Raw genomic sequence first — 72,089 nt, forward strand, 5'->3', positions numbered from 1 at the left:
GCAAGGGTGAATAAGATAAGCTTCAGTTCCTAGCATTGTAAGTCCTCACTTTCTGAGACTATGTGACCTACGTGATCCAGACTTTGCAAGGAGCAAGCTGAGTTACAGAGGCAGAACGAGCAGGAGGTTATGTAAAATTTTAACTTTTCCTCTTCAGAAAAGCACTAAATCATTTCATGGTGACTCCAGCTCCTCTTGACTAACAGAAAAGTTTTTGTAAAAGAAACACTTGATTGCATGGAACTCCCTCATCTCTTTGTGTTATAGAGTCCAAGCTGACTCTGTTCACCACATAGTAGGCCAATAAATCTGAGAGATGATGGGTTGAGTCAAGGAAGAGACTTTACTCAGGGAGTCACTGACCAAGAAAATAGCAGGCTAGTGCCTCAAAATAGCCATCTTGCTGGGATCTGGATGCCAAGTCCTTTGGTAGAGTCAGAGAGAAGGAAGCAGTATGGAACTAAAGTCCAAAGGCAGACGAGAGAGGGAGAGGCAGTGGGGAAGTAAAGTGAAATGGTCTTGCAAAACATCTCCAAGGAATGGCCAGTCTTCAGAAGGGGTGTGTTAATCTCCTCTATTCAAAGTTTGGCAGGGTCAGTTTATCTCCCTATAAGATTAACATAGGCACTTTAGTTTACAAATAGGCAGAGTGGCAGGGTCCTTTTAAGCAAGCCTCTATTTAAAATAACAAAAGCAACAAAAAGCAAGCCAAAGAAACAGGTTCCAACATGAAGTCAGAATTGGCTTCTTCTCTGCAACATTTGGAACAGTTTCTTAGAACCTCACACAGCTCTGAGAAACTGCTCCAAAGAGGTAGGCAGGGAAAGGTCATTATATATGTGATTTTGGTGAAGGAGAAGTTTATGTAATCAAGCACATATTTTTGCAGAAGATTCAGTTAGTCACGAAGAGCAGATGTCACCATCAAAGTGTTACCAAGTCCCAGCTCCCTCTGCTCGCCACATGAATCTGAGACACAAGGTATTGGGGCAAGGAATATGACTTTGGAAAGCCAGCTGAATGAGTAGATTGAAGAGTAGTATCTCAAAATAGCCATCTTACTAGAGGCTGGATACCAGATTCTTTTATAGAACCGAGATGTGGGGAGGTGAGAAAATAAAGCAAAAAGGCAGAATAGACAATGAGAAAGTAAAAGGTCCATAAGTCTTGCAAAACGTCTCTGGGAACAGCCAGCCTCAGGGAAGGGATGTATTACTCTCTTCTTTCTTGCAGCTATTCACAGGTGGGGGGGTCAGATTATTTCTCTGTGAGCTGAAAAAAGGCACTTTAGTTCCAGTCAGGCAGAGGGGCAGGATTCTCTGAGGCAGGATATTTTGTATGATTATAATAACAAAAGCAAAAGAAAGCAAGTCAATGAAACAGTTCAAACAGGGAGCCAGAATGGGGTTTTTCCTGCAACAAAGGAATTTAGTGCTTTTCCAGATAAGAGTAGATGCAAGAATTGGTCTCATTAAAATCTTCTCCTAAACATATCAAACTATCTGAAGACCCATTCTGTCAGTTTTCCAAAGCACAGAATGTCTCAGTCTTAATCTCCACTCTAAACTCCCTCTGGGACTTGTTGAAGATCATCAGCCTCAGCAGCACATGATTTAACCCTTGTAGAAGTAGACAGCAAATGCCATTTATAGTTGACAATCTGCATTAGAAAAAAAGCTAACAGAGCTACAGACTCCTCTTTTAAAGCATAATATATTGCTTAGGGTTTAGATGTGTGCGTTGAAAGGTGAGTTCATTTCCAGCACAGATGGTGTGTGGCTAAAGCTACAATCCTGATGGTAGAATCAGTTCAGTTCAGTCGCTCAGGCGTGTCCGACTCTCCGCGACCCCATGAATCACAGCACGCCAGGCCTCCCTGTCCATCACCAACTCCCGGAGTTCACTCAAACTCATGTCCACAGAGTCAGTGATGCCATCCAGCCATCTCATTCTCTGTCGTCCCCTTCTCCTCCCACCCCCAACCTTTCCAAGCATCAGAGTCTTTTCCAGTGAGTCAACTCGTCGCATGAGGTGGCCAAAGTATTGCAGTTTCAGCTTTAGCATCAGTCCCTCCAATGAACATCCAGGATTGATCTCCTTTAGAATGGATTGGTTGGATCTCCTTGCAGTATAAGGGACTCTCAAGAGTCTTCTCCAACACCACAGTTCAAAAGCATCGATTCTTTGGCGATCAGCTTTCTTCACAGTCCAACTCTCACATCCATACATGACCACGGGAAAAACCATTGCCTTGAGATGGACCTTTGTTGGCAAAGTAATGTCTCTGCTTTTTAATATACTATCAAGGTTGGTCATAACTTTCCTTCCAAGGAGCAAGCGTCTTTTAATTTCATGGCTGCAATCAGCATCTGCAGTGACTTTGGAGCCCCCAAAAATAAAGTCTGACACTGTTTCCACTGTTTTTCCATCTATTTCCCATGAAGTGATGGGACCAGATGCCATGATCTTTGTTTTCTGAATGTTGAGCTTCAAGCCAACCTTTTCACTCTCCTCTTTTACTTTCATCAAGAGGCTTTTGAGTTCCTCTTCACTTTCTGCCATAAGGGTAGTGTCATCTGCATATCTGAAGTTATTGATATTTCTCCCAGCAATCTTGATTCCAGCTTGTGCTTCTTCCAGCCCAGCGTTCCTCATGATGTACTCTGCATATAAGTTAAATAAGCAAGGTGACAATATACAGCCTTGACGTACACCTTTTCCTATTTGGAACCAGTCTGTTGTTCCATGTACAGTTCTGACTGTTGCTTCCTGACCTGCATACAGGTTTCTCAAGAGGCAGGTCAGGTGGTCTGGGATTCCCATCTCTTTCAGAATGTTCCACAGTTTATTGTGATCCACACAGTCAAAGGCTTTGGCATAGTCAATGAAGCAGAAATAGATGTTTTTCTGGAACTCTCTTGCTTTCTCCATGATCCAGCGGATGTTGGCAATTTGATCTCTGGTGCCTCTGCCTTTTCTAAAACCTACTTGAACATCTGGGAGTTCACGGTTTACATACTGCTGAAGCCTGGCTTGGAGAATTTTGAGCATGACTTTACTAGCGTGTGAGATGAGTGCAATTGTGCGGTAGTTTGAGCATTCTTTGGCATTGCCTTTCTTTGGGATTGGAATGAAGACTGACCTCTTCCAGTCCTGTGGCCACTGCTGAGTTTTCCAAATCTGCTGGCATATTGAGTGCAGCACTTTCACAGCATCATCTTTCAAGACTTGAAATAGCTCAACTGGAATTCCATCACCTCCACTAGCTTTGTTCGTAGTGATGCTTTCTAAGGCCCACTTGACTTCACATTCCAGGATGTCTGGCTCTAGGTCAGTGATCACGTTATCGTGACTATCTTGGTTGTGAAGATCTTTTTTGTACAGTTCTTCTGTGTATTCTTGCCACCTCTTCTTAATATCTTCTGCTTCTGTTAGGTCCATACCATTTCTGTCCTTTATCGAGCCCATCTTTGCATGAAATGTTCCCTTGGAATCTCTAATTTTCTTGAAGAGGTCTCTTGTTTTTCCTATTCTGTTGTTTTCCTCTATTTCTTTGCACTGATCACTGAGGAAGTCTTTCTTATCTCTCCTTGCTATTCTTTGGAACTCTGCATTCAGATGCTTATATCTTTCCTTTTCTCCTTTGCTTTTCGATTCTCTTCTTTTCACAGCTATTTGTAAGGCCTCCTCAGACAGCCATTTCGCTCTTTTGCATTTCTTTTCCATGGGGATGGTCTTGGTCCCTGTCTCCTGTACAATGCCACGAACCTCTGTCCAGAGTTCATCAGACACTCTATCAATCAGATCTAGTCCCTTAAATCTATTTCTCATTTCCACTGTATAATCATAAGGGATTTGATGGTAGAATAGGAATGAGTAAAGATTGAGGTGAGGATTTCGGCAGAGCCTCTAGCACAATGCTCTGCATGGACTAAATTGCTGATAAAGTGATCACATTTGCTATTGTGTCACTACCAATGATTTCTGAGTCAGTGTGCTGGTAAGGCAGTTGAGAGCTGTGCTTCTTATTTTTTGAAGCCGAACTGGGCTGCGGTTACTGTGAGAGAATTGACTGAGGGGTTCGTTGTGTTGGAGGAGGGGAGGACGAGTGGTCCTAAGGGAAAGGGAAGGGAACTGGGTTTCCTCCACCCTTTATTATCTTTGCCTAGTTCAGACTGAAGTCTGGAAAGGGGTCCTGGGTGGAGAGTTTTGAATACAAGTGGAGAACAGACAGCTTCAGCCCAGGGTGTAGGGAAGTGGAGCTCAGAGAATATCAACCCGGCATGCAAGGCAGCTGAGGCTTAGAGAAGAAAGCAGTATAACCACAATGCCAGAAATGATAGGTGCTGCCTCCCCAGGTGTGATTTCCAGGCTTTCAGGGAACTGACATTTTGGAGCTTATTAGGAATTCCAGGAGCACCCATCCAAGACAACAAGCCTCAGTACTAGAGCACTGGTGATGTGAGTTGGACATGCATGTTTTCTTTGCCTCTGGTGACCCCTCCTGTTAGCTGTTGTGCAAATTGCCAAAGTCCTCTGAACTTCCACCTTCATGCAATAATAAAGCAAATTTGCCCAGTCCAGGAAAGTCAAGTTTTTTCTTTTTTAAGGACTACTGAAATTTTAGGAGGTATGTTTCTCTGCCGTAAACCTTCAGTGTCTCCCTAGCACTCACAGAAGAACAAAATTCCTAAACTAGGTTATCCTGAATCAACCGTGAATCAGTAGCAGATATGTTTTCCTCATGACTAGCAGCAATCTTAAGCTGAGACGTGCACTTGTGTGCACATACCCTTTCACCAAAATCTTATATATGTACTGACCTCCCCACTACTTCTGAGCAGTTCCTCAAAACAATCTGAGAGACTTCCCCTGGGCTATAGTCCTCAGTAAGTCTCCAAATAAAACTGAAATTTACAGCTTTTACATACATTTTTATTTCAATTGACATATCTATAAAATGAGAGTATTATCAATACCTGCTTGACAGGATGGTTGAGAATTTAAAAATTTAGAATTGAGCTGAGTGTGAGCTGTTACTATGTTGTAGACATGCGCTTTGGGAAACAAACTCACTCAGAAGGACAATGCAGATAGTGGAGTGCAGTTTATTACACCGGTGGGCCCAAGGCAGAATCTCCTCTTAGCCAAGGACCCTGACCAGTTTTTGTGAAAACCTTATATACCCTAAGTGTACTTGCTCAAACCCACCTTCCCAAATTCGTTGAAAATAGTCTGGACAAGGTGTAAGAGAGATACGATAAAAGTTAACCCATGATTCATATGTCACAAGACTGGATAAACAGTGGACACTTATCAATAGGCCTGTGGTCATATCCCGATAAACATAATGGAATTTACCACTTTGTTCTGTTACAGAGATAATTAGCATATTCTTTTAGGCACCAGAGAGTCCAAGTACAAGTCCTGAGGCTCTTTTATCCGGGGGTCTGGTTTCCCATTGGTATGCCGCTTCTATAGACACCAGGCACAAAGTTCAGAGTCCATTGGGAGGGTGACCATGCATGTAGCCTAATGTTCGCAGCTTGGCCTAAGATGGAGCCAGCTCTGTTTCCTCCTTCAATTAGAAACATGAAACCTGTCTTTCCAAACCAAGCTCTTGGCACATGCTGAATCCTGTGTTCAGAAAGCTCATTCCTAATTTTCTTAGTATCCTTCCACTTTTCCTTTGATACCAGCTCACTGGGAACTTCCTTACAGAAATTGATCTCAAAACCCTGAGTCCTCTTTATTCTTGGTCAGTCTCCCAATCTGTGTTTTAACAGTACTCTCTGCTTCATGACATTTTTCACATCCACGCCTTATTTGCATTATTCTTTGATGGATAATATCAACCTCACCATTAGACTGTAAACTCCACAAAGGTAGTGTTGAAGGGGGAAACAGAACAGGCTCCATCTTGAAAGCAGGACTCCATCTTGGGCCAGACAGTGGACTTTGAGCTATATGTCCAGTATCTACAGAAAAGATATACCAACTGGAAAACCAGACCCCCTGGATGGAAGAGTCCCAGGGCTCATACCTAGACTCTCCATCACCTAAAAGAATACCCTAATTGTCTGTGTAACCGAACAGAATCATAAATTCTATTATGCTTGTTGGTGTATGACCACAGGCCTATTGATAATTGTCCACTATTAACTACCTAGGCCTAAGGCATATGAATCAGGGGGTATCCTTCGTTGTATCTTTCTTTTCTTTGTTCAGACTAGCTTCAGGAAATTTGGGGAGATGGGTTTGGGCACATACACTTAGGGTATATAAGGTTTTCACAAAAACTGGTCAGGGTCCTTGGCTAAGAGGAGACTCTGCCTTGGGCCCACCGGTGTAATAAACTGCACTCCATTATCTGCATTGTCCTTCTGAGTAAGTGTTTCCCGGAACATGTGGCTACAACATTTGGTGCATTGGTTGGGAAACTCCTCACTTTGAGGATATAGCTCCCATTTGGGAATACTCCGAGGCCTTGCGGCTTGAATCTTCTACAAGGCGGATGGTGCCTCGCCCTTCTGGAAGGATTCTGCTTCTCATCGCCCAGACCTTTATGTTAGCAGGTAGTGGATGGCAGCAGGGGAGGTGAGCGCTCAGGTGAGGAGGAACCCCCCAGGCAGGGTGGAAGAGGGGCCTGATCACCCCCCTGGAGGGACTAGAAGGGGCACGGACCCACAGGAGACTGGAAGAGGCAGGTGGCGGAAATTGCTTGGTACACAGGTTGACGAGCGTGTTAGGGCTTAGGAAGGAAATTTGTGAATGTCATTTAGGAGGTGGTGTCCATGCTGTCTTAGGGAAAATTATTACCAAGTGATGGCCAGGGGATTGTTAAGAGAAGAAACTTGGTCTTTGTATGCTTGTCTTCTGCAACCCCCAAGGAGGTCTCCCATCTGCTGTGAAACTCTTGACCCCCTAGGAATTGTCAGGCTAGAAGGTGGGGGATACATAAGTGAATACGAATTGGCTTTTCTGGAGATGGCCTGGGATGTAGGATATTTAACCCATCTGTGTTTTCATCTGCACCTGATCAAACCCACCAAGGCAGAACAGACTTTAAAAGTTAAGGGAGAAACAGTCTTAGACCACGCGGTGTTCTGGTTTGTCCATGCCAACTGGCAGGTGAAGACACGCCGATCCCCCTTCTCCCTCTGGGATCTGGCAGGTAAGGCTCTTCTCACCCCTATTAGGAAGGAGGCGAAATGGCAATATAAGTGTTTCTTTGAGTGGAAATATCAGAAGTACATAGGGTACCGAGAACTTTGTAGACAGAACGAAAAGGAAAAGTAGAAGAAGGTCTGAGAAGGTAAGCAAGATAGGGGGGAAGTGAATATAAGGCAACTGTATTGGAGTGCATGATTAAAAATTTAAAGGGATTTGGAGGAGGCTATGGGGTGAAGATGACACCTAACCACCTCCACAGACTCTGTGAGGTCGAATGGCCCCCTATGGGAGTAGGAGACCATGGCCACCAGAGAACACCATGAACTTAAAAATAGTGGAAGCAGTCTATACAATAGTCACAGGAGAGCCAGGACACCCGGATCAATATCCATATACCGACTCATGGCTAGGGTTAGCTCAAGACCCTCCTACTTGGACAAGATTCTGTATCCAGAAGGGAAAGGAAAAATATTAATGGCACAAAAATTGACTGATGATAAAAAAGAAAATTCTACAGGATTTGGATGGGGATGACCTGCCCCCTGCCCCATACTGGATAATGACGCCCCTGCCGTCCAGTGTTCCACCAGAACCGGAGGCCGCCTTCATGCCCAATCCAGGGCCAGATGAAGTTCCTGCAGCAGCTGCTGCTCCTCCACCAGCTCTCCCAGAGATGGTAGAGCTGCCATTTCAGTAGGCTCTGATCCCAGTGATGGAGACCTCTGGTCAACACCCCCAGGATTCCACCTCAGCCGGACCTCCTAGATTGTATCCACCTCTCCTGGTGAGCACTGATGGGAAGGGGGAAGAAAATAGCGATTAGACAGAGGCTGCACTCTGCCAAGGAACAGGGGGAAAGAATCCCACTACAGATGCCCCTCAGAGAGCTGCAACAGCTCCAGTTCAGGACGCATGGGGCACTACCATCAGCCCCCTGTAGCCTATTAGTACCAGCCATTTTCCTCCACGGATGTATTAAACTGGAAGAGACACGTTCCACCATACTTGGGGGAGCCACAAACCATGATTAGGCTAAAGGAGACTGTTTTTCGAACCCACCGCCCTACGTGGGATGACATAATCCAACTACTAGTCTCCCTTTTCAGCACTGAGGAAAGATACAAGATCCTAACTGAGGCCAGAAAATGGGTAAGAGAAATGTCATCTGGGGTACTGCAAACCCACAGTGGTGGGCAGAACTAGCTACCCCCGATGAGAGGCCCAATTGGGACTGTAACACAGAGCAAGGGCGGGGCCATCTGGAGAGATAACGGGCAGTTATTTTACAAGGCCTCAAGAGGGGGGCCCGAAAACCTATAAGAATGGCAAAACCCTCTGAAATGATTCAAAGGGAAACTGAATCACCCTCTGAGTTCTATGAAAGACTGTGCAAGGCCTATAGACTTTGTATGCCAATAGATCTGAGACCAGATGTCTCAGATGGTGATAAATGCAGCCTTTGTGTCTCAAGCCTACCCCAAAAATGTCAGATGGGGGGACACCAAATGACTCATGAATTTTTATACATTCCTGAATGTCCAGTACCTTTGTTAGGAAGAGACTTGCTGTCTAAACTGGGGGGCACAAGTGACCCCCCCCATCATGAAACATCCACTCTTCGAGTGGGCTCAACCACCTATTTACTCTCCCTCTCAGTAACTAACCCCTCGAGATGAATGGAGGTTGCACAATCTCCCAGAAGGGAAACTGGACTGGCTAAACAGAGAGAGAGAGAGAGAGTTAACTCAACAATTCCCTGAGGTCTGGGCAGAAGACAACCCCCCGGGCTTGCAGAACAACAAGTCCCAGTGGTACTAGAACTCAAACCCAGTACAATTACATCAGTACTCGCCTTGGGCCTGCCAGACCTTGCTAAGTCATTTACTGTTTATGTGACTGCAAAGGACAAGATGGCTAAGGGAGTGTTGTCCCAGACTATGGGGAATGGGACAGACCCATGGCTTGTCTTTTGAATCGGCTGGACAATGTTGCCACTGGGTGGCCAGGATGGTGGGCAGTTGTTGTGGTTGTCTTACTGGTCCGGGAGGCAACCAAGCTGACTTTGGGCCAAGATTTGATAGTAAAAGTCCTGCATGAAGTCAACACTCTCTTGTGAGGGGACCCCACCCTTAAATGGCTGTTGACATCCCGGATTAATCAATATCAGGGACTGTTATGTGAGAACTCCCATGTTACTATTGAGCCTTGTCAGGCCCTGAAGCTGGCCACTCTCCTTCCTGTGGGAGAAGGTGGGCCCTCACATGATTGCAAGGAAATCCTAGAAGACGTTTATGCCAGCAGACCTGACTTGAGAGACCAGTCAATCCAAGACCCAGATTTGGTCCTGTACACCAATGGCACCAGCCTGGTGAAACAAGGACAGAGACTGTCAGGACATGCAGTAGTCATGGAAGAAGCCATCACTGAGGCTAGCTCTCTGCCATCACATTGGTCTGCTCAATGGGCCAAACTATATGCTTTAATCTGGGCCCTCCAGCTGTCAAAAGGTAAGAAGACAAACATTTACACAGACTCCAGATATGCTTTTGCCACACTACATGTATGTGGGGCTCTGTATAAGGGGAGAAGCCTTTTGACATCTAGTGAAAAAGATATTAAAAGCAAAGAAGAAACCTTGACTCTATTACATGCTGTATGGGAACCTGAAAATGTAGCAGTGATGCATTGTTGGGGTCACCAAAAGGAAGACACTCCACAAACATGGGGAAACTGACTAGCAGATAAATCTGCAAAACATACAGCTGAGAAATTTGAGGCTGCTGGTGGGAGATCTATTAGAACCTTTGTACTCTCAAAAATGCCAGAGTTAACTTTGACTCTCCCACAGTATACCCTGGCCCAAGACCAGCTGGCTGAAGCAGAAAGGGCCACCAAAAATGAAAAAGGTTGGTGGGAACTGCCGGATGGCAGGTTACTGGTACCCGAGGCATTAGCCCCCCACACTGGTATCTCAGGTACACGAGGCAACTCACTTGGGACATGACAGGAATAATTAATTTAAAAATATCTCTTAATTTTATGACTTTCCTCCTTATGTAGAATGGAATCCTGGAACTGTTCTGCTTGCTCACAGGTCAATGCTGCCCCTGGACATAAACAAAAACCTCCAGAAATACAGGTAAAAGGCACTCTACCCTTTGAACATTTAGAAGTGGACTTTACTGAGATGAAACCCTGCAGACACTATCGTTATTTACTGGTCATGGTATGTACCTTCTCAGGATGGGTAGAGACCTTCCCCACATGAATGGAAAAAGCAAATGAAGTGGCTCCCTGTCTGCTTCAGGAAATAATCCCCAGATTCGGGTTCCCAACCAGTATAGGATCAGACAGTATAAGGCCCTGTATTAGTAGCCGACTTAATTTAACAGGTATGTAAACTCTAAATATCAAGTGGAAACTACACACTGAATATAGGCCCCAGAGTTCTGGGATGGTGGAATGAACCAACCGGACACTTAAAGAGATGCTCTCCAAATGGATGATAGAGACTGACTGCTCTTGGGTGGACTTGCTTCCGATGGCTTTGCTCAGACTCAGGATGACCCCATGGTCCCATGGCTATTCTCCATGTGAAACTGTGTATGGGAGATCCCCTCCCATAATAAAAGAAGTGTCAACAAATTTGCCTCAGGTAAGGGGGGATGAGATTTCGCAACAGATGGAACAACTGGGTAAGATAATAAATCAGCAAAGAGTCGGACATGACTGAGCGACTGAACTGAACTGAAGTTTGTACAAGAAAGTGTGACGTTCCCCCTTGGGGAACAGATTCACAAATTTGTGCCTGGTGATCAGGTGTGGGTCAAGGACTAGAAACACAACTCCTTGGCACCACATTGGAAGGGCCCATATACTATTGTTTTAACCACCCCTACAGCAGTTAAAGTTGCAGGTGTCACTCCCTGGTTCCACCATGTGAGGGTGTAGAGAGCATGCCATGCAGACCCGGAGGATGCCAAGTGGACTACACAAAAGGACCCTGGGAAACCCCACTGATCCCCGTGAAACCAAGATCATCTTAAAGAAGAAAAGGAGATGAAGCTCTACAATCAGCTGCTGCTACAAGGACTTGCTGGTATCATCTTGAGACTAACTATAGTTTCAGCACAAGGAGGGACCTGTGCTGTAATTAAAGTTGAATGTTGTGTGTATATTCCTGATTTATCTGTCAATATAAGAGTCACCCTAGATGACATGAAAGGTCAGGTAAAATCTATCTCTGATGATAATATTCTTTTTTGAACTTTGGTCCCATCTTGGGTGAAGGGTGATTGGTGGAAAACTATATTTACCATTGTTATAGTTGCCTATTGCAGATGACACCACACTTATGGCAGAAAGTGAAGAGGAACTCAAAGGTCTCTTGATGAAAGTGAAAGAGGAGAGTGAAAAGGTTGGCTTGAAGCTCAACATTCAGAAAACGAAGATCACGACACCTGGTCCCATCACTTCATGGGAAATAGATGGGGAAATAGTGGAAACAGTGTCAGACTTTATTTTTTTGGGCTTCAAAATCACTGCAGATGCTGATTTCAGCCATGAAATTAAAAGACGCTTACTCCTTGGAAGGAAAGTTATGACCAAGCTAGACAGCATATTAAAAAGCAGAGACATTACTTTGCCAACCAAGGTCCGTCTAGTCAAGGCTATGGTTTTTCCTGTGGTCATGTATGGATGTGAGAGTTGGACTGTGAAGAAAGCTGATTGCCGAAGAATTGATGCTTTTGAACTGTGGTGCTGGAGAAGACTCTTAAGTGTCCCTTGGACTGCAAGGAGATCCAACCAGTCCATTCTAAAGGAGATCAATCCTGGGTGTTCATTGGAAGGACTGATGCTAAAGCTGAAACTCCAATACTTTGGCTACCTCATGAGACGAGTTGACTCACTGGAAAAGACTCTGATGGTAGGAGGGATTGGGGGTGGGAGGAGACGGGGACGACAGAGGATGAGATGGCTGGATGGCATCACCGACTCGATGGACATGAGTTTGAGTGAACTCCGGGAGTTGGTGATGGACAGGGAGGCCTGGCGTGCTGTGGTTCATGGGGTCACAAAGAGTCGGACAGGACTAAGCGACTGAACTGAACTGAACTGAACTGATAGTTGCCTTGATAGTTCTGCTTTGTGGACCCTCCATTTTACAATGTATTATGAACTTTGTAACCCAAAGGTTGGTGTAATTCTCCCAAATTGGCAGTCGGAGAGCTAGGGTGCAATATACACCTATGAGTGATGCTCATACTATGAGTTAAGAGCATCAAGAGGCGGGAATGAAGGAGGAAACAGACAGAACAGGCTCCATCTTGAAAGCAGGGCTCCATCTTGGGCTGGACTATGGACTTTGATCTATATTCCCAGTATCTATGGAAATGACATACCAACTGGAAAACCAGATCCCTGGGATGGAAGAGCCCCAGGGCTAATACCTAGACTCTCCGTCACCTAAAAGAATACCCTAATTATCTGTGTAACTGAATAGAATCATAAATTCTAGTATGCTTATTGGGGTTTGACCACAGGCCTATTGATAATTGTCCAACTGTTAACTACCTAGGCCTAAGGCATAAGAATCACAGGTTATCTTTGTATCTTTCTTTTCCTTTGTTCAGACTAGTTTCAGGGAATTTGGGGAGGTGGGTTTGGGCATATACACTTAGGGTATATAAAGTTTTCACAAAAACTGGTCAGGGTCCTTGGCTAAGAGGAGACTCTGCCTTGGGCCTGCCAGTGTAATAAACCGCACTCCACTATCTGCATTCAGTCCTTCTGAGTTTGTTTCCTGGAATGCGTGGCTATAACAGTGTCACGGGCCAAATTGCTGCTGCTGCTAAGTCACTTCAGTCATGTCCGACTCTGTATGACCCCACTGACGGCAGCCCACCATGCTCTGCCACCCCTGGGATTCTCCAGGCAAGAACACTGGAGTGGGGTGCCATCGCCTTCTCCAATGGGCCAAATTATGTCCCCTTAAAATTTATATGCTGAAGTCCTAACCCCCAGACCTTTGAAGGTAGTTGTATTCACAGATGGGGGTCTAAAAAGGTGATTAAGCTAAAATGAAGTCATAAATTGTCATAAAATGAAGTCAACAATATAACTACTGTTCTTATAAGAAGAGATTGGGATACAGACATGCACAAAGAAGGGGCTATGTGAAGACCCATGAGAAGGTAGCCATCTACAAACCAAGGAGAGAGGCCTCAGACTGAAACCAACCCTGCCAACACCTTGATCTGGGATTTATAGGATGAAGAACTGAGAGAATAAATCTCTTTTATTAAAGCTGCCCAGATCATGGTACTTTGTTATAAAAGCCCAAGCAGACTAATACAGATAATGACCAGTTGGCTTTGCTTATCCTTGTGTGTCCCCAGTCCAGGACTGAGTAGGCACTCAATGAACATTGATCAAGGAGTGAATGAAAGTGCTGAGAGCCAGGTAGCAGTGCTAGGATCAGTTTCTACCTGCTTCTCCTCTGCATGGTTGGTTTCAGCTGCCCAGAGCCACCCTTTCCGTTTCTGGGCTTCTGAGACATGACTTCAGGTCCCTGTATTTTTCCTGGGTGAGACAACATGCTTGCATTTGGAGGTGATGTGTTTGTATGTGGAGGAAGAACAAGATATGAGGCAGAGTGTGATATTCAGTGATCATTTCTCAAAAATATTTTTTTTTTAATTAAAAGAGTTAAATATACTCACTGAAAAACTTGGAAAATAGAGACATGTAGAGAAAGGAACGGAGAAGGTAATGGCACCCCACTCCAGTACTCTTGCCTGGAAAATCCCATGGACAGAGGAGCCTGGTAGGCTGCAATCCATGGGGTCGCTAAGAGTCGGACATGACTGAGCAACCTCACTTTCACTTTTCACTTTCATGCATTGGAGAAGGAAATGGCAACCCACTCCAGTGTTCTTGCCTGGAGAATCCCAGGGATGGGGGAGCCTGGTGGGCTGCCATCTATGGGGTCACACAGAGTCGGACATGACTGAAGCGACTTAGCAGCAGCAGAGAAAGGAAAAAAATCTATCACCCATTATTTTCAATACTCAAGAAAATTGCTGTTAACATTTAGTATGTTTCCCTCCAGTCTCTTCTGTAGATTTTCCTTTATCATAGAAAGTTGTGGTTCTCCACTATACATATATTATTTTTATTCTGACAAAATGAATTTAGCCTGTTTTTCCCAACACATATTTTTAATGGCCAGCTACAAAACATGTTATTGAGTTAATCTACCACAGTTTAGTTAGTTAATCATTGCCCTATTACTTAGGCATTAATTTTTTCCCCCAAATTGTCACTGTTTTAAACAATTCTACAGTAACTATCTCTTGAATATTTTGTTTTGTAGTGATTTCCAAAGATGGAGTTTCTGAACTAAAGGTATGATTAATTTTTGTGGCCCTGGATATGATTACCAAATAGTTTTATCAAAAGGGTCAAGTGGTTACACTGCCCCTGGCAGTAAGATCACAAGTGCCTCCAACACTCTGGTGACCTGTCCGTTGGAGGGTTAGCTAAAAGCTTATTAGGAAGTAATACCAATAGGCAGCTACTGAGGATACCTCCTGACAGATGAGGAAGCTAAGCCACTGAACAGTTGCTAGACCGGGCAGTGGCTCTGAACTGGTGGTTAATGATGTTCTCTGCTTTCTTCCAGGGTCATCCAATGATGCTAAAGATGCCCATTTGGAGACTGCAAGCCTTTGATTTCAGTAGGGTTGAAAGGATGATGCTCCAAGTGGGGATTAGCCAGTGATTCCACCAGTTCCTCTTGGAAGTTTCAGTGACTTATAGGACCTTTCTGGGGTTGCTTCTCATTTCCCCACTCTTGACTTCTCAATTTACTCCTTTGAATCTTCCCAGAAACTGTCTTCGGAAGTTCTGAAACAAAGGCTATCTAGTGACCATAAAAACAAAAAAACAAAAGAACTCTTTACAGTGATCATTTCACAGCAAGACTTCTGTCCTGAAAGAATCATTACCCTCTGACATGTCATTGGAAAGCATCCATGATTCCTTGTTTTCCCCAAATGGCAACAAGAAAAACAGCTGGCCTGGAATACATGCACTTTCCAGAAGCATTTCAGTACCACCCACTGAATCTTGTTTATGCCAACTCTGAGTGTGGGCACACAGTGTGCTATAAGGAAGGCCCAGTGAAGAAACAGGGAGAAATGGGTGAAGCAGCCAGAGTTACACAGTCTTCACACTCCTAGTGCCTGGCCCTGAGTAGGAGTGCAGGGAGCACATTCCCATTTGATTTCCCAGCTTTTCAAGTCCTAGAACTCCTAGATGTTTACCTTCCTGGGGTACTTGTATGGAGCAGTCACCCTTTTCACATGCTCCTGGAGTTCTTGGGTTAGTTTCTCTGGATCATGCGAGGAGTAGGCTGGAGAAAGAACTATAAATGCCTTTACCACCTGTTGAAAAAACCAAAACCAAACAAAGGAAAACACAAAGAATCAGTCCCCATATAACGACTCTTTTCTCTTTAACCTAGCCTTGTGAATAAGTGCTTACATTTACCAGCTCAACATGAAACTTACCAGTGCCTTGGACTTGGCCTGCAAATTGGACACCAATTTTTTTCTGTTGTCTGCTTTGTTAGGATCAATTATTGGGAGTAATTATTGGGAATTATGGCTTTTATAGAATGATTTAGAATCCTATTTACCAAACTCTTCCCCATACATGAAATGACAGTTAGAAGCCAACATGCTTCTCTTAAGATGACAATACCTTGGAGAGAGGAGTTTCACAGACTCCTTAGGGCTCATAGTGAGCCTGTGTTTGTTTAGTTATTCAGTTGTGACTGACTCTTTGTGACTCCACAGACTGTGGTCCACCAGGCTCCTGTGTGCACGGAATTTTCCAGGCAAGGGTACTGGAGTGGATAGCCATTCCCTTTCCCAGGAATCTTCCCAACTCAGGGATTGAACCCAGGTCTCTTGCATTGCAGGCAGATTTTTTTTTTTTTAACCGTCTGAGCCTCTTGAGAGTCCCTTGGACTGCAAGGAGATCCAACCAGTCCATTCTAAAGGAGATCAGTCCTGGGTGTTCATTGGAAGGACTGATGCTAAAGCTGAAACTCCAATACTTTGGCCACCTCATTGGAAAAGACTCTGATGCTGGGAGGGATTGGAGGCAGGAGGAGAAGGGGACAACAGAGAATGAGATGGCTGGATGGCATCACCGACTCGATGGACATGAGTTTGAGTGAACTCCGGGAGTTGGTGATGGACAGGGAGGCCTGGCGTGCTGTGATTCATGGGGTCGCAAAGAGTCGGACACGACTGAGTGACTGAACTGAACTGAACTGAACTGAGCCACCAGGGAATTAGGAAGGCAGCTAGGAATAGGCTTGTAGAGGCAGGGCTGGGGGAAAATTCATACCATTTCAAGGGATGGTGGGTCTTACTGAGACTGCATGTGTGAGTATTTGCAATCAGCAAGCATTTTGCTGCACAGCTGTTTCAGGCATCCTGAAACATCCTGGACATTCTGCACCTTGGCTCTCTCTGCCCAGATCTTTCTTGCAGGTTGCCTCTTGCTAAGGACAAGAAACAGTCCCAAACTCACGCACAACAGAACATGGTTTCTGATGGAAACCATGGAAGAGTTCATGGAAGAGTTCAAAAGGCCAGTATACAACTCTGCCAACAATACCCTAGGCAGTGGTTCATTGTCTTTACATACATTCCAGTGGTGGGCATCTCATACCATTTCAGGTGCAGATAGATCTGGCTTTTAGGAAGGGCCTTCTCTTACTGTTAAAACTACTGAGCATTTATCAAACAGTTTCTATGTGCCAGGTTCTATTCTGAGCACCATACTTGGCTTAACTTTGAACACACAGGCATTTGTCACAGCCCCAGTTAATTTGGGGTATGCAGGACTAGTCATACTTTTCCAGCTACAATTTCTGTACCTCCTTCACTGTATATTAGTGGTCTCAAATTTTAGTGGGTATCAGAATCACTTGGCTAGGGCCTTCTGGTCAAAATGAAGATTCCTTAAGGCTGCATCCCCAATCACTTTGATTCTACAAGTCTCACTTTAAGTCTAGAAATCTGTATTTTAAACAAAACTCCCAGAAGATGAAGCTGTGAGCAGTCCAGGGTCCAGACTTTGCAAATCACTCCTCTCTCCTGAGGCTTCTGAGGATGTAGCTTGATCTTGTACTAACTTTCATAAAGTAACTACATTATACTTTAGGATTATGTTGGATTTACAGCCACTGAAAAGTTCATAGGTCTGCCTATGAGTTTATTTCTGTCATACTGTCCCTTCTTCTGGGACCCATTGGAAGGTATTTGCATATTTCCTGAGAAAGGCCAATTTATTAAAATTGGCTTATCTTTCTGATATATCATGTACTTCCCAGATGGTATTAATGGTAAAGAATCTGCTTGCCAATGCAGGAGACACAAGAGATGCAGGCTTGGTCCCTGGGTTCGGAAGATCTCTTGAAGTAGAAAAGGGTGCCCCACTCCAGTATTCTTGCCTGGAAAATTCCATGGGCAGAGGAATCTGACAGGCTACAGTCTATGGGGCTGCAAAATGTCAGACGTGACTGAGCACATCTGACATATCAAGGTCACTTGGGATACTTATTTTGTCATCCCTCAAGTTGGTTATCCCTATCAAGTCACAGGCAACAGTGACCATGTTTGGTTTGCTTACTATACTCTCATCTGCAAATGGAAAAGGACCTTTTATTGGACAGGATGAATGACAAAGCCTGCACCTGTCACCAACATCTCCATCTAATAGCCCCTTTTGGATCCAGTTCCATGTCCAGTTGACACCAAAGTGTTTATATCTTCCTACGGTGTCCCTCTGGAGAGTATTTGTATCCTTAAAGACATGAAGGCAATGCTTAACCAAAAGACATGTGTATTTGTCTGACGGTAGCATTTCAGGCTTTGCAGTACCTGGATGGAGTGAGATATGGGGGAACCTGGGCCTTCCAGGTTACTCTGCTGGGTGCTGGCAGGTACAGAACCAGGAGAATGCTCTTGGTTGGACTAGTTACCTCCCCTCTGATGGGGTCCGGGCTGCTGACCACAGCAGACTCCAGGACAGCTGGGTGCTCAGCAAGTGCACTCTCCACCTCAACAGGCCCGATCCGGTAGCTGGAAGAGAAAAACAAACTCTTTCAAGGGTCCTCCTCTCTGCTACGAAGCTTCAAAGGAAGAAGGCAAGTGTAGACAACTTGACCTTGAGGAATTGATCACGTCATCACTTCTTCCCATGAACCAAAAGTAGCCATCCTTGTCCATGTGGGCTCGGTCCCCCGTCAGGTAGAAGTCCCCTCGTTCTGATGCTGCTGTCTTCTCAGGGTTGTCCTGAAAGACACAGTGAGCCCATTAAGGGCCATCTGAACACAGTCACCCAGTACATATGGCCTGAGCAGTCCCTTGCAGATGTCTGAGGACCCCTCAACAGGAAATCCAGTGGCCAGAAGTCACTGCTGGACGGGGAGCTGTGAATCTGTGGGTTTTCCCTTTTTTAACTGAAAGGGAGCTATCAGAAAATGATTAAGGACAGACACTCACTACCATCCCTGGAAGTGTCTAGGCAGCATACTTGTAGGCAGGGGGGTGGGCACAGAGCTGTTAGCTCTGTTTTTTTTTTTAATTAATTAAAGTTTCAATTGAAGGATAACTGCTTTACAGAATTGTGTTGGTTTCTGTCAAAGGTCGACATGATCAGCCATAGGTGTACATATGTCCCCTCCCTCTGGGATCTCCCTCCCTCCTCCCTCCCCATCCCACTCCTCTAGGTTGTTTCCAAGTCCTGGTCTGAGCTCTGTTTTTTCAGGACAAAGGAGCGCACTGATACTCTTTGTGCTCAGCAATCACCGAAAATAGAAAGGGGGTGGTTGGCAAAAGCAAAGGTAGAGGAAAGAAATAAAACATCAAATTCTGATTCTCAAAGCTTTAAAGTAAAAGCTACTGCTCACCAGGAAAAAGGAACAAGTTATTGGCACCTGCAATGAATCTCAAAAACGTGTGCTGAGAAAAAGAAAGCAGATACACACAAATTAATGCTTTGATTCTATTTACATAAAGTTCTTTTTTAAAAAAAGGGGGAAAATTATTCTTCAGTGATGACAAGCAATTTAGCAATTGCCTGGAGTCTAGGAGTTGACTGCAAAAGGGCACAACAGAACTTTTGGGGGAAATAAAAAATGTTCTATATCTTAATTGCCGTGGTGGTTACACAGGTCAAAAGTCATTGATCTGTACATGTAACACAGGGGCATTTCACTGTATGTAAGTTATACTTTAATTTTAAACATGCATTCTGAAAAATAAAGAAAAAGCTAAGCTAGCAACACCTAAAAATAAATCTAACACAAAATCTGTAAGAAGCATATACAGAAAATATAAAACTCTATAGAACATCAAAGAAGATATGCATGACTGGAAAGATACACTTAATATCATAAAGATGTTAATTATGCACAGATTGATCTATACACAATGCAACTCCAACTAAAATGCTAACAGTTTCTAGAGAACTTGGCAAGTTGATTCCAAACTGACTGTGAAAGAAAAGAGAAATAAGAGAAAGTAGGTAAAACATTTCTAAAGAAGTTAAGAAGGAGAAACTTGTTCTATTAGATATTGAGACTTATGATAATGTTTTTGTGAATAAGTCTCTAACTTTCTCAGGGTAATTATGCTTGTTGTCAGGCTGGGCACAGGGATGTATTCAATGTGCTGCCATCAGAGCCAAGGCCCTCAGAAGGGAACGTGCTACACAAAGCTTAATAATCATATTACTCCCAAAGTGGGGGACCTCTAAGTAGTCATAAAAAATGAATTTTTCCCAACATACTGAGTGCCACAAAAAAGACTCATGACATAATGTTAAAAAGTACACAGTACAAAGTTGTGGTATGGTGTGGTACCAATTATATATGTGAAATTACACTTGAGGACCCTTTCATTTTAAAAAAATTTATCATTTCTATATTATATAATCATATATTTCTTATAGAATAAATACAAAATAAAGATGAAGGATGACAAGAGATCAGTATCACTATTAGGATAACTAAGGCTAAAAATTTGATCTTGTGTATGGTAACTTTTCGTGGCTTATCTGTGATTCTACACATATACACATTTGTGTGAATACAAAATATTCTGTTCTATGTATTCCTAAAATCCAGTTTTACTTTAGTTAACAATATATCATGAGCATCTTTTCAGAATAATAAAAAGTCTAATGAAATATAAAATAATTGCATAATATTCCCGTGTGACTGCAATATTATTTATTTAAACAATTTTATGTTATTAGAAACTGGATTCGTTTTCTTTTTAGTCCTTTCCCTTTCCTTTTTCTTCTTTTTCTATCTTTCTCTCTCTCTCCTTCTTCTTTTTTTTTATATGCAGTGCTATATCATTTATGTAACTAATTTCCCACTGTTAGAAATTCAGATAGTACATCCACATTTTTTTGTCTATTATAAACCATTCTCTAATGAACATCTGGCATTTGACAATTTGTTTCCATAGGAAAATAAGTAAATTCCTTACACTGGGCATAAAATTAACGTAGGCACATTAGTTAATTGACAAGTACAATCTCAGCTATTTGGATTGTACACACTAATGAAGGGGGATGAGCTTACCTGGTCAGTCCTACTGACAACTCAGCATTCACAGAGCAACTCTGGCCTGACAACCTCTGTTAATTTTCAATGTTCCATGATTCTCATGAAGAGATTAAATGCTTTAAGAATTTTCTTTGCTAAAAATCACCCAGAAACAAAACTAACAGCTAGTGCTAAGATGAAATGGAAAAGTTGAAGAAAGGAAATGTTCTTGTTAGGAAAAAACTTTACATTGACTCTCAATGGCATGATCACAGACTCACAAAATTCCTGTATGGAAGCCCTATGAGGACAAGGGTCTTATCTTTCCTGTCCAATGCTGGCTTGAAGTAGGTACTCAGTGAATACGGAATAAATTCTTCAGGAAAGTCAAGGATTTACTTTTGTTTACAAAAGTGATTAGAAGGAAATACATTTACATTTTCACATCATCTCTGCTTGATGGAATTATTATCTTGTTGTTGTTTTGTAGGTTGCTTTCTATGACTTTAAATGGAATATCATGAAAGATTTTCCTCTTGTAATCACAGAAAAGTCACAAAATACATGTACAGCATTTCAAAAACAAATGGATTGCTTTTCATCTGCTTCTTCCAATACTGTTGCTCAGAAGATGGAGTTCCTATAAAGTTGGGCCACACATATGGATCACCTGGGGAGCTGATGCCCATTCTCAGAAAGTTGCCTTTCACTGACTTGGAACTTGAGTATCAGTAATGTGTGAAGCTGAAGCCTGGCTTGGAGAATTTTGAGCATGACTTTACTAGCGTGTGAGATGAGTGCAATTGTGCGGTAGTTTGAACATTCTTTGGCATTGCCTTTCTTTGGTTCCAAATAGGAAAAGGTGTACGTCAAGGTTGTATATTGTCTCCTTGCTTATTTAACTTATATGCAGAGTACATCATGAGGAACGCTGGGCTGGAAGAAGCACAAGCTGGAATCAAGATTGCCGGGAGAAATATCAATAACCTCAGATATGCAGATGACACCACCCTTATGGCAGAAAGTGAAGAGGAACTCAAAGGCCTCTTGATGAAAGTGAAAGAGGAGAGTGAAAAGGTTGGCTTGAAGCTCAACATTCAGAAAACAAAGATCATGGCATCTGGTCCCATCACTTCATGGGAAATAGATGGAAAAACAGTGGAAACAGTGTCAGACTTTGTTTTTTTGGGCTCCAAAGTCACTGCAGATGCTGATTGCAGCCATGAAATTAAAAGACGCTTGCTCCTTGGAAGGAAAGTTATGACCAACCTTGATAGTATATTAAAAAGCAGAGACATTACTTTGCCAACCAAGGTCCGTCTAGTCAAGGCAATGGTTTTTCCCGTGGTCATGTATGGATGTGAGAGTTGGACTGTGAAGAAAGCTGATCGCCGAAGAATCTATGCTTTTGAACTGTGGTGTTGGAGAAGACTCTTGAGAGTCCCTTATACTGCAAGGAGATCCAACCAGTCCATTCTAAAGGAGATCAATCCTGGGTGTTCATTGGAGGGACTGATGCTAAAGCTGAAACTCCAATACTTTGGCCACCTCATGCGACGAGTAGACTCACTGGAAAAGACTCTGATGCTGGGAAAGGTTGGGGGCGGGAGGAGAAGGGGATGACCGAAAATGAGATGGCTGGATGGCATCACCGACTCTGTGGACATGAGTTTGAGTGTACTCCGGGAGTTGGTGATGGACAGGGAGGCCTGGCGTGCTGTGATTCATGGGGTCGCGGAGAGTCGGACACGACTGAGCGACTGAACTGAACTGAACTGAATGTGTGAAGCTTCCAAGCTGCTACTAATGAGCAGGATTGAGAACCAGGTCAGCAGAGTTTTGTAGAGAAGAGTTTGGAGAAAACAGAATCTGTCACAAGCACCACCCAAGGTGGGTATAAGGGAGAATTAATTACTGAATTATCACAGAAACTTGGACTGGAAACCCAGGACACAAGCCCTGACAGCAAACCCTTATCCACACAAGACTCAAGGCAAAGAGTACTGAAAACTAGGTTCTTATAAGAAATTTTAATTTGACCTTTGATAAGTCCCTTCCCTTCTCTGAACCTTGATTTTATCATCATTAAAATGATTGAGTTGCCCGTATCTCATCATTAAAATGATGGCATGTACCCTTAGACACACCACATTTAAATCCCATGTCCTGTACATATTAATACTAAGTGATCGATATTGGATAAGTCCCTTCATCTTTCTATAACAGCTTCCTTATTGATAATAACGTCTTATCAATATTAGTGCCAACTCATACAGTTATTGCAAAAGCTAAACAAATAAATACTTATAAAGCATGGAGCACCATGCTTGGCACAGTGCAATTGCTGTGAAAATGGCCATTTTCTGTTACTTACCAAATAGCAAGTGAAGAAACAGAAGGGCCTGGTGGGTCTGACACGGATAGCAACATTCCCTTCTTCTCCAGGAGGTAAGACGTTACCCTCCTCATCTACAACCTGGCAGAGAGATCACAGGATGGTGTCTTGATATTTATATAGCCAGGCCACCCTGCCGGCTGTCCATTCCATTCCATTTCGTCGCTCAGTCGTGTCCGACTCTATGCGACCCCGTGGACTGTAGCCTACCAGGCTTCTCCATCCATGGGATTCTCCAGGCAAGAATACTGGAGTGGGTTACCGTTTCCTTCTCCAGGGGATCTTCCCGACCCAGGGATCGAACCCGGGTCTCCCACATTGGAGGCAGACGCTTTAACCTCTGAGCCACCAGGGAAGCCCCGGCTGTCAGCTATTGCTAATCCAGATATGTGTGTTTGCTCTTATCAAGCCTTATCAACAGTTGGGAGAGGCTGCCTACCTGCACATCATATGGTGGGAACGCTTTCCCCATGGATCCTGACTTGATTTTCATCCCTTTTGGATTGGCACAGATTAGAACCTGAAGAGAAACCAGAACCAATAAGGAGGAGGCTTATCTCCTTAGTCTCCTTCCTGGTCCATGCCTTTCCTTTCACTCTGGCTTCAAACTGTCTCCCTCTTTCTTCCTCTTCCTTTCATCTTTCCTTCCTTCCTTCTCTCCCTTTCCTTCCTTTCTTCCTTCAATTCTTTCCATAAAGAACAAACACTTACTGAACACTCAAATGGACACTCACACATAAAGAACTTAAGCTGTCACGAAGCGAAAAGACTCAATTGATCACCAAATCTGTGCCCAGGTGGCTGTAGAGAATGCTGTTTAAGACCAGACTCTGACCAGAGACAGACATGGGTTGTCCTGGTGGAGACAAATACCTCAGCCATGAGCATTAGTTTGCTGGCTATGGTGTCATTGTGAAATTAAATTACCTTTAAAACAAAAGGAAGGAAAGGCCGATTCTGTTTTTAACAAAAGTTAGTATTGGCAAGCCACTCCAGTACTCTTGCCTGGAGAATCCCATGGATGGAGGAGCCTGGTGGGCTGCAGTCCGTGGGGTCGCTAAAGGTCGGACACGACTGAGCAACTTCACTTTCACTTTTCACTTTCACACATTGGAGAAGGAAATGGCAACCCACTCCAGTGTTCTTGCCTGGAGAATCCCAGGGATGGGGGAGCCTGGTAGGCTTCCGTCTATGGGTTCACACAGAGTCGGACACGACTGAAGTGACTTAGCAGCAGCAGCAGCAGTATTTTGTTACTAGCTTCTCTTCCTTGTGAATGGGGAATGGATTTCCCTGGTGGCTCAGATCGTAAAGCATCTGACTGCAATGCAGGAGACCTGGGTTCGATCCCTGGGTTGGGAAGATCCCCTGGAGAAGGAAATGGCACCCCACTCCAGTACTCTTGTCTGGAAAATCCCATGGATGGAGGAGCCTGGTAGGCTACAGTCCATGGGGTCGTAAAGAGTTGGACACAACTGAGCGACTTCTCTTCTCCTCCTTGTGTACAGGGCAGTCCCTGAAGGTGTCACAGCCAGAAATGCAGGTATCCCTACAGAATGCAGAAAAAGCAGCTATCCCTATAGACAAGTTATCCCTACTGACTGGCTGAGGGCTCAGATGGAGGTGACCTGGGCAGGGACTGGCCTGGCAACACTCACAGTTTCAGACTGACCATAGCCTTCGTGCAGCTCCAGGCCCGTCTGGCTCTTCCACTTTTCCCTCACATCAGGAGTCAGAGCCTCCCCTCCGGTCACACAGTGTCTCAAGCTCTGAAACTGGTATCTTTCTCAGCCAAAAAACAAGGCCACATATGTCAGAATCCCCATGCCCAACCTCACACTCTAGCACAGCTGGCAGACACCTTGAGGCACTAAAGCATAGGCTGCCATACTTATAAAGGTTATAAATCTGTCCCAAGTGCCCTGACCTTGCAGCTATGGACAAAAAACTTTTTAAAAAATCTTATCTGAGTTTGAAATAAAATCAGAACCTCATACAATAAGTTTTGGCATAACAATGGTGAATTCCATGTGAATTGGTCAAAATGATTTCGTTGCAAACAGATTGATAATAAGTTGGTTAGGACAACCATCTATGAAAAAGAGAAATCAATTAACGACTAAGAAGATAGAAAGTAGCCCTTTCAGTTCAGTTCAGTTCAGTTCATTTGCTCAGTCGTGTCCGACTCTCCGTGACCCCATGAATCACAGCACGCCAGGCCTCCCTGTCCATCACCAACTCCCAGAGTTCACTCAAACTCATGTCCACAGAGTCGGTGATGCCATCCAGCCATCTCATTCTCCGTCGTCCCCTTCTCCTCCCGCCCCCAACCTTTCCCAGCATCAGAGTCTTTTCCAGTGAGTCACTCGTCGCATGAGGTGGCCAAAGTATTGCAATTTCAGCTTTAGCATCAGTCCTTCCAATGAACACCCAGGATTGATTTCCCTTTGAATGGACTGGTTGGATCTCCTTGCAGTACAAGGGACTCTCAAGAGTCTTCTCCAGTAGCCCTTTAGAAACCCCAAAATTCTGACAGATATTAAATATATTGCAAAAGTATTCAACAAATTATTCAAAATGTGAAAGATCAGAGACTGTAGATAAGTTTGTGATCATTTTCCCCTTTGGATTAAATTGGTTTGGCTATTACCTAATATTACCAAGTATCTTTCAATCACTTTATGCTTGAACAAATCATTCTAAGTCTGCTTTTGATCAAATCATGCTGTGTAAATATTCACAATAGATCAATGGATATGAAGAATTCTTACATCATAGAAGAATTAACCTTGAGAATCATGGAAGAACTCACTCTCTTAGACACTTTATGACCAGATATATGGGATTAGGGAAGATAAGGGGGTTGGGGCAACTCCCATTATTTGGGAGAGAATAGACAAGGGAGACAGAGATGAGGGTCAGCAGGTGACCAATGGGCATGGACCTCTCTCTACCCACCCCAGCAGTGAAACTTGCCCTACCAGAAGATGTTGCTTTGGATTCACCCAAGATGGGAGCCATTTGAAGTGTCTTGTCACTTTCTGTTGGGTGCCCAGTGGCATTCACTTGAGAATGGCTGGCTGGAGTTAGTATGGGACTAGGGATGGAGCTTCCATTGTGGTGGACTTGTTAGTCCCACCAGACCTAAGGCTCTGGCCACAAACCTATTTCACAGGTGATTAACAATTATCCATCAATTTTTATAATCTCATTGCTGAGGGAATGGCCTATGGGTATATGGGTGTAAGCACCAAAATTTCAGACTGTTTAGTTCTACTCAGTTCAGTTCCATTTGGTTGCAAATTCCTGGGGGCCAGAAGTTCATTCCTAAGAGGTGTCTACAAAGGATATGTGTGTATATGCTTGTGAGTATTTGTGTACATGTGTGTGAGAGAGACACTGAGAGAAAGAAAACTGGAATAAGAGAGGCACGTGTTATCAGGGGTACCTGGAAGGAAAGTTATGACCAACCTAGACAGCATATTAAAAAGCAGAGACATCACTTTGCCAACCAAGGTCTGTCTAGTCAAGGTTATGGTTTTTCCTGTGGTCATGTATGGATGTGAGAGTTGGACTGTGAAGAAAGCTGATCACCGAAGAACTGACGCTTTTGAACTGTGGTGTTGGAGAAGACTCTTGAGAGTCCCTTGGCCTGCAAGGAGATCCAACCAGTCCATTCTAAAGGGATCAGTCCTGGGTGTTCATTGGAAGGACTGACGATAAAGCTGAAACTGCAATACTTTGGCCACCTCATGTGACGAGTTGATTCACTGGAAAAGACTCTGATGCTGGGAGGGATTGGGAGCAGGAGGAGAAGGGGATGACAGAGAATGAGATGGCTGGATGGCATCACTGACTCAATGGATGTGAGTTTGAGTGAACTCCGGGAGTTGGTGATGGACAGGGAGGCCTGGCGTGCTGCGATTCATGGGGTCGCAAAGAGTCGGACACAACTGAGTGACTGAACTGAACTGAACTGAATTGCGCTATAAATTTAGATACTTGGGTATCTAAAAGCACCACAGCACCAAAAAGATGGGCCATACCTGGTTAGATCCTCCTGCACAAGCAGACGGAAGATGGTGGGGACACAACAGAGGGTGGTGATCGGGAACCTGGACAGAGTCTAAACAAAAACAAAGTGTGGAGATCTTTTTAGAGTTAAGAGGGTGGCATTTCACGGAGGGGGAGTGGGTGAATCAGGTCTTTATATTCCCATCACCAGAGGAGAAAAGTTGAAAACGCCATGTGGTACCCAGCCTCCAAGATGGCCTGGAATGATTTCCACCTGAGTGAGTGAGTGAGTGAAGTCGCTCAGTCGTGTCTGACTCTTTGCGACCCCATGGACTGTAGCCTACCAGGCTTCTCCGTCTGTGGGATTCTCCAGGCAAGAGTACTGGAGTGGGTTGCCGTTTCCTTCTCCAGGAGATCATCCCAACCCAGGGATCGAACCCGGGTCTCCCGCATTGGAGGCAGATGCTTTACCATCTGAGTCACCATTTCCACCTACCAGTATTTAAACTCGATCCCCTTCCACAATGTACCACATTTGGTCTATGTGACCAATAGCCTAACACAGATGTGGCATTAGGACCACAGCTTTCACCTGGGGCACTGTCACTGTCTCTCCATCTCTTGGCTCCCTCACTCTGGGAAAGACAAGCTGCTGTGTTGTGAGTACACTCTAGTCGTCCAATGGACAGGTTCTTGTAGTGAGCAACTGAAGCTTCTGGCAAAGAACCAGTGAGAAATTGGAATTTTCTAAAACCTACATAAGTGCAGTTTAAAACATAATCTCCAATCCCAGTCAAATATCAAGACAGCTGCAGCCCTAGCTGACATCTTTTTTCTTATTTTTGTGATAAACATAACAGAAAATTTACCATTTTAACTATTTTTAAGTACGGTCCAGCGGTATTAAGTAAATTCATGCTCTTTTGCAGTCATCACCACCGTTCACCTCTAAGACTTTTTGTAATCTTCCCAAACTAAAACTCCCTACCTGTTACATGATAACTCCTTATTTCCCCTACCCCCATCCTCTGACCATCTACTTTGTTTCCATGAATTTGAATATTCTAGGTATTTATATATGGGCATGTATATATGGGTATTTTTATATGGGCTTCCCTGGTGGCTCAGAGGTTAAAGCATCTGCCTCCAATGCAGGAGACCCGGGTTCAATCCCTGGATCGGGAAGATCCCCTGGAGAAGGAAATGGTAACCACTCCAGTATTCTTCCCTGGAGAATCCCATGGACAGAGAAGCCTGGTAGGCTACAGTCCACGGGGTCGCAAAGAGTCAGACACGACTGAGCGACTTCACTTTCACTTTCAGGTATTTATATATTATTTGTCCTTCTGTCTTATATATTATACCACTTAACATAATGTTTTCAACATGATGTAGTATATAGCAGAATTTCCTTCTTTTTAAAGGCAGAATAATAATCCATTGCAAGTATGTGTCACATTTTATCTGGGTTGCTAGAACTTGGATTGCTTCCACCTTTTAACAATTATGAATAATGCCACTGTCAACATGAGTATAGCTTTCTGACATCTTGACTGCAACCCTTTGAGAAACCCAGATCCAGAACCACCTGGAAGCTGATCCCAGATTCCTGATCATCAGAAACTGTGAGATAATAAATATTTGTGCTTTAAATTTCTATGTTGTTTTAGTCACTAAGTTGTGTCTGATTCTTTTGAGGCAAGAATACTGGACTGGGTTACCATTTCCTTCTCCAGGTGATCTCCCCAACTCAGGGACTGGAAGGTGGATTCTTTACCACTGAGCCACCAGGGAAACCCCTTTTTAATTAATATATTTTGGAGTAATTTACTACACAGCAGTAGACGACTGACATACTGCTTCAGAGTAGGGGGAAGTGGAGGGAGAAGGCACACGTTGGCCTATCAAGCCCTGGACGAGTAATAATGATGGTGAGTTTGCTAATGATGATAAAATAATTAATATATGTTAAGAACCTACTACGTGCCAGGCCATAGGCCTAATATTATTTAATTCTCATAACAGCTCTCTAGAGCCATATTATCCCTTTCTTCCCTGCCAATGAGAAACATGAGGCTAAAGGAGATTATGTGACTTTCCCAAGAAAACAAAGCGAGCAAACGGAAGATGTAGGATCAAAGGCCAGGTCTGACTAATGGCCCAGCCTGTTCTATTAACCACCATGTTATACAGCTTGCCTCAATGCAAAGAGCATGGGCAGATGGTTCCTCTGATATTTTAAAAAGTTGTGGTTAGGATGTGGAGGGCAGAAGAAAGATGCCCTGTATCTTCACTGGGGACACTGATGATGAGAAAACCCTGGAAGGATGGGCTGGAGAGTCAAGGATTGGGTGAACTGTCTATGCTCTGCATCATGGGCAGCAGCACACAATGTTGAGGAGTAGGTTGTAATTTTCCCCCAAGGTTTTGACAAGAGCACAAGGAAGAAAGTAGTATCAGAAAAGGCACCCCACAGAAAACCAAATAGAACATGCAAAGGTTTGGAGATGTTAAGTGGCCTTATGTCTAGGAATATAGTTAGAGGATGGGCAATGATTCAAGACAACCAGGAGGGCATGAACCAGATTATGGAAGGTCCTGGGAGACTTTTGGGTTAATGTCAAAGAAACTTTGTAGTCACCGGTTCATGCCTTTTATCCTGCACACTCAAAACCTATATCCCACTCATCTAACTTATACCCGACACAGAAGAGGTGTTTTTGTCTCTTACATTTAAGATAAGTTTGGCATCGACCCGGGGCAACTCATGCACAAAAATGCAAGACCCATTAGGCCAGGCAGAGAAGAGAGTCCAGGCCGCCTTCGCCCAGCCAGTGTCAGTTGAGTTCCAGAAGATGTCTGATTTGCTCAAGGCCACCCACCTCCTGCCAAAAATTGGAGAAAATCAGAACCCTCAGCAGTGTTTTAAAAAGAATTACATTAGTCTGTTCTCCTATTTGGAGCCTTACTCACTCACTTACACTTGTCATATCTGTATAAGAACCATAAAGCCAAACTGCCTCCAAAGCATTTATTGAGCATCTTCTATATTCCTATATCCTAGGCTAGAATAAAAAAAACAAATGTGCTGTTTCCAAACACTTCGCAGTCTACTGAGAGTGATATATAAAGGAACAAGTAATCTCAATATAATGTGGAAGGGCACTTTATTTGTTCAGTCAGTATTTATTCAGTATTTATCCTGCCCTTACCACTGGCGATAGAGAAATGAATGATTAGTCTTGCTTGGAGGGGCTTATAGTTTAGTAAGTATAGGCATAAACTTGGCATCATCCTTGAGGTTTGTCTGTCACCTCCCATCAAATCTTATTAGGTCCGCATTCAAAATACTTTCAGGATCACGCTTCCTCTCACTCCTTCCACTGCTATTCCCCCAGGCAAGCCTCCACCTTTGCCTCTCAATGCACTGGCCTCTTAAGTGGCCCTCTGCTTCACCTTTGATTTCTACAGTTTATTCTTAACCCAATATTCTGAGTTATCCTTTAAAAAAAAAAAGCAAATCAGATCTTGTCACTCCTCTGCTCAGAACACTCCAATGTTCCTCAAAAAATTACATAGGCTCACCATATTATCCAGCAATTCTACTTCTGATTATATATCCAGAAGAATTGAATGGATATTTGTACACCCGTGTTCATAGCAGCAGTATTGACAACAGCTAAAAGGTGGGAGCAATCCAAGTGTCCATCAGTGGATAAGCAACGGATAAGCAATATTAGTATAGACATAAGGAACATTATTCAGTTCTAAAAAAGAAGGCGATTCTTACATAGGCTACAACATGAATAAACCTTGAAGGCATTATGCTTAGTAAAGTAAGTAAGACACAAAAGAAAAAATATTGTATGATTCTACTTTTATGAGGTTCCCAGAGGAGTGAAATTCATTAAGACAGAAAGTAGAATGGTTGTTTCAGGGCTGGGGGTAGGAGGCATTAGGGAGCTTTTGTACAATGGGTACAGGGTTTCAGATTTGCAAGATGAAAAAGTTTTGCAGCTGAATGGTGGGAACGATTGCACAAAAATGTGAATTTACTTAATGACACTGAACTATATACTTAAAATATTTAAAGTGGTAAATTTAATGGTACGTGTAGTTTACCACACTTAAAAAAAAAAACAGAAACACCTCCAATTGTTTCTCACTTCACTCAAAGTAAAGCCCAAAGCCTTCTGATCCTTACCTGATTTGACCCCTTGTTAGCTCCTAACTTCAACTCCTGCCACTTTCCCCATCATCCACTCTCCTCCAGCTCATCCACCTACTTTTCTGTTCCTTGGACCCACCAGACAAGCTGACCCCTGGTACCTCCCACTGGCCACAAAACCCAGTCCGTAGCTGGCCTGGGTGTGCTCGACCATCTTGGGGGTCCCAGTCGTGCCGCTTGTGAAGTAGATGGCCACTGGGTCTTGACTCCTGGTCCTTGCACAGTTGTGTTCTGTGGATGCCTCCCTGTAAATATAAAAATATTACAGGGGTACTGCTAGCAGTGCCAACAGTCATAGTCACAGTAATATCTACAACAACAAGACAGGCTACATTTGATAAATACCATGTGTCAGGAACCTGCTGGAAGCTCCAGCTTGAGTTATCTCTGACCCCTACAATCATCTCATGGGGTTATAACCATTTGCACATAAGGAAATTGAGGCTCAGAATAATTAAATGACTCACTCAAAAAAACCTGTGCTTTTATCAAGGCATGAGACCTTCTGGGGGAACCAGCATTTTTGAGTTCTACCTCAGCTCCTGGTAATTTAGAGTTGTTTTCCTAAGTGTTCCCTAAATTTGGAGTTTTGAGATGTGGGTAATTCCTAAAAGTTTTGTGATCTGGAGAATGTTCTAATTCACTGTTTTTCAATCCTGGCTGCATCTTAGGATCACCTGATAGGTTTTTTGAAAGAAATACTGTTTCCTGGGCTCCAAGTTGAAGAAAATGGAATCAGAATCTTTGTTGGTGGGCCTGGGCACAGTTTTGGTTTTTTTTAATATAAATTTATTTATTTTAATTGGAGGCCAATTACTTTACAATATTGTATTGGTTTTGCCATACATTGACATGAATCCACCTCGGGTGTACATGTGTTCCCCATCCTGAACCCCATCCTGAACCCCCCTCCCACCTCCCTCCCCATACCATCCCTCTGGGTCACCCCAGTGCACCAGCCCCAAGCATCCTGTATCATGCATCGAACCTGGACTGGTGATTCATTTCACATATGATAATATACATGTTTCAATGCCATTCTCCCAAATCATCCCACCCTCGCCCTCTCCCACAGAGTCCAAAGACTGTTCTATACATCTGTGTCTCTTTTGCTGTCTCGCATACAGGGTTATCGTTACCATCTTTCTAAATTCCATATATATGTGTTAGTAAACTGTATTGGTGTTTTTCTTTCTGGCTTACTTCACTCTGTATAATAGGCTCCAGTTTCATCCACCTCTTTAGAACTGATTCAAATGTATTCTTTTTAATTGCTGAGTAATACTCCATTGTGTATATGTACCACAGCTTTCTTATCCATTCATCTGCTGATGGACATCTAGGTTGCTTCCATGTCTTGGCTATTATAAACAGTGCTGCAATGAACATTGGGGTACACATATTTCTTTCAATTCTGGTTTCCTCGGTATATATGCCCAGAAGTGGGATTGCTGGGTCATATGGCAGTGCTATTTCCAGATTTTTAAGGAATCTCTACACATTTCTCCATAGTGGCTGTACTAGTTTGCATTCCCACCAACAGTGTGAGAGGGTTCCCTTTTCTCCACACCCCCTCCAGCATTTATTGCTTGTAGATTTTTGGATAGCAGCCATTATTACTGGCGTGAAATGGTATCTCATTGTGGTTTTGATTTACATTTCTCTGATAGTGAGTGATGTTGAGCATCTTTTCATATGTTTGTTAGCCATCTGTATGTCTTCTTTGGAGAAATGTTTGTTTAGTTCTTGGGCCCATTTTTTGATGGGTCGTTTATTTTTCTGGAATTGAACATTTTTTTTCGTAATTTTTCTAAGTTCCTTACATAATTCTAATGACTGCCAAAATTAAGAGCCTGCTGATTCAGACCAACCTGACAGCTCATCAAAATCACGTGGGCAGATCACTGAATATAAGGATCTGGGCCCTTGTTCAGATATGTCTGGTTAAGTAGGTCAGATGTGGGACCTTAAAATCTGTATTTCAAACCTCACCCCAAAATAAATAAATAAATGGGGCTTCCCAGGTGGCGCTAGTGGTAAAGAACCTGCCTGCCCATGCAGGAGACATGAGAGATGAGCTTTCGATCACTGGATCAGGAAGATCCCTGGATCAGGAAGATCCCCTGGAAGAGGGCATGGCAACCTACTCCAGTATCTTGCCTAGAGAATCCCATGGACAGAAGAGCCTGGTGGACTACAGTCCATAGGGTCACAAAGAGTCAGACACAATGGAAGTGACTAAGCATACACTCAAATAAATAAATAAATAATTTCCCATTATTTTATGGTGGAAAGTTAATATTCTAGTGTAGGAAAGGACATTCAAAAAAGCATTTACCATGTCCTTAAGCTTTTAAATATATCTTTGTATCTAACTATATTTCTTACATATATTGATTATTTTCTGTTCAACTTTCAGCTGCTTATGATTATATTGGAATAGAAGGAAAGTATAGACAATGCCATTTGTTGGAAATATAATATTTTATAAAATACAGGACACATTATTTATAACCTATGCTTGTGAGTCTTATAGTCCTAAAAATTATAATACAATTAAATGCAAGTGACACAAAGTTTTCTTTTAAGCTAGGGACAAGAGACAAATGCTGATATTAGTCAAAAAAAAAAAAAAGTAAAATAGCAGGTGAATCTGGTGCCCCTGATCTATGAAGACAAGCATTTGTGACTTAACAGTGCAGGCCCGGGTGAAGGACCCATTTTAGTTCTGGCCTCCAGTCAAGACAAAGTCTAAAATGCCCAGTTAGATTTCCATGAGTCCTTGCTGCTGCTGCTGCTGCTAAGTTGCTTCAGTCGTGTCCGACTCTGTGCGACCCCATAGATGGCAGCTGACCAGGTTCTGCCGTCCCTGAGATTCTCCAGGCAAGAACACTGGAGTGGGTTGCCATTTCCTTCTCCAATGTGTGAAAGTGAAAAGTGAAAGTGAAGTCGCTCAGTCATGTCCGACTAGTAGCGACCCTATGGACTGCAGCCCACCAGGCTCCTCTGTCCATGTGATTTTCTAGGCAAGAGTACTGGAGTGGCTTGCCATTGCCTTCTCCGCTGAAAGGCAAATGGCTTCGGTTCTGTCCCAACCTTAACTTCATTACTTATCATCATCTCAAACACGTCATTTTATCTTTCCAGGTCTCAGTTTCATTATCTGGAAAATTAGGGTAAAGTGCACTTTATAGGGTTTTTCAAGGATTGAATAAGACAATGCTGATTCATTATTGTTTCAGTGAATTATTGAATTCATTATTCATTATTGACAAGTATTATTCATGCTTGTCACAAAACAGGTGTTCACTAAGTTTTTGTTGCAAGATTGAATGCAGGTGAATGCTAACCCAGCACAACACCTAGAATACATTCAGTTCAGTTCAGTCGCTCCGTTGTGTCTGCCTCTTTGCAACCCCATGGACCGCAGCACGCCAGGCCTCCCTGTTCACACCAACTCCCGGAGTCCACCCAAACTCATGTCCATTGAGTCGGTGATGCCATCCAACCATCTCATCCTCTGTCGTTCCCTTCTCCTCCCACCTTCAAACTATCCCAGCACCAGGGTCTTTTCTAATGAGTCAGTTCTTCGCATCAGGTGGCCAAAGTATTGGAGTTTCAGCTTCAATATCAGTCCTTCCAATGAATATTCAGGACTGATTTCCTTTAGGATGGACTGGTTGGCTCTCCCTGCAGTCCAAGGGACTCTCAAGAGTCTTCTCCAACACCACAGTTCAGAATACATTTAGCACTCAATATATGGAAGAAATTAGATTATTAATTGACCACCTACTATGTACTAAGTGCATCATGTAAATCATCTCATTTACTCCAGCTGATAATCTGTATTTATTACATCATAGAGACAAATGCACAAAAAATCTAGTGATAATTCCAGTACTGACTAAGTGAGTAACACTGAAGGAACTTCAGGTAGTAACTGGGATTAAGTCTCAGGTCCGTTTGGCTTCCAAAGTGATTCACCTTTCTGATTCACTCTCTCCATGTGCAATTAGAAATGCATTCTTTTTACGCAGGGGAGAAATGCTGTGGCCTCATTTTCATGCTCTCCTCTGGAGAGTTCCAACTTACCAGAGGAGTTCCCTGAAGTTCATCCAGCCTGGCCGATAGCTGTCTGACACAAGCAGCTTGGTCTGAAGGGAAGGGCAGGCGGCGCTAATGGCATCCACCCGTGGAGCCAAGGAGTCACTGGTGATAATGGCCTTGGGTCTGGATGCCTGCAGCCGAAATTTAAGGTCTTTTTCTGTCAGCTGAGAGATGCCGGGAATCATGATGGTCCCTGATACCACACAGAGAGGGAAAGTTGACTGGGTGACAGGGAAGATCCCTGTGAACAGATCCAGACCAGATATTCCCAGATAGAAGCAGGAAAGGGCCAGAGATACTTAGAATGCCTGAACTGGAAGAGGCACTATTAATGATAAAATATTGAAATTCAGAGAATGTTTACAGAGCATTTACACATGCTAAGAACTTTGCATGCATTATTTCATTTAATTCTTACAACCCTGGAAAGTAGATGTTATCATTAAACCCATTTGGCAGATTCAAAACACTGAGACCTAGACCTTTATGCCTTAAATAAATTAACTAGCCCAGGATCACACAGCTAAAATATTGTAGAGCTGTGACTGTGAACCCAGGCAGTGGTAACCTTAAGACTCCATGATCTTGAACACTGTATTACATTGGCCTAGAAATTACCTGGATAAAGAAATGGCAACCCACTCCATTATACTTGCCTGGAGAATCCCATGGAAAGAGGAGCCTGGCAGGCTACAGTCTATAGGGTCTCAAAGAGTCGGACACAACTGAAGTGAATTAGCAAACACACACACAGAGATTACCTAGTTCAATGCTTTTTCAGGCCTTTCAAACAAAAGGCTGTAGTGAATCTTAGCATTGGGTGTGGGTCACTTGGGGCAGCAGCAAGGGGATAGCAGTGGGGGCTCCATGGCCCCATATAACTTCAAACAAAACCACTCTATAGTAGTTGAGTTCATCTACTCTCAAGGGGAAGTGATAAGGAAGCAGAAAGCAGGGGCAAATTTTAATCAGACTCTTGAAAAACCACTTGAACATCTCAGAACGCAGGCTGTAAACACTCCACACTCCACTGAGTCCAACATTCTCATTTCACAGATGAGAAGAAAGAGATCCTAAAATAATCGGCCACCCAGTGAGTGAGGACAGAAGTCAGAGGAAAGGGCCAATCCCAAATAGGGTGAAGTCCAAGCAAAACCCTCATTTCCCTTCTCTCTATCTCCCAAACTTTACAGGACTTAAAGCCCAGCGTGAACACTTTGGGAGCTGAGCAGTTTGGTTCTTCACTCCACCTCTCTGTTGCAGCTGTTTCTAATCCAAGTCTGTTCTATCCGGAGCTTTGACGGCCCAGGCAGATGGTGGACAGCTGGAGCTGTCAGCAAGAGAAACGAGGTGAACACCATAGACTGGAAGAAAAGTGATAAGTGCTTATCAGGAGAACATGGGGATGTGAGAATGTGAGGTCATTCAGGCAGTGCAGCCTTGGAAATGAACAGGATGCTAGACTTGATGTGGCGATGGAGAACATGGCCTTGAGCTACTTGGACAACAAAGAAATAGGGTATGTGCATAACTGGGGAAACTGGAGACATTTTCCATTTATCATTCCAGAAAAAAATGATAATAATACTGCAAAGAGAAGTTTTGATCATGCAAGGTGCCTAACAGAGTGCCTGGAGCATAGCAGGTCCTCAGGATCACCCTTACCTCAGTCCTCATTTAAATGGATTTTATATTCATGGCAGAATATGGAGAAGTCCCCAAACCTGTGTGCTTGTTTCTTTTCTTCAGAGCTGAATACACTTTAATGGTGCTCACTTTTATTTATTGTCCAGAAATATGTAAAAATAAAATGTTGGGGAGGACAACCTATTCACAAAATGGTTGGATTAAGCTTGATCATACAGGAAGGTTAATTTTCTGACATGAGTTTGTACTGATTTGCAAACATTTGTGACAATAAATTTCAGGTAGATTGTTCTACAGATATGACTGGAAGGGAGTGGATGACATTCTAAGTGGTAGAAAGTTCCTAGGGGATGGAGAAACTAGCACTCCACCAAAAGTAGATGTCTTGCTTTTGAAAAATCAGCCTAAAAACTCCAACCCTTTCAACATGTGCATAACACAGAGCCAGCAGAGGCGTTTGGGGCTCTAAGGGCTATATCCTTTGGCCTTCCCTCTTTTGTGGAAAGAACCATCTGAAGATCAATATGTTCAAGATAGCAGTCATCCCTGATGGGTGAGGCATGTGTGCTCCAATTCACCACAGTCCTCAGCACTCCCTGCTGCTTCACACTGTTAGGGAAATTAAATGAATGGTCTTGTTTAGGCTTCAGAGACAAAGCAGAGCAGTCCTCTGATCTTGCTTCTAACCTTCTGGGACACTGCCCTGACTGGGAGTGACTGCTTGCTGTGAATGTAAGACTTCCAGCACCAAAGATAAAATGGGGGAGAAATCTTGAGATTGTTGAGCCCCTGGAGGGGGCCTGGCCAACCAAGCCCCAGGCTTAGCAACATTCTAAGTTTTACAAGACAAAACAAACAGTATTAACATGAAACCAGGCTTGCGATTTGGTCACAGATTGATGACGATGTCAGTTTTCGTAGTTCTGGGATTATAAGCAGAACACTGAACTGCAATCTTTGAAGTCTCACCCATGGAGTCTACACACTGCCTGGGACCCTTTCCCAACTGGGACTCCAAATGTGCTGTGACTCGGGGCTTCCCAGTGCTGTTTAAGTCTGGATGTTGGTCAAAACCCAATTTGGTGATGTATTCTCTGCTCTTTCTATTTCTCTTTTCTTTTCATGTTGGTATGTTGAAAGTAAGCTAGATAATTCTCTAATACATATCTGTATTCTTTATTTGCATTTAACGAGTGGTTTATTAACAAATCCTTTGAACCTGAGACAAAAGTGAAAATGTTCAGCAAAACACATACTGACCTGCTTTGATCAATTATGGTGCTATCTGGCCCCTGTATACAATCATGTTGTGATTGGTGGGTAAAGGGGAAGTAAACAAAATTACACATGAGGTTCTACTTGCTCCACCTCCCAGACATTTGGATGCTGCCCAAACTCAGGCTGGTTGTATCAGCCCCAAATGGGAGTCTCAGCCTGGCTCACTGACCTGTCCGCATACAAGCCACACTGACCAGCCACCACTCTGGGAGCCGTGGGAGCACCACCATCATTCTGTCTCCAGGCTGCAGGCCACACGCACCCTCCAGCACATTAGCCGCCTTCCTGGATTGCTCTCCCAGCTCTTCAAAGCTCCACTTGACCTCTGCTCCTGTACCATCAACCCACCAGAAGGCAGGGATTGGGGGTCGGTGCCCAGCCTAGACAGTTGTATAGGCAAAAAAGAAATGGAAACGATGGGTGATGATTTTTGTTTGCTTGTTCTTCTTCTTTTTTTTTTAATTTAATTTTTTTTACAATAGTTATTAAATTCACAGGTTTAAAAAATCAAAATGATATGAAAAGGCATGTGTTGAGAAGGCTTCTTCCACACTGTGCCTATCCTGCTCCCCACTTTACCTGTCTCAATGAGCAACCAATATTATTCAGTTCAGTTCAGTTCAGTTCAGTCGCTCAGTCGTGTCCGACTCTCTGCGACCCCATGAATCACAGCACGCCAGGCCTCCCTGTCCATCACCAACTCCCGGAGCACACTCAAACTCATGTCCACAGAGTCGGTGATGCCATCCAATTATTAGTTTCTTGCAAATCTTTCCAGTGAATCTTTAGGCAAACATAAGTATGTTCTTTTTTTCCATCCCATCTTTTTAATGCAAAAGATAGTCTAAGAGTCACACTATTCTGTGACCTCCCCTTTATAAAATTGAGATGTAATTCTCCTACCATAAAATTTACCATTTTGAAGCTCACAATTCAAGGGTTTCTGGTATATTCACTAAGTTATGTAACCATCACTACTATCTAACTCCAGAAAAATTTCATTATCCTAAAAAAATGTTTTATAGATTAGTAGTCACAGCCTATTCTCTCCTTACCAAGCCCGTGGCAACCACTAATCTATTTTCTGTATGGATTTGCCTATTCTGGTTATTTGACATGAATGGAATTATACAATATGTGGCCTTTTGTGTCTGGTTTCTTTCACTTAGCATGTTTTCAAGGTTTATCCATGTTGTAGCATGTATTGGTGTTACATTCCTTTTAATGGCCAAATAGTATTCATATGCATGGATAGACCATATTTTGTTTATCGGTTCATCAGTTGATGGACATTAGGGTTACTTCCACTTCCATAATGTTGTTATGAACATTTATGCATAAGTGTTTGTGTGAATATGTGCTTCTCTTCTCTGGAATATACACCTATGAGAGTAGTTCTAGGTCATATGATAACTCTATGAGGAATTGCCAAACTGTTTTCCACAGCATCTGCACCATTTTACATTGTAGAGGTTTCTAATTTCTCTATATCTTTGTTAACACTTCTTAGCAAACACTTTTTGTTTTTTGTTTTCCTGTTGTTTCTGTTTATTTCTTCTTGCCCAACACTTTTTTGTTTGTCTGTTTTTGTTTTTAGCCATGTCACTCTGTGTGAAATTGTATCTCTTTGTGGTTGGGATTGCATTCCCTTAATGAATAAAGATGGTAAGCATTTTGCCATGTGTCTGTTGGCAATTTGTTAATATTCTTTAGAGAAATGCCTATTTGAATACTTAGCCAATATTTTAATTCAGTTCTTTATACATTGCAGATATGTGCTATATATATATATAAACACACACATGTATATACACAAATTATATATCTCAGATATGTGATTTTGTGTGTTGTCTTTTCATTTTGACTTACAAATGCTAGAAATGTTCATGAAATTAAATTTATCTACTTTCTTTCATTGCTTATACTTTAGAAACCATTACCTAATCCATGATATGCACCAATACTTTCTTCTAGGAATTTTATAGCTTTTTTCTCCTTCATTTAGGTCTTTGATCCATTTTTGAGTTGATTCTTGTGTGTGATGTGAGGCAGGGATCACCTTCTTTTTTTGCATGTGAGTATCCAGTTGTGCCTGCACCATTAATTGGAAGGTCAATTCTTTCCCCACTTAATTTTCTTGGCACCTTTGTTGAAAACTGATTGACCGTAGATTTATGGATATATTTCTGATTCTTAGGTTTATCCCATTCATCTATGCCTATCCTTATGCCAGTACCAGTTTGTCTTCTTCGTTTTTTCCCCACACAGGCTTGATTACTGTAACTTTGTAGTAGGTTTTGAAATAAGAAAGTGTGTGTCCACCAGGTTTGTGCTTCTTTCTCAAGATTGTTTTGGTTATTTTGGGTCCCTTGCATTCCCACATGACTGTTTGGACAAGACTGTATATTTTTGCAAAGAAGTCTACTGGAATGTTGATAAAGCTTAAATTGAGTATGTAGATCAATTTGGTATACACTGTCATTTTTTGCAACTTTATAATTTCTACCTTAATAACAGTTTTTAAAACATACAGATCAACTAATCCATACTATTACTTTATATAACAGACTTCAGGTAAGCTTTTAAATGTATGCATAATGTAATACATAATTATTCTCTGGTAGTTCTTGGCTGCTAAATGTTAAATTTCATCAGATGTATTTTAACATTTTCAGAATAGTCACAAAAGATATGTAATTTTTGCATAATGAGGTAATATCTCTGGGGCATTCTCATTGAGATACACCCAGATGTTAACCAGAGTATCTTTAGTATACATTCCTTGGATTACTCTAATCTTTAGTTAGTTTCTAGCGATCAATGCAAAGAAATAGAGGAAAACAACAGAATAGGAAAAACAAGAGCTCTCTTCAAGAAAACTAGAGATACCAAGGGAACATTTCATGCAAAGAGGGGCTTGAAAAAGGACAGAAATGGTGTGGACCTAACAGAAGCAGAAGATATTAAGAAGAGGTGTCAAGAATACACAGAAGAACTGTACAAAAAAGATCTTCACAACCAAGATAATCACGATGGCATGATCACTCACCTAGAGCCAGACATCTTGGAATGTGAAGTCAAGTGGGCCTTAGAAAGCGTCACTACGAACAAAGCTAGTGGAGGTAATGGAATTCCAGTTGAGCTATTTCAAGTCTTGAAAGATGATGCTGTGAAAGTGCTGCACTCAATATGCCAGCAAATTTGGAAAACTCAGCAGTGGCCACAGGCCTGGAAAAGGTCAGTCTTCATCCCAATCCCAAAGAAAGATAATGCCAAAGAATGCTCAAACTACCGCACAATTGCAGTCATCTTACACGCTAGTAAAGTCATGCTCAAAATTCTCCAAGCCAGGCTTCAACAATATATGAACCGTGAACTTCCAGATGTTCAAGCAGATTTTAGAAAAGGCAGAGGCACCAGATATCAAATTGCCAACATCCACTGGATCATGGAGAAAGCAAAAGAGTTCCAGATAAACATCTATTTCTGCTTCATTGACTATGCCAAAACCTTTGACTGTGTGGATCACAATCAACTGTGGAACATTCTGAAAGAGATGGGAATCCCAGACCACCTGACCTGCTTCTTGAGAAACCTGTATGCAGGTGAGGAAGCAACAGTTAGAACTGATCATGGAACAACAGACTGATTCCAAATAGGAAAAGGAGTACGTCAAGGCTGTATATTGTCACCCTGCTTATTTAACTTATATGCAGAGTACATCATGAGAAACACTGGGCTGGAAGAAGCACAAGCTGGAGTCAAGATTGCTGGGAGAAATATCAATAACCTCAGATCTGCAGATGACACCACCCTTATGGCAGAAAGGGAAGAGGAACTAAAACGCCTCTTGATGAAAGTGAAAGAGGAGAGTGAAAAGGCTGGCTTGAAGCTCAACATTCAGAAAACAAAGATCATGGCATCTGGTCCCATCACTTCATGGGAAATAGATGGGGAAACAGTGGAAACAGTGTCAGACTTTATTTTTTTGGGCTCCAAAATCACTGCGGATGCTGATTGCAGCCATGAAATTAAAAGATGCTTACTCCTTTGAAGGAAAGTTATGACCAACCTAGATAGTATATTAAAAAGCAAAGATATTACTTTACCAACCAAGGTCCGTCTAGTCAAGGCTATGATTTTTCCCGTGGTCATGTATGGATGTGAGAGTTGGACTGTGAAGAAAGCTGATCACTGAAGAATTGATGCTTTTGAACTGTGGTGCTGGAGAAGACTCTTGAGAGTCCCTTGGACTGCAAGGAGTTCCAACCAGTCCATTCTAAAGGAGATCAATCCTGGGTGTTCATTGGAAGGACTGATGCTAAAGCTGAAACTCCAATACTTTGGCCACCTCATGCGTCGAGTTGACTCACTGGAAAAGACTCTGATGCTGGGAGGGATTGGGGGTGGGAGGAGAAGGGGACGACAGAGAATGAGATGGCTGGATAGCATCACCGACTCGATGGACATGAGTTTGAGTGAACTCCAGGAGTTGATGATGGACAGGGAGGCCTGGCGTGCTGTGATTCATGGGGTCGCAAAGAGTCAGACACCACTGAGCAACTGAACTGAACAGAGTTCTGAAAAGTTGACTTAAAACTTATGACTTAAGTTTTTTGTTTTGCTTTTATGGAGAATAAAATTTCAGAAAGCCCTTATTCCATCATTTTTTCTGACTTAACCCTCTTTGTTTGATTTTTTCATTAGGAGAAGTCTTCTAAGGATGAACCTGCATGAATGCATGCTAAGTTCCTTCAGTCCCATATGGCTCTTTGCGACCCCATGGACTGTAGCCCACCAGGCTCCTCTGTCCATGGGATTCTCCAGGCAAGAATACTGGAGTGGGTTGCCATTGCCTCCTCCAAGGCAGGAGAGAGCTGCTGTCATCCCCACTCTGCAGGCAAGGAGCTGGGGCCACTTTAGCTATACACATATCCTGTGACCTTATGAAATCCAGGGGACTGTAGAGCCTGGCAGGAAGGTCATTTCAGGGAAACACTGGATGAGCTCAGTGTGGTTTTATTTATTTATTTTTAAATCTTACACTTTGTAGATAGTAAAGGAGCATGCTGACCCCATCTCTTACTTCTCATTTAATTCTCACAGCTCCAGTTGGCATACTGTATGACTCCGTTTTTACAGATGAGACAACTGAGATCCAAGAAGCCTAGCAATTTGCTCAAGATCATGCTTCAAGCAGATAAAGCCCATCTATCAGACAGCAAAACTTGCTTTTACATCTCAGTCATTCTCATACCACCCCCATACATTTTGCCATATCCACTAACAGTAGACTATTACTACATCTACTCACAATACTACTTTTTTCTTTAAACAAGCTCTTCTTAAAATTAACATAAATAAATTTCTTTGAGATAAAGTTTATATTCTCCTACTATAAACAAAAGGTATCTTTGACATGGAGTACGAAGAGAGGCACAATAGACACACAAGGAAGGGAGGACAAAGAAGGAAGCAAACGCACTGAGACACACAAGGAAATCCAGATCGTCTGAATTCAGTCCTGTGTATTTGCTGTGATCTGTGAAAAGCTTTGAGCCTGAGCCAAGCTCTCTCCTTGTTTAAAAGGGACGGACGCAATGTGAGGAAGATACTAAAAACAGATTAGTAGTAATACAAAACCTTCTCCTTCACTTGCTCAGAATGATTTGAAGGAAATCAAATCATTGATTTAATTGGGGCGAAACTCTCACCCTGTGTAATTTGAGCTTAGGGATGTGAGAATACTAGGGATTAGGCAGGGGTGTGTAAGGCCCAAAACCTTGGTCATAATAGCTTTTCTAAGGCTTAAGTGCTCACAGTTTAAATTTTAAGACTTGCAAAACTCTCAAGCCAAAATGTACACATGTCTTGTAGCCTTGAGTCTCACTGGGGTTTTGTGAAGGCGGAATCTGATGCCCAAGTTGGACCCTAGGACACCGTGAGCTTTACCTTTTCCAGCTGACTCCACACGTCCAGCACATCACGGGCAAAGTTGAAATACTCAGGCACTGGCTGCCTGCCCAGGCTGATGGCCTCCCAGGTGGCCACAATCTTCTGAGGGACAGGAAGAGGCGGGGGCTGCCCATGAGACCCAGAGATACCCCGGGCATTTCTCAGTGCCTGGAGGACCATTTCTCTTAGCCATAGCCTCATGTTGCCTCCTGCCTGTCGTCAAAGAAGAGAGAGAAAGTCATCATGAATTTTGGGCTTTAGGGAGACACTGAGGTTGGAGAGAAACCTATGGTCAGCCCTAGGGTGACCACAGCAAATATTGGCTTGTAGGGCAGAGTCTTGGGCTTTAATCTGACTTCCATGGTGTGATTTTGATCATTTCTCCTCCCTGGGCCTGGGGTTCATCTCTTCCACCTTTCACGGCCTGTTGGGTCTCTGTGGAGGGCAGGAACTCAGAGCCCACCTCCCAAGGCTCAGTTCTTCAAACTGAATCCCAAAAAGCCTTTGGCAAATCCTGAACTTGCCTGATAAGCCTGAGGAAAGTTCCAGAGAAGCACCTTCCAAAAGAAATGTGATATGAACCACACTTCCTCCTGTAATGCACAATTCTCTGGTAGTTTCACTCAAAAAAAAAAAAAAAAATAGAAAGAAAGAGGTGAATACATTTTATTTAACTATTGCAGAATGGAATGGAATGACGTGAAGTGAAAGTCGCTCAGTCGTGTCTGACTCTTGGGATCCCATGAGCTATACAGTTCATGGATTCTCCAGGCCAGAATACTGGAGTGGGTAGCTGTTCCCTTCTCCAAGGGATCTTCCCAACCCAGGGATTGAACCCTGCATTGCAGACAGATTCTTTACTAGCTGAGCCACAAGGGAAGCCCTTGTGGAATGGAATACTTCCTGCCATGTCAGTGGGCAAGAAATGTCACAACCATCAGTGATTTGGGGCCTCCAAATGTGAATGGGGGCTCCCCAAAGGGAATGCAATGCCTGCTATCCAGCAGATTCAACGCTCCCTATGGTGATTGCTGAGGAGCTGGGGAAGGGTGCGAAATACAAGAAGCAACCGTCCACTACATCTGCCATTCCTTATGGTGAACAAGGAATTAAGGATGTAAACAATCAAGAAACAGGGTTTGGCTCCAGATAGCTGAAGGGCGTATGAGTGAGTGAGTGAGAGTTGCTCAGTCATGCCTGACTCTTTGCAACTCCATGGACTCTAGCTTGCAAGGCTCCTCTGTCCATGGAATTCTTCAGGCAAGATTACTGGAGTGGGTTGCCATTTCCTCCAGAGGGGCATATGAAAGGAATGAATTATCTGGTTTTCCATACTTAATAATCTTTGATGTTCAGACTGCCTGCCCCCTTTGTTCCAAACTTGTATATAGCCTGACTCCCTTTCCTGCCTCCTCAGAGCAATTTTCTCAGGGCTCCTGAGATGCTGCCTCCTGGGCTGGGAGTCCTTAACATTCCCACCAAATAAAATAATTCTCTACTTTCAGGTTGTGACTAATTTTTCAGTTGACACTGGCCGTATCCCATAATTTCAAACATATAATCAATATCAGAAGATATTAGCGAGATATTTTATGTTCTGTCATTCTTAAGTCTTTGAAATCCAATGTGCATTTTCCATTTACAGGCATACTTCGGCTTAGACCAGCCACATTCAAATGCTTCAAAAGCTACACGTAGCTAGTCTCTACTGTATTGGACCAGAATAGTTTTAGTATCTGTATATTCAGAGTGTGGTCTATGGACCAGTGACATCAGCATTACTTGGGAACAGTTTACAAAGGCAGAACCTTAGACCTCACCCAAGACCTGTGGAATTAGAATCTGCATTTCAACATGAACTCCAGGCCAGCTAAGCACATTAAAGTTTAAGAAGTGAAGCAGTGGCCACAGGACTATATCCCCAGATTCCTTTCCTTTCTGCCAAGTTCCTCTTAGTAATAATAATAATAGAATACAGTAATAATAACTGCCATAGACTAAATGTTTGTGCTCCCCCCAAATTCATATGTAATTTAATCCTAACCTTCAATGTAATGGTGTAAGGAGGTGAGGCTGCTGATTGGTGATTAGGTCATGAGGGTGGAGCCCTTATAAAAGAGACCCCAAAGAACTCCTTCCTTCCTTCTGCTTGCTGAGGGTAGAACTATGAATCAGGAAACAGGCCCTCACCAGACACCAATCTGTCCATGGTGCCTTGATCTTGCACTTTCCAGCCTCTAGAACTATGACAAACAAATGTTGTTTAAACCACCGAGTATATGGTATTTTTGTAGAGCAGCCAAAATGACTAAGATAACAATAATAATGGGCCAGGATAACCAGAAAAGCAATAATAACTGTCATCTTCTTAAGCATTTGAAAAATGCCTTATAAATGTTACTTCCTTAAATCCTCATAACTGTGTAATGTGTTATGTTCTCTATTTTACAGATAAAGAAAGTGAGGCTTGGAGGGGAAAAGTGACTTCCAGGTCTCACCTCCCAGAAAGCTAGACCTCAGTCCCTATGTCGCTACCAGCCCCCCGGAGGGCGGGCTGGAGGTGGTGGCTGCAGCTTCAGGATTCCCTTTCCTTCACCTCCCTCCCTTACTCTTTACCTCTCCAGAACTCTGCCCCAATCCCTTTCCCCCGCCTTTCTCTCCTGGATTCCTGGGGTCCCTTGACAGCAGATAGTTAGAATCTCAGGCTTCCTTCCTAAGTTTATCAAAACCCCATTCCCGGCCCTGTCCCCTTTAGGCTTTATCAGTAAAGGCCTGGGGCAGCTGACACCTCCTGCGAAGCATTTCTCTTCACTGTACCTTGTTCTTGAACCCAGGAAATTAGAAGACTTCCAGGTTTTGCTTCAGCGGAATGCAGGCCTTTGTGCCTGAAAACATTCAGGCTCCCAGGAACTCTGGTAAAGGCGATCTGCTAACTCAGCCTCCCGTGTGAACTTTGGCCCCAAATGCAGCCAAGAGAGGGCAGAACCTGAAGTCAGCAGAGGACACATGGTATCAGCTGGTCAGCACACTTGAGCCAGTGAGAGTGGCCCTGCAACTTTTTTTCACAGATGGGAGATGCAATTCCAACCCCAGTGCCTGGAGGGTCCTGGACCTAGGGGATATTTTCCCTGAAAATTCAGGTCACCATCTAATCCAGAAAGAGAACAGGAACTTGCATTATATTCTGGCAGAAAGGAGACAAGCGTGACAATAATATAAATTAAATCATGTCCCTTTTCTGGGTAAAACCCTCCAGAGACAGGAAGTAGACAAGAGGTAGATTGGCAATTGCCTAGAGGAACTGGACACAAGGGATCTCTTTGTTCGAAATGTTCTAAACTTGGAGCATGGCCATGACTGCATATCTCTATAAACTTCAGTTCAGTTCAGTTATCGCTCAGTCGTGTCCAACTCTTTGTGACCCCATGGACTCCATTAACTTACCAAAAGAAATTAATAGTAATACAAATAATTGTATACTTGAAATGAGTGAGTTTTTTGGTATGTGAATTATACCTAAATAAAGCTGCTAAATAACTAAGCCTCCTCTGTCACCTTGTGTCACTCAGAGTCAAAGGCAAAGTCTCAAAAACAGTTCTCACCTGGCTTATTGGGCTGTAGCCACTGTGGTCTCCTTGTGGGATTGAAGTTCTGGCTTGGGGTGGGGTTGCTAGTAAACTGGTTCTCTGAGAACAAAAACCACACAAGTGACTTGCAGTGTTTGCCAGTATCTGTGGTTAAAAATTTCCACCATGGCCAGTTTCGATTCCCACAAGTTTCAACCGACCAGAGTTGCAAAATTTCTAAATATTAACAAGCTCTCAGGCTGGCTCTGGCCAATGCGGCTTCAGGTCTTCTTTCAGATCTTCTGCCAGGAAGCTCCATCCACATGGCTCAGCTCATGGAGCCTTCAACCCACTCCCTCATCGAAAGTGGAATCCTTTCCCATCTGACGCTTCCGACTCACTGTTCTCTTCTCCATCTTCCTCCCCAGAATGTATCACTTTCTAACAGTCAATATATGTTAAAATATATTTTTATTTTTCTCCAACTTCACTGAGGTGTTGATTCCGGACGCTTGCAGCAGTATGTGGCAGTTTTCAGCAAGCAGCAGCAAGCGGTAGCTGGAAGCAGGGTCTTAGTTTCCCAGCCTGGAATCCTAACCCCTGGACCATGGGGGCCAGCAGTTAGGGCTAAATTCCCTAGTCTTGCCTGCCTAGTCAAGAATGAATTCAGGTGAGGAGGCAGAAGGTAAACAGTAAAATGAAAAGTTTATTGAAAGGAAAAGTACATGCGGAAAGGTGCATGGGCGAGCTCAGAGAGACAGTCAAGCCTCTGGGAAGTTTAAATCCTTTATAAGGGGCATTTCTCCAGGTCTGTCTTCCCTCAGTTCAGTCACCTTGCTTTGTTTCACACTGGTTAATTTGTCTTGGGACCCTCCCCTGGGGTGCACATGTACACTTTAACCATTAAGGTGTGGCTAATCTCATGCACACCATTTGAATCTCAAAGTGAAGTCTTCTGGGAGGAGCAAGACTTATTATGGCCTGGAATTACCCTCCAACTTTTGACTCCAAGGAGCCTTTCTGTACATGTATCAGTTCAGTTCAGTACAGTTGCTCAGTCATGTTCAACTCTTTGTGACCCCATGGACTGTAGCATGCCAGGCCTCCCTGTCCATCACCAGCTCCCAGAATTTATTCAAACTCATGTCTGTGGAGTTGGTGATGCCATCCAACTATCTCATCCTCTGTCATCCCTTTCTCCTCCCACCTTCAATCTTTCCCAACATCAGGGTCTTTTCAAATGAGTCAGTTCTTCCCATTAGGGGGCCAAAGTATTGGAGTTTCAGCCTCAGCTTCAGTCCTTCCAATGAATATTCAGGACTGATTTCTTTTCAGATTGACTGGTTTGATCTCCTTGCAGTCCAAGGGACTCTCAAGAGTCTTAAACACCACAGTTCAAAAGCATCAATTCTTCAACGCTCAGCTTTCTTTATAGTCCAACTCTCACATCCATACATGACTACTGGAAAAAACATAGCCTTGACTAGATGGACCTTTGTTGGCAAAGTAATGTCTCTGCTTTTTAATATGCTGTCTAGGCTGGTCATAACTTTTCTTCTAAGGAGTAAGCGTCTTTTAATTTCATGGCTGCAATCAGCATCTGCAGTGATTTTGGACCCCAAGAAAATAAAATCTGTCACTGTTTCCACTGTTTCCCCATCTATTTGTCATGAAGTGATGGGACTAGATGTCATGATCTTAGCTTTCTGAATGTTCGGCTTTAAGCCAACTTTTTCACTCTCCTCTTTCACTTTCTTCAAGAGGCTCTTTAGTTCTTCTTCACTTTCTGCCGTAAGGGTGGTGTCATCTGCATATCTGAGGTTATTGATATTTCTCCCAGCAATGTTGATTTCAGCTTGTGCTTCATCCAGCCCAGCATTTCTCATGATATACTCTGCACATAAGTTAAATAAGCAGGGTTGTTAGGGGAAGCACACTGATTGAAACCGCCCAGCCTGGCCAGGCACTATAGTAACCATTTGCATGAGTTGTTTTATGACAGGAGATCCTGATAAGGAATACGGAATTAATAAGCCACCACCAACCAGAAGAGTTCAGGAAAGGTGGAAAGGAGACACCAGGTGTCTGTCCACTTCCCAGAATCCCTCTCGCTAGCATCCATCTTGGCTGAGGGATGCGTGCGCCGCCAGGAAATACTCTGAATTAGAATGATTGGCCAAAGACCACCCGGAAACTAATCCCATCACCATAAAACCAGAGACTGCGAGTCATGTGGCAGAGCAGTTCTCCTGGGTTCCCTTACCCTACAGTTCTCCACCCGGGTGCCCTTTCCCAATAAAATTTCTTGCTTTGTCAGCACATGTCTCCTCGGACAATTCTTTTCCAAGTGTTAAACAAGAGCCCAGTTTCGGGCCCTGGAAGGGGTCCCCTTTCCTGCAACAGGGTGACAATATAAGCCTTGACATACTCCTTTCCCTATTTGGAACCAGTCCATTGTTCCATGTCCAGTTCTAACTGTTGCTTCCTGACCTGCATACAGATTTCTCAAGAGGCAGGTCAGGGGTCTGGTATTCCCATATCTTCAAGAATTTTCCACAGTCTGTAGTGATCCACACAGTCAAAGGTTTTGTGGTAGTCAATAAAGCAGAAATAGATGTTTTTCTGAAACTCTTGCTTTTTTGATAGTCCAACAGATGTTGGTCCCCTTTATTTTTTACTCAGACAGGGTTTTTTCCTTCTCTTTGTTTTTGCCATGATTATTCCCTTGAGGTGTTTACAAGAGACTCCAGTTGAGTTCAGTTGCTTAGTCATATCCGACTCTTTGCAACCCCATGGACTGTAGCACTCCAGGCTTCCCTGTCCATCATCAACTCCTGGAGCTTGCTCAAACTCATGTCCATTGATTCTGTGACGCCATCCAACCATCTCATCCTCTGTCATCCCCTTCTCCTGCCTTCAATCTTTCCCAGCATCAGGGTCTTTTCCAATGAGTCAGGTCTTCACAACGGGTGGCCAAAGTATTGGAGTTTTAGCTTCAGCATCAGCCCTTCCAATTCAGGACTGATTTCCTTTAGGATGAACTGGTTGGATTTCCTTGCAGTCCAAGGGATTCTTAAGAGTCTTCTCCAACACCACAGTTCAAAAGCATCAATTCTTCAGTGCTCAGCTTTCTTTAAGGCCCAACTCTCATATCTATACACTGAAAAAACCATAGCTTTGACTAGATGGAACTTTGTTGGCAAATAACGTCTCTGCTTTTTAATATAGCTCTACAAGGCATGCTGGATGTTAGCTCCCTGTGTGTTAGTTGCTCAGTTGTGTCTGACTTTTTGCAACCCCGTGGACTGTAGCCCACCAGACTCCTCTGTCTATAGGATTCTCCAGGCAAGAGTGCTGGAGTGGATTGCCATTCCCTTTGCCAGAGGATCTTCCCGACCCAGGGATGCAACCCTGGTCTCCTGCATGGAGGCAGATTCTTTACCATTTGAGCTACAGGGAAGTCTCTTGTTACAAGAGACTAAGGCTGGCTATTTACCAGTCAACAGGGGGCTGGTTGTAAATTCCTCAGCTGGACCCCACCTGTCCTTCTCTCAGGAGGCTGACTGATTCTAAATGTCCAGCCTGGAGTTTTCAGTATGACTGACAAATGAAATTGTTTATACTTAGGTATGCAGTGTGATGACTTGATACACATGTACGTGATTACCAGGGCAGGGTTTCCTGCCTTCTAGATACTACCTGTAGGTATCGTCTCATCTAACACTTACAACCCTTCTAGGTGTTGTATGTCATTTTGAAACAAGAAAGGGGGCAGGGCACAACTTTTGAAAGAATGACATAGCCCATGGATATAACATAAACCAATTAGAATCAAATGGGCCCAAGATGGCAGACAAGTCAACTTTGACTAAACTTTGATCCTCAATCAGCAAGCTAAATGACACCCCCAGAGGTGCCATGACAGTTCCAAGGCACCATCAAAACCAAAAAGTGGTCAGTGGTCCAACTCCTGGAAATCTCCACCCCCTCCCCAAAGTAGTTAGAATAATCCTCCCACTCTTTAGCCTATGAAATTGCCCAGCCCATAATAGCTAACCACCCCACATTCTGGGGCCACCGTTTTCACCCTCAGCAATGCCCCCACACTTTGTCTATGGAGTATGTTTCTCTCTGAATAAAGCCACTTCTTAACTATCACTTTGTCTCTCACTGAATTCTTTCTGTGATGAGATATCAAGAACCTGAGCTTCATTACTGTGGGCTTTGGCTGGGTTTGAGTGCTGGTCATGTGAGTTCAAGTCCCAATCTAAAGTAAACAGTTTCAATTTTACTGTTGAGAAAACTTAGCCTCAGAAAGCCTAAGTGACACTCCTGAGATCACACAGATGCTTAGGAACAGAGTTGGGATCCAATCTACAGGCACCTTTGATGGACACCCAGTACCCCATAGTGTGTTTTGTTTCCGGCCCTTTTTGTGACCTTCAGCCCCGCTCCCCCAACACAGCATGGGCAGGGGAGGATCCCCTCTTACTCAACAATGGCCTATTCTTCTCCCAGGCCAACCCTGGTCCTCCAGAACCCCAGAACTCAGAACACTGAGGCTACGGCTGCTGTGGCCTCAGTGTGTCCAGGAAGGGACTCCATTTCTGCCTCTAGATTTCTTTCGAACACTCAGCTGCTTTTGATTCCTGCTCTGGTCACAAAGAGAAGTCAGGAACCTGCTCTTCAGCCCACGACTGCCCTCCTCAAGGGCCAGAAGAGTTTGTTGCCCCAGCCCTGGCTCAGCCCCAGGAGGCCAGAGAGAAACCAGGCTTCTTGCAGGTATGAACTTGAGTGAAAATGGCAACTCTGACTAAAGGGCCCTGCCCTGACAGCCTTCCTACTGCCAAGGTGGTTACGAATTTAAGTGTGAATTTCAGCATAAATGGTTACACATTAAGATGACCAAGAGGGCTTAAAAAGAAAAGATGCCCAGACTCATCCCACTCCAGATCAATGGAATTGAATCCAGTGTAATTGAGTTCAAGCATCAGTGTTCTTTTTAAGTGCTCTGGGAGACTGAAATGCAGAGTCATGGCTGAGAACCACTGAGACAGACATGTGGGGTCAACATGAGAATTAAATTAGCTTATTTATTTATTCATTCATTCAAAGTCCTTGAGCTCCAAATCTGGTCTGGACACCATTCTAGGAGGAGGGGAAACAGACACAGCCATGAACAAGGACTGCTGCTACTGCTGCTGCTGCTGCTGCTGCTAAGTCACTTCAGTCGTGTCCGACTCTGTGTGACCCCATAGACGGAAGCCCACCAGGCTCCCCCGTCCCTGGGATTCTCCAGGCAAGAACACTGGAGTGGGTTGCCATTTCCTTCTCCAAAAAGTTAGAACTATAAACAAGACACAGTGGGAAGTAAAAATACAAAATTTGAAGCAAACTGTTGTGATGTGACCGAGAGTGCTCAAAGTCGGGGTTTGGGGAGACAGTGTGGCCTGTGGAGACCCTTCTGAGTTGCTGGTGTTTGCACCCGGACCCTTCAGAAAAGGCTGAATGAAGATCAGGATGAGGGATACCAGGCCAAGGCAAAGGCCCGGAGACAGGGTGTCTTTGAGGAGAGGAAAGGAAAGCAATGTGGCTGGTGCCCTGTGAATAGGGGTGGAGAATGGAGGGCAGGTGTCAGAGGGGAAAAGACCCACGAAGGCCGGAGTTGGCCTGAGGGGCCTGAGAGGACAGACGTGCGGTGGGATTGTCCAGGACAGCAAGCCGTGGACCTTTTAGTAAGAGAGCAATGTGATCTACATTATGCTTAGAAAGAAAATTGATAACTGCTGGGAGGGGACTGGATGAGGGGAAGTAAAGGGAATAAGGAGAGGGATCAGACAGGAGGCCACTGCTCAAACTGGACGAGGGCCGACAGTACGGGGACAAGGGGCCTCTCTGGGAATGCTGGTGGAGACAACACACACACAGTGCTCAGCACACCGGACGGCGGGTAGGAAGCCCCTCCGTGGTAGCTATTCTTGTTCTTGTTAATAAAAATTTCCTATCACGGCACAGTTCTCCCGAGTGAGTGAGGTGGGACCACTGGCCCAGGCTTCCCTTCCCTCTGACAAGAGCCATCCGGATCTCTCAGAGTCTAACAACCTCGAATCTTGAGATTTCTTTCCAGAAGACCCATTGGTACTTTGGCAAATCCCTCCCACCCCTGCCAAACAAGAGATTTTGGGTGCCAAGGGGTTTGGAAGGGGTCACCAATGGTCAGTCACAGAAAGGCTCTGGGTGGCTCTCACTGTCTTCGTTTACATAATAGATAAGGGGTTATTCTGGTGATTGTCTGTAAAATAAAAGTTAACTCTCTAGCACTTTAATGCCTCCATCTAGACAAAGAAATTTAGATGAGAGTTTCTCTTGCAAGTAAATTAATCAATGAACAAATAAGCAAACAGGTGCCAATGAAAGAATAGAACTCACCACCTGGTTTTATAAGAATTAAGTCATTAGTCATTGCAAGTCGCTGACCTTCAATACACCCTGAAAGGAGTTCAGGGCAAAGATGAAGAATGAAGTACTCTGTGCTTTGGGATAACTGGCAGAATAGGTCTTCAAAATAGTTAGATATTTTTAGGAGAAATTTTTATGAACCCAATTTCTTGCATTTTCTCATGTTTAGAAAAGCACTAAAACCAATAACTAGGACATTGGTTCCTTGTGACCAATAGCAACCTTCTACTGAGAAGTGTGTTTGATTACATGTTACCCCTTCACCAGAATTATATACACACTGACCTCTTCCCTTCATCTTCTGAGCAGTTTCTCAGGACCATCTGAGAGGCTGGCTCCCCGGGCTATAGTCTTCAACGGGACACTAACTTCAACTCACAGCTCTTATGTTATGTGTTTTTTCCCAAGTCAACAAAGATGAATTAATACTGAAAACAAAACTCCATCTAATAGTCATCACCCTGTACCAGACTTCCCCAGGACTAACAAGTGGCATGTTATCTGTGGGTCCTGGGATTCTGGGGATCATTAAGTACCCTTCAGGCTGGGTGGTAGTAATGAGCCCTTTGGCTGAAATGTAGATTTGAATGATATGCATCACAGCTTTCCAGAAAACCAGGCTCTCCACTCTGCCTTCATCCTTATCTCAGCTCTCCTTTATTGATTTTATTTGACCATGTAGTTCTCAACCTACAGGCTGCAGGATAGAATTACCTGGAAGGCTTAAGAGATTCAAAAGTTAATGACAATATATGAATCTCAGTTGGATTCTGATTCAAATAAACCGAAAACTTATGAAATAATCAGAGTAGTTTATTGTCTAGATATTTGATGATATGAGGGATTAGAGTGAATTTTGTTGTGTGATAATGGCATTGTAGTTATGTTTTATTATCAGAGTTTCATCTTTTAGAGATTCATGATGAAATATCTATGGATGAAATAATATGATGCATGGGACTGGCTTCAAAATAATCCAGGGTGGGGGGTTGACAGGAGTATAAAAGATATGATTGGGGGTGACAACTGAGGTTGAGTGGTGAGTTACCTTGGGGGTATGTTGTACCATACCATTCTGTTTTTATGTTCAAAATTTTCCAAATAGAAAGTTAAAATAATCACCTGGAGAGCTTTTAAAACATACAGATATCTGGACCCCACCTTGAGCAATTTTGAATTAATAAAGGGTCAGAGGAGCATCAGTATCACCTTAAAAACTCCCTAGAGAATTTTAATGTGAATCCAGGTTCTTAGTTCATGTTAGCCATTCAGTCGTGTCCAACTTGCTGCGACCCTATGGACTATAGCCTGCCAGGTTCCTCTGTCCATGGGATTTTCCAGGCAAGAATACTGGAGTGGGGATGCCATCTCCTCCTCCAAGGAATTTTCTCAACCCAGCAATCGAAACTGGGTCTCCTGCATTGTGCTAATCAAGCACACGCTCATTATGAATCTCCACAACTACTCTGGGATGAAAGGCTGCTCACCCATTCTGCAGAGGGAGGCGCTGTGCTCTGTGTGCGCTGTGCATAGTGGACTTTGCAAATCTGAGAATCTGTGACCACTTCCCAAGTACAAACTCTGAGGTGTGGCCCGAGGGCAGTGTGCTATGGTGATTTAGACCCGAGGTTAGCAAACTTTTCCTAAAGAGGGCCAGATAATAAAATATTTTTGGCTGTGCTGGCCACATAGGGTGTCTATTACAACTACTTAACCTAGTAGTTGTGATAAAGGCAACCATAGGCAATAGTGATGGAATGGGTGTAGCTGTGAATCCTCTAACATGGTATTTACAAGAAAGGCAGCGGGCTGTAGATTGCGAGTCCTGGTTTAGACCCATATGCATTAGGCTTAGATATACCTGAGCTCAAGTCTTGCTCCTTTTTCTAGGGTGGGTCTCCACCTTTGTAAGTTGGGCATCATCATTGTACTTACCTCATGGACCTACTGTGAGGATTAATGAGGCGATGTGTGTAAAGCTCAAATGTTAGCTTAATACACAGTGATTGATTTATTACTGTGACCAGAGTGGGACTGGGGATGGGGACTGTAGTTCAGTTCAGTTCAGTTCAGTTGCTCAGTCGTGTCCGACTCTCCGCGACCCCATGAATCACAGCACGCCAGGCCTCCCTGTCCATCACCAACTCCCGGAGTACACTCAAACTCATGTCCACAGAGTCGGTGATGCCATCCAGCCATCTCATTCTCTGTCGTCCCCTTCTCCTCCCACCCCCAACCTTTCCCAGCATCAGAGTCTTTTCCAGTGAGTCAACTCGTCGCATGAGGTGGCCAAAGTATTGCAGTTTCAGCTTTAGCATCTTAGTGGTGAGCAAAAAGAGAAGGGACAGAGGGTCAGAACTCTTTCTCAGGACCCTGGAAGCATCAAAGCTCTTGCCATTCCTCCCTGCTCTCTTCCCTCCTAATAAGAAGGCTCACTTTTATCACCTTTGGGGAAGGTAAATGTTCCTTCTGTCAATGTGTTCTTCCTTACCTAGAGTTTATAGCATAAACCTTGGAGTAATCAAAAACCCTTTTTTATTTTCCTGAAAAGCCTAGTTCTTGCAATTAGAACCCTGACTTGCAAGCCCCTCCTGAGTTTTAAAGGCTTGTTTTGTAACCCCAAACCAAAAATTTGATTCTGTTCTATTGCCAGCCTTAGTCTTCCCCTTCTGAGACAGAGCGTGATTAGATGGTGGATACCAGAGATGGTGGTTGGAGTCAGGGAGCCTCAGTTACTGTCTCAAAACACTGTTCACTACACCAGTTTTACAGGAGGCACTAGAGAGACAGTACATCATTCTGGTTAAGGACACGGATTCTGTAGCTAGATTGCCTTGTTTTAAATCCTGTCGCTGTCACATGTTAGCTGTATGGCCTTGGACAAATCATTTAACCTCAATGCACCTCATTTTGTATTCACTAAATGGGGATTATAATATTACTATCTTATAGAATTGTCATAGGAGAGATGATGGCATGGAATGCAAAGGACAGCCATACATGACAAGTATATTTAGCTACAGGTATTTATAAAAATTTAATACTTGATACATAATTTAACAAGTAGCTACAGGTATTTATAAAATTTAACACTTGTGACCAACTATCTAATATCAATTATTCTGGTATTAGACCAAAAAATTACATTAGAAGATCTACTTCTAAAGAATCCTCAGATAGTGTGTCAAACATATTTACCAGGTAGATATCAAATATCCACTCATTCATTCTTGTTTATTTGCCTATCATAAATACCAAGTGCTAGGAATACAGCATTCAAAGAAATTGAGGTCCTTATAAATTTAATCTGGACCAGCTATTTGCCGTGTTCAAAACACTTGAGTAGTCTGTACATTACATAGGAATATGGCTCTGTGCTTAAGGACAACACGCAAAGATCCGTGACAGTGATCCTATGCTCTAAATTATTAGGGAAAACCTTATTGGGAAGAGTGGCACTTAAAGAGAGACAACTGCTGACCCAAACCACCTGAACAGATAAGAATTATAAAAGAAAAGATTAAAAGGAAAAGAAAAAAAATGAGGGGAAAGAAAAGAGGAAAGGAAATCATGTTATAGACCTAATATGTACTCTTATCAGAAAGGTATCTGGAATACATTTTACATCATTGAGTAAGACAGTTGGACAATGAACAGTATTGCCTATCTAATTCCATTTATTAATATGTTTACATATGTACATTTAAATATACATTCATACTGGCATTTTCAACATTGGTAAAGATTCATTCCAAACTGAGTCAATTTCTCAGAGGTGGGGTTATGGGAGAAATTTTTGTTTTCTACTTAACATTTTTTTATTGTGTTGCTTGGAATTTTTGCACGTGTGCATTATGGCGATTATTTTTGAAAGAAATATTTACACTTGAGAAAATTTGCTCAAAAATCAAATGGGGTACACTGCCAGCAGTAAGCTTCCCATCGAAAGAGGTATTCAAGCAGGGATTGGGGGAGCATGAAGCAGAGGTGGTGATAGGGATTGGATTAGTCATCTCTGAGACCCAGAGGCTCACCTTGGGATTCTGGACTGAGTTTCATATCTAAAAATATTCTTACCTAGTGTCTGAGGAGCCAGTGGGCTTGAGTGTTGGTTGGTGATTTGGCTTTCTGTTGCTCCGAGTGGGACCCTGCTGCTCTGAGCCAATCCCGTGCAGTTTCAATGGGCCCCGAGGTTAACCTCACTGGCAAAGTTTGCCTCTCCTTTACCAGCTTGCTTTGCTGAGCTCTGGGCATAGCTAGGAAGCCAGTGGAGCATGCTGAGGCCATATTCTCCACATCAGGACTGACCTTTTAGGAAAGGAGATGGGGACGGAGTGATGGCATGGGTCTCCACCACCCATGTTGATAAGAGTTGTTCTTTCTTCTGCCCTTGAAGGACAGCCATGGAGCTGCTCTGTATGTCTCTGCTGCTAGTAGCCTCTCGTGTCGGCCCTGTCCAGGGCTCACCAGAGATGAATGGCAAGAAGGAGAGCATCGACATGTCCCAGCCCTTGCATATCCTTGTGGAGGAAAACTTGATGGTGCTAACACCTGCCGGCCTGACCCAGATGCTCAACGAGACGCGCTTCCTGATGGTGCTTTTCCGTGAGTGTCCCCCACTCCTGAGCAATGGGTGATGGGTGGCCTGAGACCTGCCCCCTTTCTTCTGGCAGCCAGAGGAATTGTGGAAAAGAACCTGCCTGCCTGGGCAGAAGACGCAAGAGAGGTGTGTTCGATCCCTGGATTGGGAAGATCCCCTGGAGAAGGAAATGGCAACCCACTCCAGTATTCTTGCCTGAAAAATCCCATGGGTCGAAGAGCCTGGCGGGCTACAGTCCATGGGGTCTGCAAAGAGTGGGACACAATTGAAGCAACTTAACACAAATACCTGAGAACACATTTCAATAATAATTTTAAAAGTAGCATCATCCTTAATTCCCAGATGAGAGTACTGAGGTCCAGGGAAACTAAGTCATTCGCAAGATACCATGTTGCCTCTTTGGTCTTGATTTGTACCTGGCTCCACTTTCACTTTTCACTTTCATGCATTGGAGAAGGAAATGGCAACCCACTCCAGTGTTCTTGCCTGGAGAATCCCAGGGACGGGGGAGCCTGGTGGGCCGCCGTCTCGGGTCGCAAAGAGTCAGACATGACTGAAGCGACTTAGCAGCAGCAGCCTCTGTTCCACTGAAGGCAAGAAGCCAGGATTTACTTTCAGGTGTCTTTACCATTCTGAACCTTAGTTTTCTCCTCTGTAAAATGGGTATAAACACAAGTGCCACACTGGAGTATTGTGAAGATAAAATAAGTTGTTAAGTTGCCAAATAATATTATAAGTTGCTGGGACACAGTTATGGGCACCGTCTCAAGGAAGATTTTTAGATCATCAGCTTTTTCATCTGAATTTTGCATGCCCACTTTTATTCTTCAGATTTTGCATCAGCAGGCATTTTGATGGAGGAAACAGACTTCTTTTTCATGAGACATTGACACAGACCCATATCTGTGCTTTGAGACAGGGTGAGAGGGATGTTCATAACAACTTTCACATAACAAGCACTTACTCTGTGCCGGGAACTGTCCTTACAGCCCCACTAAATGTTTTCACATACTCCTCATAACCACCCGGTGTGCTGCCACTATTTGTCTCCCTATTTGGGACATTTCATAATTGAAATTCAGTTTACATCTGCTCTTGAAAAACCGAAAGATCCGGAAGCCCTGGCTTACATTCCTATAATGTGACAGTTGTCTGGAGCTAAGTGACAATTTCCCCCTTGTGATCAGAAAGCCGCACACTTGTCAGTTTGCCACATTCCTGGTCAGCCAGCCCCAACAGTCATACCCCAGCCTCACCCCTCTAGCATTTGCGTTTGTGTCTGCTGCCTGAAATGCAGGCCTCCTGGCTCCTTCCTCAGTTCTTGCCTCTCCTCACTGGATGCATTCTCTCCGAGTTGCACCACTTCAGCGGGGTGGTCTTTGCATCAGCCCGCATATTGTGACAGTATCAGTGGCTCAGTTACCACGGATCCCATTGCTTCCTCAGCTGACTTGTGCAGCCACTTCATAGCAACATACAACAACCTTAACCTTAACCTTGCCTTTAACCTTGGTAGTTCCCAGGAGAGAAAATTTAATTTGGTCATTTTGCCTCCTTCCAACTTTCATCCTTATGGCAGAAAGTGAAGAACTAAAGAGCTTCTTGATGAAAGTGAAAGAGGAGAGTTAAAAAGTTGCCTTAAAGCTCAACATTCAGAAAACTAAGATCATGACATCAGGTCCCATCACTTCATGGCAAATAGATGGGGAAACAGCACAAACAGTGTCAGACTTTATTTTGGGGGGCTCCAAAATCACTGCAGATGGTGATTGCAGCCATGAAATTAAAAGACGCTTACTCCTTGGAAAGAAAGTTATGACCAATCTAGACAGCATATTAAAAAGCAGAGACATTACTTTGTCAACAAAGGTCCATCTAGTCAAAGCTATGGTTTTTCCAGTAGTCATGTATGGATGTGAGAGTTGGACTATAAAGAAAGCTGAGCGCCGAAGAATTGATGCTTTTGAACTGTGGTGTTGGAGAAGACTCTTGAGAGTCCCTTGAACTGCAAGGAGATCCAACCAGTCCATCCTAAAGGAGATCAATCCTGGGTGTTCATTGGAAGGACTGATGCTGAAGCTGAAACTCCAATACTTTGGCCACCTGATGCGAAGGGCTGACTCATTTGAAAAGACCCTGATACTGTGAAAGATTGAAGGCAGGAGGAGAAGGGGACGACAGAGGGCGAGATGGTTGGATGGCATCAGTGACTCAACGGACATGAGTTTGGGTAAACTCTGAGAGTTGGTGATGGACAGGGAGGCCTGGCGTGCTGCGGTTCATGGAGTCGCGGAGAGTCGGACACGACTGAGCGACTGAACTGAACTGAACATGAAGTGTGCCTATTGTGTAAAGTTCTATCAAAATAATTCCAAGCCTCTGACCTCCATCCAGTTCAGGCTGTTAATGGTTTGTTTCCTTCAAAGTGTCAGAATGCACACCTGATTTTGGTTCAAGCCCATGGAGCAAGACCTAGGTGAGATCCAGTTTAGGCCATTTTCTTCATAGGAGCCTGTGAGCAGGACATGATTTCCACCTTACTGAACTGCTCCTCCAGCTGGTTCCCTACCTCCCTCATCCACATCTAGACTTGGGTCACTACTTGAACATTTGGTTCACGGTTCTTTTCTCAGGGAAGAATTGAGAACTCTGCAGCTGCTCTACCTGCTGTGGCTTGTGAGTTAATGGTTTGCACAGGTCAGCCATCTAAGCCATCTTCTCTTTTTTGCTGCAGGCTTAATCCCTGAATCCTGGACCCTCAGTGGAGATATTGAAGGATTTAGAGCCACACAGTTTGCATGACACACCACACACCACAACACTCATTTATGCTTCCAAAACGACACGGCAGATGGACAAGCCTGGGTAACCTATCCTATCTGTGTGAGAATGCAAGACTCTGTCCACGAGTACTCTGCTTTAATCAGGGCAGAAGGGCAAGTTCATGGTTCTTTGGGATGTTGACTTTTTATAACTTAGGGATTGACATTGAACCTGGGGCTATGAAGGGAGTCAATCCATTTTACATTCTTTAATTATAACAACCAATTTGAATACTTCAAAGTCTTCCCACCAGCAGGTATTTCAATTTGGTGAACACCGGCAGAGATGCTATCTAAAAAGACACTCAAACTCATTTCATTTGAAAATTTGATTCCTTCAAATACGCAGTTTAAATAAAAATGAATTCTCAAAAGCTGGCAGACCCTTTAAAATGACCTTTGGAAAAACGAATCACTTAGGACGAGCATTATAAAAGTTTTTTATTTTTTCCAGGAGTAAATGGCTCTTTACAAAAAGGTCTTTCCAATATTGTCCCAGGGAAATACTGTCCTGGTACTATCAAATCCTTAGCTGCTGCCCAGTTTCTCATTTCTCCAAGAACTCCAGGTTGAAGTCCAGGTTCAACACTCAGAGGCATCTTTTCTCTTTTATTTCTCACATATCTCAATGCCACATGTGTCCAAAATAGACCTAAGCATCTTTACTTGATTTGCTTTTTCTTACATCCTGTCTTGATTGACAGCATGGCTATCTTTATAATGTCAAAGTCAGAAATCCCAGATCATTCCTGACTCCTTTCTAGTCTCATCTCTAATCTCTCACTCAGACCTATTGAAACTACCTCCCAAAGCCCTCTGCAATCTCCAGTCCTCCCCATTCCCCCCACCACTGCCGTCATTATGGCCTCATCATTCTCTCCCTGAACCACTGTGGCATCTTCTAGATCAGGGGTAAGAACTGGGCCACACAGCAGGAGGCGAGCGGTGGGTGAGCAAGCAAAGCTTCATCTGTATTTACAGCCACTCCTCGTTATTTGCATTACTGCCTGAGCTCTGCCTTCTGTCATCTCACTGATGGCATTAGATTCTCATAGGAACACAAACCTTACTGTGACTTGCACGTGCAAGAGGTCTAGAGTGTGTGTTCCTTCTGAGACTCTAATGCCTGATGATCTGATGTGGAGCTGAGGCAGAGATCGTAATAAATCTATTGCTTGCAGACTCATCAAAACCCTATCAGTGAGTGGCAAGAGACAATTAAGCTGCATCTGGGGGCAGACTTTATAGTGGCAAGTTAGGTAAATTTCTTCAATTGTACAGTTGGATCTTGGTGGCAGGCTTTAAGTCAGAATCTGACACTTATTTTAGTCTGTGCATGGCCTGCCCATGTTTTATTTACCACTTCTGTCTCTGCTGCTTTTCCACACTGTGCACTTGTCTCAGTCACAGTTTTGGCAAACTCACAAGCTAACTCTAGCCAAAATGAGTAAAAAATGAGTGTCACTGGGGAGCTTCTTTGCAAAGGGGAAAAGACTAAATTATGAGATAGCAGAATATTCTAAGACTGCCAACAAAAAGGAAGCCACATTTACAAGAAAATATCAAGAGACTTAAGTTACAGGCTCATTGCAACAGGTGATTTATATTCTCTAAGCTCACTTTATATGGTGACCAGCTGTCCAACAAAACCATGAAATCTTCAAAACCGCTTTGCCACACAGAGATCTAGCACCCTGCATTTAAAGGCAAGCCTTTGGAGCTTTTCAAAAGAAAAAATGTTAACAGGAAGAACAGAAGCAATTTTTGAAGGCCACCACACCATCAAACATGTCTACACTGACAGCATCATTCTTAGAGGCTAAAACTCACATCTGATCGGATCGCTTTCTGATTGAAAATCCCGAAGTTTCCAAACTCCTTAATATAGCTACAGTGTCTTTCACTTGATTCAACCCAGGCCTACTTTTCCACTCCAGTTGAAGTCTGTGCTCTACAACCTGACTGTTGCTACCAGGTAGGTCACGCTGGCACGGGCCTTTTGGCCTTTACACTTGAGGCTCCCTCTACCTGTAGTGTCCTTCCTGAATTTCTTCAGCTGGATTGTGAAGTTTAAGTTCATGAAGCTGCCTTGTCAAGAGGCTGTGTTCACCTCCCTCCCACCTAGGCTCTGGCATACTCACTCAGCCCTCTGCACCCTGCTTTTTACAACATTTGCCACACCGCTTTGAAACTGCTTTTAAACTTGTGAGTTCCACAGGGGACAGGGGTCAAAACAGATTCATCTCTTGATTGCTAACATCTAGGATTGTGGAGCACAGTAGGCATTTGGAGATGTTGGTAAACAAATGAGCTTTCCTTTGGCCCACAGTGTTCTCCATAAATGAGACAAGAGAAAAGGGAAAGCTACATTTAGTGGAGGAGGCCAAAATGAGACTTACTAGGAGCTGTTTCTAGGTTCATTAATTAGTAATCATCCCTAAGGCAGAGGTGGCAAGAGTCTGCCCTGGGAGCAGATTAGATGATGTAGATGGTATAGTAGATGAGATGGTGATGATGATGGTGATGATGTGGACAATCGTCATGATGAAAATAAGGAAGACCATTTACTCAGACCTGTATTCCAGGCACCAGGCTTGTTCTCATTGTCCCTGTCTTATATTATAAGGCAAATAAAGTCTCAGGAAGGTTTAGGATTTGCCCAAAATTATACAAATGGTAAGTGATGAGGATTTCAGACCAGGTCTAACACTCAATTCTTCTTAAACTGTGCTGATAATTGAAACATTCACTCATTAAACACTTATTGAATATTTATTATATGCCAGATCTATTCTAGGCACTGAGTGGTAAGCAAAACAGACAGACACCCTTGCTTTACAGGTCTTTCATCCTGGAGAGGTGAGTGAAAATGAAAGTGAAAATTGCTGAGTCGTCTCCGACTCTGGGACCCCATGGACTATACAGTCCTTGGAATTCTCCAGGCCAGAACACTGGAGTGGGTAGCCTTTCCCTTCTCCAGGGGATCTTTCCAACCCAGGAATCAAATCCAGGTCCTTCCGCATTGCAGGCGGATTCTTTACCAGCTGAGCCACAAGGGAAGCTCGGAGAGAGGAAACTCAAAATAAAATGATGGAGAAGCGAAAAATGTAGCATATCTTATAGGTAGAAGTACTATGGAGAAAAACAGAGCAGAGCCCTTAGGAAGTTCAAGGAGTGGTGCAAGTGGGGCTGTGGTTATGTACAGGGTAGCCAGAGAAGGCTTTCCCGTGAAGATGGAAATTGAACAAAGACCTGATGGCAGTAAAACAGCAACCTGAGAAAATTTCAGGCAGAAGGAACAGCGAGTGCGAAGGCCCTGAGGTGGGAATGTGCAAGGTGGCTAAGCTGAGTTGTGAAGAGAAAAGTAGTGGGAAATAAGATCAGAAGGGTAAGGAGCAGATCTGTAGAGTTTTGTAGGCCTTTTCAATGGTCAAAGAACCTTGTTGGCTGGACCCTGAGGAGCTGGGAGCTGGAGACCATCCTGAAGTCCTTATCACCTATGAGCACCTAAAGCATCCGAAGGAATGGTGAGAGTATTGTACTCATAAGCCTTTTCCATGCTTGATCTTGAACTTGGTCTAAAGTGGGGTTTCTCATCCTTAGTACTGTTGACATTTCTGCTGGCTAATTCTTAGCACTGTCTCTCTATGTATGTGTGTGTGTGTGTGTGCATGTGTGTGTGTGTGAGATGGGGAGAAGGGTGTCTTGTGCACTGTGGGATATTTAGTAGCATCCCTTGCTTTTACCAACTAGATGCCAGTAGTATTCCGGATGTGACAACCAGTAACGTCTCCAGATAGGGCCAAATGTGCCTGGTTGAGAACCACAGCCTAAAGAAAGGCAGACTCCAGCTCCCTGTGCTGGGAGCTAATCTCCAGTCCCTACACTCACACCTCCCCCGTCCATCAGCCCCTCCCCTGACCCACACTGTCTACTCCGAAAAGGGAGCATGGGGTTACCTACTAAAGACCCAGGCAAACACTGATTCTAGGTCCATTAGCCATTAACACATTTACACACTAGGCACACTGAGAGCCACTGCCGACTCTAATAGGATCCTGGGTGCCATTTGCTCAGCCCCCAAACCCATGAGAGAGCCACAGAATAGGCCTCAGCCATGTTTTGGAAGCTTGTCACCCTTGTCTTCCTTTCCCCAGGAACCAGAAGATTTCCTGAAGATCCTGATAACTACATAGGATCCTTCCTCCTCAGAGAACGTCTGGTCAGAGCAAGACCATTAATTTCTCCCATGTCATAATGCTTAATGTTTATTGGGCACTTCTGTATCAGAGCTTTGCATACCTTGGCTTACTATGTAGGCTTGTTCTAAGGTATGGAATCTATCACTATCCCCATTCTATAGGTGAAGAAGCTAAGTTTCAGAGATATTTAAAAAACACCTTTCCTGGACCATAGGTGCTGTAAGCCACCATAACTGTCTGATTTATGAAGCAACCTAAGGAAATCATGTTTGTTGAGTATCTAGTATGTGCCAGGCAATGGACCCTAGTTAGAACCCAAGGAGGGCTAAAACTGAAGGAGCTCCCAGCAAAGGGCTCCCTGCCCATCCACAGTCCACTAGGCACTGCTTTGCCCAGGTTCCAATGTACAGCTGAATTGACTCCATGCCCCATGAGACAAAGTCACCAAGACCTGAGGGTATATGCATTTATTTCACCTTTACATGCTTGGCATTCAAGGCTCCAGAGGTAAACACTGATTTGCAAATTTTAAAAAGAAAGTAGTAAACATAACTGGACATAAAATGTGTCTATCTACTCTGATATGAATCACCCAGAGCAGGGGAGATTGGAAACTCACCCCTCCAGGGCAAAAGAGCATTTTTTCAGTCTGGCTTGCCTACAAGGTCAGTTAGAACATGGAGTTTGGAGTCAGCGAGCCTTGGAGCCGGAGAAAGCAATGGCACCCCACTCCAGTACTCTTGCCTGGAAAATCCCATGGGCGGAGGAGCCTGGTAGGCTGCAGTGCATGGGGTTGCTAACAGTCGGAAACGACTGAGCGACTTCACTTTCACTGGCAACCCGCTCCAGTGTTCTTGACTGGAGAATCTCAGGGACAGGGGATCCTGGTGGGCTGCTGTCTACCGGGTTGCACAGAGTCAGACACGACCAAAGCGACTTAGCAGCAGCAGCAGCCTTGGAGCTGTCTTGGCCTAAATCTTACTAGCTGTGAGACTTCTGGGTTTCTGTTTCTTTGTCTAACTTTTCTCACCTGTAATAGTAGATGACTATCTACAATAGTAGATGACTCCTAGGCTTATTCTGAGGACTAATCAAGATTATGCACGTAGCACTTAGCAAAGTACTTGGCATAGTAAGTGTCCAATAAATGTTATCTTGTTATCAATACTACCACCATCATCACAATCATTACCATCATCATCACTATCATCATCCTTCTGGTTCAGTTCAGTTCAGTTCAGTTCAGTCACTCAGTCGTGTCCGACTCTCCGCGACCCCATGAATCACAGCACGCCAGGCCTCCCTGTCCATCACCAACTCCCAGAGTTCACTCAAACTCATGTCCACAGAGTCGGTGATGCCATCCAGCCATCTCATTCTCCGTCGTCCCCTTCTCCTCCCGTCCCCAACCTTTCCCAGCATCAGAGTCTTTTCCAGTGAGTCAACTCGTCGCATGAGGTGGCCAAAGTATTGCAGCTTCAGCTTTAGCATCAGTCCCTTCAATGAACATCCAGGATTGATCTCCTCTAGAATGGACTGGTTGGATCTCCTTGCAGTATAAGGGACTCTCAAGAGTCTTCTCCAGCACCACACTTCAAAAGCATCAATTCTTCGGCGATCAGCTTTCTTCACAGTCCAACTCTCACATCCATACATGACCACGGGAAAAACCATTGCCTTGACTAGACGGACCTTGGTTGGCAAAGTAATGTCTCTGCTTTTTAATATACTATCTAGGTTGGTCATAACTTTCCTTCCAAGGAGTAAGCGTCTTTTAATTTCATGGCTGCAATCAGCATCTGCAGTGATTTTGGAGCCCAAAAAAATAAAGTCTGACACTGTTTCCACTGTTTTTCCATCTATTTCCCATGAAGTGATGGGACCAGATGCCATGATCTTTGTTTTCTGAATGTTGAGCTTCAAGCCAACCTTTTCACTCTCCTCTTTCACTTTCATCAAGAGGCTTTTGAGTTCCTCTTCACTTTCTGCCATAAGGGTGGTGTCATCTGCATATCTGAGGTTATTGATATTTCTCCCAGCAATCTTGATTCCAGCTTGTGCTTCTTCCAGCCCACCGTTCCTCATGATGTACTCTGCATATAAGTTAAATAAGCAAGGTGACAATATACAACCTTGACATACACCTTTTCCTATTTGGAACCAGTCTGTTGTTCCATGTCCAGTTCTAACTGTTGCTTCCTGACCTGCATACAGGTTTCTCAAGAGGTAGGTCAGGTGGTCTGGGATTCCCATCTCTTTCAGAATGTTCCACAGTTTGTTGTGATCCACACAGTCAAAGGCTTTGGCATAGTCAATGAAGCAGAAATAGATGTTTTTCTGAAACTCTCTTGCTTTCTCCATGATCCAGCGGATGTTGGCAATTTGATCTCTGGTGCCTCTGCCTTTTCTAAAACCTGCTAGAACATCTGGGAGTTCATGGTTTACATACTGCTGAAGCCTGGCTTGGAGAATTTTGAGCATGACTTTGCTAGCGTGTGAGATGAGTGCAATTGTGCGGTAGTTTGAGCATTCTTTGGCATTGCCTTTCTTTGGGATTGGAATGAAGACTGACCTCTTCCAGTCCTGTGGCCACTGCTGAGTTTTCCAAATCTGCTGGCATATTGAGTGCAGCAGTTTCACAGCATCATCTTTCAAGACTTGAAATAGCTCAACTGGAATTCCATCACCACCACTAGCTTCCTTCTGGTTGCTCAGGTCAAAATGTCAGTCATCCTTGATTTCTTTCATTTACATTCCACCTCCAATCCATCAATGAACTTTGTCAATTCCTCCTTCAAGACCCCTCGAGGCTCTGACCACTTCTCACCCCCTCCTTTGCCACTCCCTTGATTCAAGCCATTAACATTTCTTGCCTGGATTATCACAGTGGCCTCCAGCTGACCTCCTTTTTCCTCTGTGGTCTAATCTCCATGTAACATTCAAAACAATCCAGTAAAAACGTGAGTCATCACATCTAACACCGCTCCAAATCCTCTAGTACATTTCCACAAGCTTCAGAGCAAAGACCAAAGTCTATTCAGTGGTCTACAAGGCCTGTATCAACTGACCTCATCCCAGCTCACTGTGCTCCAGACCCATGGACTTCTTGTCATCCCTCAGACATGTTGCATGTTCTCTTACTTCAAGGCCTTTGCTCATATGGCTTCTTTGCCTGGAACTCTATCCCTCCTGTGAGTGAGCACACAGCTTGTTCCTTCATCTTCAGTCTTCATTAAAATGTTCTATCCTCTTCTCAGTGAGACCTCCTTGTACCTCCCTACTTAAACTCCGTTCCCGGACACTCCCAACTTCCATGTCTGCTTCTTTTTTCTCCATAGCACTTAGCATCTAACATAGAATATAGCCTGTTTCTTTACTTTATTATCTGCCTTTTTCAATGAGAGCAGTGATTTTTTTCAGTCTGCTCATCGTTAAGTCCTCAATACCTAACATACTTCCTGGCACATCGGAGATTCTAAAAAAGATTTGTCAGACGCGTGAATGAATGGATCCCATTACTGTAACTAGTAGGTCCCATCCATCCAACTCTCAGGCCCCAGCTGTCACAGTCTTTTTCTCTCACTTCCATGTTAGAAACCAAAAAGCACTGGGCTATGTGTGGAACCTCAAAAACTCCACTGTTTGGACAATCATTCCAAGTGTTTCTCTTGTCCCAAGCTTAGAAACTCAGATTCGGATGCTATGTCAATCAGCAGCCCTGAGCCAGGCATGGCCAAATCTGTGAGGAAGCCAGAGGAGAGGTCTGCAGGCCAGAGCTGCTGGCAGCAGGCCAACCCCTGCTGGCGGTGAGGGATGGGGTATTGAAGGCAATGCTGGTGACAAAGCAGGCAGTGGAGAGGCACTGATCTACAAGGGAGGTGAAAAGTCACACATTGTGTCCATTGATTGAGAGTTTAGTTAAAGTGATCATTCACATTTGGGTTCCATCACCAGAGCAGTGTACTGGCTGGCAATGGGGCATATGCCAGTTGTCCCAGGCCTGGTTTTCTGGGTTTTGCTTTACAAAAGCCCTCTGTCTTATGCTTGGAACTTGCCCATGGCAGTGGAAATGACTTGCCCTGGTTTCAAGTGCTCCAGATGGACAAGGGAGTTTGAGAAAGATAAAGCATTCTGGCTTAAAAGGGAATCAATGACCCCCTACCCTGACTCAACCCATCTGCTGCAGACACTGGGCTGTGAGAACCAGTGAGGGGCCTACAGTCTCACGACTTATCAGGAGGAAGGGAGACAAATGTGATTGCCTTTTAGCCCCTCCCATTTAGGCCAGGAAGTCTTCTACTGCTGCTGGGATTGCATGCTAGTCCCCTGGGGCTCTTTCCGGAAAAGGGCCCCTCACGTCTACTTCCAGCCTGGCAATGTGAGAGGCCAAGGAATCTTGGTCAATAGTGTCAGGTCTCTTCAACGGTCTGGACCAAGGAGATGAGCTGGATGGGTAGGGGGTCATCATAACCTCCCCTCACCCCCTTACCCTTCTCACATCTGGCCTCCTTTTCATAAGCATGTCCCCTGCCATATTACATGCAGATACAGGGCAAATGAAGGTGCAGAACCTGTCCTGTTAGATCCAGGAATTTCCAGCAGATGGTGCTCATTCTCCCTCTCTCTCCATGCCCCCCCACTCACTTCTCTCTCTCTTTCTCTCTCACCTCCCTCTCACTCTCTCTCTCCCTCTACTATGATTTCTGATAGAAATTTTACCATAATAACAGTATTAATAAGAAGGCATTATATACTGACCAAGTGCCAGGCCTGATGCAAAGGCCCAGTGGAGGTTAGAGAGCAAGCACCCAAGCCAGAGTGAGTGAGTCCTATCCTGCTACACGTCCTATTGCCATGTAGCTTTGGGCAAATAAGTCATTTCAATTATGCAACAGTTTCCTCCTTTATCACAGTGAGATAATAATAGCCATACCTACCCCATAGGGGCTTCTCTGGTGGCTCAGATGGTAAGGAATCTGCGAAGAATGTGAGAGACCCAGGTTTGATCCCTGGGTTGGGAAGATCCCCTGGAGAAGGAAATGGCAACCCACCCCAGTATTCTTGCCTGGAAAATTACATGGACAGAGGGGGCTACAGTCCATGGGGTTGCAAAGAGTCAGACATAACTGAGCGCAACTAACACACACACATACACACCCATAGGGGTACTAGGAGGATTCAGTGGCTTAATCCACATAAACCTCTTTGAAAGTAATAAGCACTATATAATTGATTGTTAAATCTTTTGACTCAGCTTCACAAGGCCGCCACTATTTCCCCACTTTATTGAGGAGGCATGTAGGTCTTTGAGAAATTAAATTGCCCAAAGTTACATTGTTCCAGTGTTGCTGAACCCCCCCAAAACCTGATGCCTATCTCCCAAACTGATCAGTTTCATGAACTGTGATATCCTGTCACATTTCATTTCTGAATCTACCCATTAGCAGTGGAGCATGAGAAAAACCCAGGAGTTAAGCATTCCTTAACTTTCAAAAAAAGCCTTAACAAAGGCTTAAACTAAACAAAGCCTCCTCCTTGGGAGATGGGATGGAGGAGAGGTTCTAGTGAGTTCTGTCTTCTTATTGGCTCTTTCAGATAACCCATCCTCAAAGCAATCCAGGAGCTTAGCTGAGGAGCTGGGCAAAGCCGTGGAGATCATGGGCAAAGGCAAGAATGGGATTGGCTTTGGCAAAGTGGACATCACAGTTGAGAAGGAACTTCAGAAGGAGTTTGATGTCAAGAAGGCCCCAGAGTTGAAGCTGTTTTTTGAGGGCAACAGATCACAGCCCATCAGCTGCCAAGGTAATGGTATTTGTGTGTCAATCAAAGGAATGCTAACTATGGAAGCACAAAAATCCGCACTTCAGTGTCTTAACAGAATTATAAGCTTATGTCTTGCTTGCACCGAACCCAGCTGTAACCAAGGTTGGATGTGGGACTCCTGGTCCACACAATCTTTCAAGGGCCCAAGTCCCTTTCAGCCTGTGGCACTGTCCTCCCCTAG

General features: G+C 43.8%; 1 protein-coding gene across 4 annotated transcripts; it reads right to left on the reverse strand.

The window, feature by feature from the left end:
- Positions 1 to 13,163: 13,163 nt before the first annotated feature.
- Positions 13,164 to 47,387, reverse strand: LOC129545424 (acyl-coenzyme A synthetase ACSM5, mitochondrial). Of its 4 annotated transcripts, XR_016036575.1 has the most exons (15): positions 47,254 to 47,387; positions 44,434 to 44,649; positions 38,651 to 38,861; positions 35,542 to 35,749; positions 31,551 to 31,694; positions 29,953 to 30,106; positions 27,254 to 27,333; positions 24,866 to 24,989; positions 23,647 to 23,727; positions 23,187 to 23,288; positions 18,421 to 18,548; positions 18,236 to 18,335; positions 17,614 to 17,704; positions 15,501 to 15,620; positions 13,164 to 15,097 (listed from the first exon to the last, which is right to left on the reverse strand). XR_016036575.1 is itself a non-coding variant. In XM_088832917.1 (14 exons), the coding sequence occupies exons 2-14, from the start codon at positions 44,635 to 44,637 to the stop codon at positions 14,981 to 14,983; spliced, it is 1,773 nt and encodes a 590-aa protein (XP_088689043.1). In that variant the 5' UTR covers positions 44,638 to 44,649; positions 47,254 to 47,387; the 3' UTR covers positions 13,164 to 14,980. The 4 variants fall into 4 exon arrangements, 2 of the variants coding, with proteins under 2 accessions (XP_088689043.1, XP_088689044.1); XM_088832917.1 differs by lacking the exon at positions 17,614 to 17,704; XR_016036576.1 differs by lacking the exon at positions 17,614 to 17,704 and having other exon boundaries at positions 15,082 to 15,097; positions 18,135 to 18,335.
- Between the last annotated feature and the right edge of the window lie 24,702 nt (positions 47,388 to 72,089).

This window comes from Moschus berezovskii, chromosome 27 (assembly GCF_049115385.1).
Source record: "Moschus berezovskii isolate FMDL1 chromosome 27, NW_MosBer_1.0, whole genome shotgun sequence".
Classification (NCBI taxonomy): Eukaryota; Metazoa; Chordata; class Mammalia; order Artiodactyla; family Moschidae; genus Moschus; species Moschus berezovskii.

What these genes read in the sequence shown, in the direction of transcription:
- LOC129545424 (XM_088832917.1), bottom strand. Translation starts at nt 44,637, where the DNA reads ATGAGGCTATGGCTAAGAGAAATGGTCCTCCAGGCACTGAGAAATGCC. An exon ending in GTGCAGGAGGATCTAACCAG is followed by an intron (nt 24,990 to 27,253) that starts GTATGGCCCATC and finishes TGGCTGAGAAAG; the next exon opens with ATACCAGTTTCAGAGCTTGA. An exon ending in GTTTCTTCACTTGCTATTTG is followed by an intron (nt 18,549 to 23,186) that starts GTAAGTAACAGA and finishes TGTGTCTTTCAG; the next exon opens with GACAACCCTGAGAAGACAGC.